This window comes from Panthera leo, chromosome D2 (assembly GCF_018350215.1).
Source record: "Panthera leo isolate Ple1 chromosome D2, P.leo_Ple1_pat1.1, whole genome shotgun sequence".
In the NCBI taxonomy this organism is placed as follows: Eukaryota; Metazoa; Chordata; class Mammalia; order Carnivora; family Felidae; genus Panthera; species Panthera leo.
In genome coordinates this window covers 23,621,439-23,693,527 of record NC_056689.1, presented here as the reverse complement: position 1 = coordinate 23,693,527, position 72,089 = coordinate 23,621,439, and the positions used below count along the sequence as shown (strand labels likewise).

The window sequence follows — 72,089 nt, the reverse complement described above, 5'->3', positions numbered from 1 at the left end:
ACTGAGTCTTGCTCCATTTTCTATGCTTCACTTAGCATAATAACTAGGGCAGAGAATAAACTTAATAGCAAGATGCTGAATTTTTTTACTTCCTATATGCTTCTGATGACAAAAGTACTTAATCACAAAATGGTAAGTTGGATTTTAAGAGACAGCTGTCCTTGGCTTTCAGTAATGAGTGATGAACATTGTCCACTAATACCCACAAAACAGGATAGGAAACATGAATGTGTTCCAATGTACAGATGCTCTAATAGCATGAAGCAGTGTATGGTGTTTCTCTGCTTCCTAAAATCAAAACCATGCTGAAACAATATTCAATGAGATATAATAAGGTTGCTTCAACTATAGGCACAATTCAAGTTCTTAGTACAGTTCAGTATCTAATTTACTTCCTGAACTATCTGGACTTATACATTCCAGCCTTTCTCCAGAGCTTCCATAGAGGAAGAATTAGAGAAGCCGATATTTGGACTTCCTACTACAAGATCTTAGTTGATTTTAATGGCTTCTTTGATATCTGTTAGAACAATATCTTTGTCTACATATAACTTTAGTTACGGCTTGATAGAGTGAGCAACAAGTGTATGGTGGAATTTCAAAGCTTTAAGAAAATTTATAATCTCTCCAAAATATCTATCCAATTCTTGGCTGGTCCTCCAAATTAAGTCTTTAATCCTTAGGTTAGAAGTTTAAAAAACCAACTTTTTTAATACCTGGAAGGAAACGTTATATAAAAGTCCAATTGTGACATACCTTGCCTCTCAAACCAGACTCTGGAAACTCTATGGAATTTAGATGGTTATGAGAATCATAGTTTGAAAACCACTGCAAAGCTCAAGGTTATATCTACCTAGAGATATTTGTATTAAAACAAATAAAATATGTCACCAGTCAGTGATACTTCAAGGTAGAGAATTTGAGATCCTTTCCTAAGAGAAGATTTTTCTCTCGAGTGCAGAGAAAGTACAATAGACACCGGTCTTTGGAGCATAGGGACCCTCTCCCCACCCCACAGAAAATAGACATTGGACAGATACACCAAATGTCTTCAATGTGCTTCAACACAACTTCCCAGAGGTCAAACCCTGATCTTGGCTACTTCTGTATAGTATCCTAACACCCTTCAGATGCAGGAGCTTCAATAAGATCCATGTGAGTTTTAAGAGGGGCTCCATAAATACAAATTGATGTTTTAGGCAGCCAAGAGTCTGCTAACTTTCTGGAAGATTCCAGTCCAGCCCCCACATACCCAGCTGCCTGCACCTGATTGGCCTTTTGGATAATTGATCACAGCTGGTGGCTTAATTGGGCCTGTCACAGGAAGGCCAGCTCCTTTTAGACACTAGGTTCCATCCTGCACAGTGCCCTCGGGGCCAGTGAACTCACTGGGAGGAAATGTGACTCCCACTTCTTCAGTTAAAGAACTTGGGGCATTTCCTAGATGGGGCTCCATGCCAGCAATCTGGTCTCAGCTTGGTGGGCTTGAGAGGAGAGTGTAAGTTACCTCCTTTCTACTCTGAGTCTTCTAGTCTCTCTCTAGTTTTGTGTGACTTGTTTTTTAACGTTGAATGAGGTGAGAGTGGTTTTCTTTAATATCGGTTCATGGTAGGGAAGTCCGAATTAGTGGAAGGCCCAATTATTTGCCATTTTAAGTGTCTTTTTATTGGATTCAAGTCATCCCAATAGCAAGGACTCTGGGCCCAAACCCATTTGATTGACCCATTTGTGAAGAGGTAAGAGATGTTACCAAATATTTAGCCCTTTATGACTGAGACAGGGAGGAGCTGGCTGTGGAGCAAGACCCCATCTTTCCAGGGTGGCCTTGAGGGCTTCATGAAGGGAAGAGTGCCAGTGGTGGAACTCTGTGCTGAGGTGCATCCTCATCAGGATGTAGACAAACGGGCTTTATCTAAAGGGGCACTGGTTACTTGAGGATGAGAGAGCAGATAAGGATTGGCAATGGGAGTAGCTAATAAAAAAGTTGGTTAAGTTGGTAGGGCAGGACCCAAAGAAATTAAGGGTGGCAAGACCAGGTGAACTGGTGCTATTGCACTATGAACTCTACAGGACAGAGCTGTGTCCTCTTCTTCCTTGATGGTTATGTCAGTTTAGTGGGAAATATATTCTATTTTGTCTGAGATTTCCATAGGATAAGCAAATAAAGACTATCATGAAGAAATTGAATATACTCCACCCCCATCTCCCTCTCTCTCCTCCCTCTCCCTCTCTTTCTCTGTCTCTCTCTTTCTCTCTCTCTCTCTCTCTCTCTCTCACACACACACACACACAGATAGCAAATGGTATAATATTCCATGGCAAATTAACTGAGTCTGTAGACACATATTAAGGCAAAAAAATTATGTGAATAACTAAATAAACAAACTGAATTTCAGCATCTCCATCAAGAAATTGAAAGACAAACTAATTACAGTAGAAACATTTGCTGAAACTTACTTTTTCCAGGTTAACAGAACCCTAATTTTCTGTACTCTGGTCCAAGTGGTCGTATCCTTCAAGAAAAAAGGACTCTAGCCAATGATCATGGGATTCTCATTCTATACCCCAATGATTGGTTAAGCATGGACACATGATATAATTCTGGCCAATAAGACATGATAAAACTTCTAGTTACTTCTAGAAAAGCTTTTTGGTTCTTCTTTAAAAGGGATATGTGGTGGGGGAGGGGTACTCCCTTTTCTGACTGTTGTCATGTCTGTGTGTGACCCCTGAAAGAGTGATACACATTTTATGACCCTGAGGAGAGAAGACTGAGGACAAAAGTCAATGTGCTTCTCCCTCAAATGTTGGTGTTCCAAAGACAGAAGAAACCTTGCTTTTTGGTGTGTCAATGGGCCAGTGAATTACCAACCCTAAAACCTCCCTCAGGACTTCCTGTTACAAGAGATGATGAATGTCTTATTTTGTAAACTCCTTTTTGTTTGGTTTTCTGCTACTTCAGCCTGAAAGCATCCTAACTGATACACTAATAAACCCATAAGGCATCAACATATGGGTGACTTAATAAGAAATTCAACACAGAGCTTACTATTTGTCAGGTCTGGTTCTAAGAGTTTTAGCCAGTTTAATTGATGACTATTATTTTCATTTCCCGGATGAAGAACTTAGTTACAGTGCGGTTAAATCACTTGTTCAACGTCACAGGCCTAACTAGTGGTGGAACTCATACTACAAAGATAAGCAGGCCTCCAAATATGAGCTCCTATAAACCAGGAAGTTAGAATGCCTCTCAGATTAACAAATAGAGCTGGGTTACTCCTATTCAAAGCCCGTTACTGGGAACCATTATGAACAGCAAAGCAGAAGTCAGACCAACACAGTTTTTACTTCCTCTTCAGTAAAATTCTTTCCACTCACTTTCTGTAACATCACCAGGTTCCTCACTAGCTTTTGGCTCTGCCCCCCAGGCAAAATCTTCGCTCAAGCCCTGCTTCATCCTAAAGGTGCAAATGACTAACAGGAGTGTTTACATATGAACAACAATCAGAGCCTTCAACCCAACTTGAATTTTATCCTTCAGCTTGCCTGAACTTACCTGGTGAACAGTTCATTAAATTCAGATTTATTGGGAGCTGACATTACACAGAAGGAAGCAATATCCCTTCCTCCAAGGGGCCTATGGTCAATGAGAGGAACCAGAAAACTAAACTTAGGAATGACTGTGAAACCAAGGATATAAGTTACAGATAACGGTGGTTGCCTCTTGGAAGGGCACTTGGGGGGTTAGGGGTGGAGCGCTACAGGGAAGCAACTGAAGAGGACTCACTTTCTACTCTGTTTTATGCTGTTCTGCACTCTTTGAATTTTTTCCCATATGCATGTACTGCCTATTCAAAAATAATTAGAAAAGTTTAAAACTCAATAAAATATGACAAATCCATTTAGAGGTATAGGCAAAAGGCTTTGAGAGTACAAAGAAGTGAAAGAGACAGGGGAAATGTATGAGTTTGCTGGGGCTGCTGTAACAAAGTGCCATACACTGGCTTGGCTTAAAAAAACAGAAATTTGTTGCCTCACAATCCTGGGGGTTCATCAGTCCAAGATCAAAGTGTGCACAAGTCCATGCTCATTCTTCTGAAAAAGCTAGGGAAGGAGCTATTCTAGGCCTCCCATTTAGCTTCTGGTGGTCTCAGATGTTCCTTGGATTATACACAGACATCTTCTCTTTGTCATGTCTGTCTCTGTGTCCAATTTCCCCTTTTTTATAAGGACACCAGTCATAATTGGATTTGGGCCCACTTTTCAGACCTTTTTTTAACTTGATTACTTCTGTAAAGACCTTATCTCCAAATAAGGTCACGTTCTAAAGTACTGGGGGTTAAAACTTCAACATGTGAATTTGGAGGGTTGGTGGGGCACAATCCAACTCCTAACAGAAGGTATGGAAATGCTTTCTGGAGAAGATCTATTCCTTCAATACAGTACTGTCAGGAGACCACTTGAGGTTTCTTGTCTTAGAACACTAAATTTTCTCAAGTCCTGATAATAAGCAACCCCTTGACATTTTAATACAGTGGGATGAGAGCACATGGGCTCAGCTTTGAGGGACACAACTTTTTAAGTGAAATACATGACAGGCACATGTTAAATCAGGGAGCCTGGTATCTAAGCAACAGGCAGCTTATAATGCCATGTTCCCTAGTTTTGGCTCACTTCTCCCATGTAGCTACAAAATCAGAAAAGGCATATTGTTGAAGCTTGAATACTTACAGGCAATTTCCATTCTTATGCTACTGATATTGCATTTGTGGAAACATAAGGAGTCCCTGGTGGCTGATTCAACATGTACTAATATCTAAAATTTTATTTTATAATCAAATAACATACCCCACCCAAGAGAGTGTTGCCTTGTGCAGAGACAAGATAATTTTAAAATCATGTTCAAGTTATGTTTATAACAAATCAAGATAAAGCAATGTTTTCTTTCTGGTTGGCCTTATGAGTGTGACTTAAAGGCTGGAATGCTAATGAATGCAAGAAATTAGAGAATCATCATGAGGATTGTTGTACATCCATGCCAGAGGACAGGCAATGGTGAGTATACAGTGGGTGGCCAAGATATTCTAAGTAAGTAATATGGTCAGAAATTAATATGAATAAAGGAAATTTGAATTTTTAAAATTAATAAATATTGTGAGTAGCATTAACATTAATAAGTGAATTAAATGGGGGCCTGGGTGGCTCAGTCAGTTAAGCGTCTGACTTCGGCTCAGGTCATGATCTCACAGTTCGTGAGTCTGAGCCCCACGTCAGGCTCTGTGCTGACAACTCAGAGCCTGGAGCCTGCTTTGGATTCTGTGTCTCCCTCTCTCTCTGCCTCTTCCCTGTTTGTGCTCTGTCTCTCTCTGTCTTAAAAAATAAATATTAAAAGAAATTTTAAAATAATAATAAATAAAAAAATAAGTGAATTAAAAGTAAAATTAATCATACATTTAAAATTAATATGTATTATATAAATTAGAACGAATAAGTATTCTGAACATGGATACCAGTAAAAATAAGAAAATACAAATCAGCAGAGGCACCTGGGTGGTTCAGTTGGTTGAGCGTCCGACTTCGGCTCAGGTCGTGATCTCACAGTTTGTGGGTTTGAGCCCCACATTGGGCTGTGTGCTGACAGCTCAGAGCCTGGAGCCTGCTTCAGATTCTGTGTCTCCCTCTCTTTCTCTGTCCCTCCCTCGCTCATACTCTGTCTCTCTCTGTCTCTCCAAAAATAAATAAAAATGTTTAAAAATTTTTAAAAAAAAGAAAATAAAAATCAATAAAAAATCCATTAATGTGTTTTTTCAATAAGTTGATCTGTTACATAAGAATTTAATAAAGCGGCAAAGAACTTCAAAGCGGCATAGAAAAAATAGGCTATTTGAACCCTACATTAAACTATAAACCAAAATAAATACCAGATATATTAGCATAAAAGGTTTAAAAGTTAAAAAAATTATACATGAAAAATTTGAGTCCATTAAGGAAATCAATCTACAGATGAAAGTATACAAAAATTAAAATTTTTTCCATGTTGATGAATTATAAAAATTAAAAACCTAAGAACAAACTAGGAAAAAAACATTTACAAAGAATAAGAAAATAGCAAATTTGGGGCACCTAGGTGTCTTGGTTAAGTGTCTGACTTTGGCTAGGGTCATGATCTCATGGTTCCTGGGTTCAAGCCCCTCATCAGACTCTGTGCTGACAGCTCAGAACCTAGAGCCTGCCTTGGATTTTGTGTCCTTATCTCTCTGCCCCTCCCCTGCTTGTGCTCTCTCTTTCTTTCAAAAATGAAAAAACATTAAAAAAAAGAAGTAGGAAATTTTAAAAGGTGTACACTTTAACAGACAAATAGTTAAAGTAAATGAAGGGCAATGTATAAAAAATACTAATTATAGTAATAAACAAATGAGAAAAATTTAACTGCAACACTGATCAAGAAAATGCAAACAAGGTAACTTGTTATACATAATGACTTCACTAAACAGGGTAGACTCAATATTGGTTGTAGCGCAAAAGATGTATATAAAGTGGTACAACATTTCTGTGGGCCAGTTTGGCAAGGATATCCTAAGATATCCTAAGTTTATCCAGAAGGAAAATATCATGGATATATGCTGCAGCAGATGTTGTCAGTGCCTATCCATATCCCTTCCGTGCACACAGCCAGGTTTCCAGCTGCCAGCCCCAGCCACACTCTGCCTGGGATCTTTCCTGGGTAAGGAAGTATGCCAGATCATACAGGAGGGTGGTGGGCAGTTCCAAGGAGTTAACACCCTGGAAGCAGTCCTCAACTCATGGCACAGAAGTTAAGGATTCCTCAGTCTCAATGGGGACAACTGTGAGGTGAGTTCAATACAGACCCCCAAAGATCACAGTGGAACTGAGCTTCAGTTCCCCAAGGTGTAACCTGCTCATTAACATACCCTGTATTGACTTTCTTTCCTTCCCTTCTCACTCCCCTTACTGATGTTTCCTGGATCATTCCCAAACAAGCAACTGAGGCTCAAATCCTTATTTCCAGGTCAGCATCTGGGGGAACTTCTGAAGAGCATGTTGTCACAATGTCATTTACACTACTGGAAAACCGGAAGTACCATATATTAATAATAAGAAGAAGAATAGGTTCATCTGTATTATGATACAGCTTATACCACCAAAATATGATAGAAGGGGGAGGGGAAGGAGTAAATAGGCAGAGTATAGAAGATTTTTAGGGTAGTGAAAATACTGTGCATGATATTATAATGATGGATACATGTCATTATACATTTGTCCAAATCCATGGAATGAACAACACCAAGAGTGAACCCTAAGGTCAGCTATGAAATTTGAATGATGATTATATGTCAGTGTAGGGTCACAAGTGTAACAAACATACCCCTCTGGTGGGGGATGTTAATAATTGGGGACATTTATTTGTGTGGGGGCAGGAGGCACATGGCAAATCTCTGTAACTTCCCCTCAATTTTGCTACAAACTTTAAACTGCTCTAAAAAATACAGTGTTGGGGCACCTGGGTGACTCAGTTGTTTAAGCATCCAACTTCGGCTCAGGTCATGATCTTGGATTCATGAGTTCGAGCCCCACATTGGGCTCTCTGTCATCGGCGGGGAGCCCGCTTCAGATTCTCTGTCTTCCTCTCTCTCTCTCTCTCTCTGTTCCTCCCCATTTTTACTCTCTCTATATATCAAATAAATAAACATTAAAAATAAAAAATTTAAAAAAAATTAGTGTTAATAAAAAATACGATGTAAAAATATTTAATGTCTGGAGAAGGAAAGCATTAATTACATTACAGGTTATATCACAGGTTCTGAAATGTTATATCACAGGTTCTGAAATGAGACATCACTTCAAGTTCTAAGTCCACCAACTACTTGCTTCATGACTTCAAGCAGTACTTAAATCCTTTAAGTGTCTATTCCTTCACGTGTAAAATGAGTGATGACAGTATCTCCTAAGGTTACTATGAAGATTAAATCTTAGCCCTGTGCCTGGCACACAGTAATAATCATTATCACTATCACTACTGGTATTAAAATATATTACAAAGTTTAAAATATGAGTTTGTAAAACAATATGTCCTATCATTTTAACACACATGCACACATACACATATACACATAAAACATACATATAAAAAATCCTCACACCCATATATATTTATAGACATAGAAAAAAATGGGGAATACATGCAAAGAAACATTGGCTATCCCTGTGTGTTGTGTGCTAAGATGATGGATATTTTTCTATGTGCTTTTCTATATGTTTTTAATTTTTATAATTATTATTCATGTATTCAAATGGTAAAAGTTACTCATAATGAATTTTATGAATAATTTTAAAGTGAGTCAAGAAGGTGATTTAGCCAAATTTCATAAAAACAGAGTTTTTAGCCTATGCTTAGTCAGTCCTTATTGGTGAAATCAGGGAGAACAACACTATTTGGCCAATTCAATCTTTTGGAGAACTGAAGGTACATTCAGTCAAGGACCATTGCAGTTGGGATACCAGGTTTATATCATTGATGATGGGTCTCAGTGCCAACGAAATGAAGTGCATTGTCACAGAGCCATGAAAACACAGACATTTCCCAAAGATTGAATACAAGTACTCCAGAAACTGAGTGACACTGATAAGACAGATAGTTGATCATTCAGGAACCTTCCATGTTTAAGCATCAAAAAAAGCAAAGAAGCTTAAAGCATGATTCATAGCACCAAAATGAGTGAATTGCTTCCTAAGGAGTGATTTCATTTTCTCAAAGAGTTCTGCAGAAATTTCTGATTCTTCAGAATTTCTGATTCCATGAAGTTCAGACCAGGCCACAGTGGAAAATAGCTCCAGCTTCTCTTTGTGGCCTAATAGATTGATGCTCTTGGGAGGCTCACACATTCCCAGGAGTCACAGACTGCAGTTTGGTAAATATCTTCAACAACTTTCTGCTACTCAATCATCTAACTGCTTAAAATAACCCAACCTTCACGGTAAGCTTCCACTCCTTCCAAATGACCAATAAGTTGTCAAAGGTCAAAGGCATGAGAACAAAGAAAACCCACAATTTTGATCACTTTTTGCATTGGCTCATGTAGTGAATTAATTTAAAAATGCTATGGTCAACCAATGTGACAATAAATTGTATTTAATGTAAAAAAAAGAAAAAAGAAGAAAAAAATGCTATGGTCAAATTGTGATGAATCATAGAACGAAAGAAGAAAACACTAAACTTCTCATTGGATTTGGAAAATAAAACATAAAAACATATCTCCTTTTTCAATATAGGTGCCCTACCTGTGGTAAATGAATTCCACATTTTTTTTTTTAGATTTGAAGCAAATTTCTTTATTTTACTTGCAGCAAATGGTTAGTAAATGCTCTTTTTTTCCAGAGAGAGAGTGTGCACACAATTAAGGGACAGGCAGAGGGGAAGAGAGAGAGTGACTCTTAAGCAGCCTCCATGCCCAGTGCACAGTCCCAATGTGGGGCTCAATCTCATGATTGTGAGATCATGCCCTGAGCCAAAATTGAGCCGGATGCTTAACCAACTGAACCACCCAGATGCCCCTATGCTCGATTTAACAAGGTTTTTCTTTTTTTCTTGTGAAAAGCATCAGCCAGGCCAGGTCTCTGTCAGATTGCCACTTGGATGACCTATTGAATGCTGCTGAAAGAGCTTGATTAAAGGTTGAAGACTAAGGAAGAAAGTAAAATATGATATATACCGAATGTGATAGGGAGACTAGAACTATGGACTAAGAAGCAGAAGATTGACACCCTGTGCTGAACACGTCACCAAATAGATTGTGACCTGACAATTAACGACTTCAGCTGTCATGTCTCTAGCACAAGGGTTCATAAGATAGTGATCCTTCTACTCGTCAGCTGTAAAATTACCATTCTTCAGCAGGACATGACGAATCTGGAGTTTGCAGAAGAAAGCAGAAAAAAATGAATGTACCTGTCAAACACCAGTGGAACAGAGAAGGGAGAAATAAAGCTAAAATGGATTGATTTCACCGTTTCTGAGTGCAGACTCTGTTAGAGGCATTACCACACAGTCCTTCCACCAACGCCAGGAGACAGATCAACCATCCATTCATTCAACAACTATTTATTGAACAGCTGCTGTGAGTTAGGCTGTGTACAAAGAGCTTGGGATGCCACTGTAAGCCAGATAAATACTTCTTACCCCCATGGAGCTTATATTCCAGTGGTGGAGACAGATTACACAGAAAGTGATTTCATTATGATCCTCTTATGTGTTGTGAAGGAGTAGGACAGTGCTTTGAGTGGGAGATCATGTAATGAGGACTTACAGAATATGGAGATCATGTCAGGAAAGTTTTTTTTAGACAATCATGTTTGCAATGAGATATTAAGCATGAATAAGAATTGGCTACGCAGGCAGATGAAATGATGTGTGTAAGGGCTGAAAGCAGAAGAGAACACAGTAAGTCCAAAGGGCATTGTAATTCTTATCCTACAGGAGAAGCTCAGATGTATATTTGTCTCTTAAGGCACTTGTCTCAGCTGGGGGTAAAGTTTAATATTAGGGCTATTTGAGTTCAGAGACTTTTGTTTTTCCTGATAAACTGTGCCTGGTTTCTCTTTGATGACTCCATCTGCATCTTGTTGGAGTCAGGGTATTGAAGGGGCCCCAAAATGCACACAGTTTGAGTCCCCCATCTGTTGGAAGAAGAGCTGTTGGTAGTAAATTATCCATATGCATCTCGGAAAGGTTTGTCCAAGGCTGAGCAAGGGATTCCCCTTCTGGGAATCCCACAGCAGGAAGAATTGCTAAAGAGCTAGACAAAGGGCTTTATCTTCCTTGCTCCTGCAAAGGTAGATAGAGAAAGTATTCCTGCATTTTGCAAAGCCCAAAGGAACACTGGGCATTATATTTACATTGTGAGAAAGATCTCCATTCCGACTGACTTACCATCTTGGAAGTTTCTAGTTACTGCCTACCGACACTTCTCACCAACTCCCAATGTGCCAAGTTGATTATAGTTATTATTAAGCTGAAGGTTAGGAAATTGTTCATAAGAAATCTGCATCCTGTCATGAACCAAAGCCGCATATATTTGTCCCAGTTCTTTCTCTGAGGGCAGATAAACATTTCCCCATGTCAGGGGGCTGTTCAACATTTCAATGGCCTAGTAGGATGCTCTTTTGAGACCAGAGGGCAATTACTAAAACTTAAGGTAAGTGGGGAAGTGAACAGAAGACGTGATTGCCAGTCCAAACAAGTGAGGTCCAGGGGACGGCTTAAGTTGTGCGTTAAGTATAATCTTTTGGCTTTGACGAGAAGGTGAGGTGACCAGTAATTAGCCATTCAAGGCGAGCCCTAAGCAGCATGACTGGGATGAGAAGTAGGCGGTTGCCACGCCCACAGATTCTGGTATTGAGAGCTTTGCAGGCAGGAACTCATCTTGAAACGAATAAAATGATTTGCTAGAGTGAAGTTGTTTGTTGATTTGTTTTTTTGAGTATATGCGTTTTTATTTTTTCCCCCCAAACATTGGCAGAGATGGAAAAGGGCACTGGCTCAACATGTACAAAGGCCTTGGAAAGACAGAAACTGGGGCGGCTCCTCTTTCATGGCCTGAGCACCTCTTTTTTCACTCCTTTGCTCAGCCTGTGGTGCATACCCATCCCAAGCTGGCAGAGCTGGATCCCTGAGAGCTGTCAGGGAATCCTTTCCCATCAGCAAGGCTTTCAACAAATATTTAAAATAGGTGTAAATCTCAGTCTATAAATTCATGTGTTCAAGAAACATGAATATTTTAGATTTCCTTACATCAAATTAAATTTGGATTCTGAGTAACCAGCCCACCAAGCTGGCAGGAAGTTTAACCCAGCCGTGCTTGGACTGTTCCCACACCCCAGATACCAAGATTCTATAGAAGTCTGGTCTTAGGCAGTGTAGAGACACTGGGGAGACTCCTCCAGTACTTTTTGTCTGTCTACACTACTTAGTGTTGAGATAGCAATTATCCCCTGTGTATGTGGCCCAGCCAGGTTCCACTGCTGCTGCTTCTAGGCCACATGTAGGGTGAGGCTCTGTAGTGAGTGAGGAGACCTGATCCAGGGGTCTAGCCCACCTCTGGGCACACAGTCTTCCTCTCCGAGGGGTGCCGTATAACCACACTGTGTCTGCAGAGCCCCACAGCCCACTGTAGCCTCCCTCCCCAGCCTTCTTAAGTCACCCTTCCAAAAGCAGCCTTTCTCCTTTCTTGCCTTAAGCAAGATATAACAAGCCTGACTACATGTTGGAAATGAAGAGAAAGTGTAAAACATAAGGAAAGCAAACACAATTGAATTCACCAGTCAAGTGTGTGGGTGGGTGGGTGTGAGTGTCTGTGTGTGTGTGTGTGTAGGAGAGGAGGTGGGGGCTATAACAGCTAACTGGGTATCAGGTGAGGAGATTATAGGCTCAAAGTCCCTTTTATATTGATTGGTGGTGGCAGTCCCACCCTGTACAAAATATTCCTATGTATACTGGAGTTTGAGAATCCCTGAGTGTGTTAGGTAGATGTGAGCATTGGAAGGAATGGCCTGAGGCAAAGATCCAAGTCCTTGAAGGGAAATGACAGAGACAGAAGCTGGAGGCAAGGGCCTGATAAACTACAGATTAGAAGTGGGGGGCAGGGCACAACATCCTGACTTTGTGGCTTCCCAGACCTCAGGGCTGACTGATCAAGAGCCACAGGTGAGAAGCCTCTTCCACCTCTGCCCCAGAGTAACCCCTAGATTCATTTCAGTGTATTTGCATTGCAGGAATAGCCCACTCCTTGGACAAAGGCTGCCTTGATGGTTTTGATACAAATCTTGAAGAAGCAAAAACCCCTCCTCCATACCTATGGGAGGAGCTCCCCCAAAGGACTGGAGGCAGCCTCCTTTAGAGACCACTGTACTGTAGGTCACAGCTCCTCCTAGACCAAGGCTAGGCAATAATAGCCAACCCCAAACAGCCCTGGGTGGGTTCTACCTCTTGGAACCTGCACTCCACACTCTACCGCCTTGAGAGTGTACCTTTGCTTTAATAAACTGCTTTGTGCTTGTGGCTTTCCTTCTGGATGTCTTTATTTGAGCATGGATCCCTTATAAATCGTCGGGTGGGGAATCCAAAGAGACCTCCATTCACACAGAGCAGACTCTACCACCAGTAAGAGAAGGAACGTGAAGTCTATTTTCAAATGTCTAAAATCCTGAGTAGTGAAAAGAAGATGGTGTTTGCCTGCAAAATTTGCACCATTCTGAATCAATACACCTTAATAGATGTTGATTGGTTTGCTTATTAAAGGAGAGAATTCAGGTATTTTATGCAGGGATTACATTCTAATTTAATTTCTGTAAGTTTCCCCCTTTTCTTTTGTGTTCTGTAGCTTTACTATGAATGGATTTATTATTTTCTCTTTAATCCTGTTTGGTACTTGTAGAGACTATTCAACTCCAGGAGTATCTTTCTTCAATTCTGGGAAATTTTATAGCCAGTTTCTAATTTAATCAGGGCTGATGTGACTTTATTTCAGGAAACTATCTTTATTGAGCACCTATTTGGCAGGCACTGCATTTACTGGAATGGGGTACGGTGGGCATGGATAAATCTCTGGGTGCCAAAGGGGAAATTCTCTGAGTGGAACTGTGGTATAATAAGAAAGATATTTGGTCTTTGTCCCTGGTTCTGGGCCCAGAGTTCCTAAAACGCTTGGGACTTCCTAAGTGATCTGAGAGTGTCTTTTGTTATTCATATACACCCTATATCACACACTTGAGTTCCTGCTAATGAGGTGACATGAGGTGGGGGCCCCCTAGATAGCCTCAATGAGGCTAGTCACAAGAAAGACCAAATGAGTCGAGGCCTGGAGATTAATCTATGAAAATTCTTAAACAAGATTTGATGAGCTTCCAGGTTGGTGAACACGTAGGGGTGCTGGAAGGAGTGGAACAGTTGGAGAGGGCCTGGAAGCTCCATGCCCCTGCCCCCCGTACCTTGTGCTATGCATCTTGCTATGCCTTTTATAATAAACCAGTAAACACAAGTAGTGTTTCTCTAAATCATAGCAAAGTATCAAACTTGAGGAGGGGGTCATGGGAACCCTGATTTATAGCTGGTCAGTCAGAAATACAGGTGACAACCTGCACTTGAGATTGGCATCTAAAGTGAGGGCACACTTGTGGGACTGAGCCCTTAACCAATAGGATCTCATGCTCTCTCCAGGTAGATAGTGTCAGAATTGAGTTAATTTTGTAAGTCACCTGGTCAGTCTCTGCCAGGAATTGGAGAACTGTTTAGTGTGAGGAAAATGCCTACATATATGGTGACCAGAAGTGAAGTGCTTGGAGTTGAGTGTAGTGAGTAAAGGAGAACAGAAGAGTTTTCCCCTCACAGGAACGTTGGAAGGAAAAGCAAGGCAGGGCATCCCAGCTAAGTCCTTCTCTGAAGAGGTGGATAGAGTTAGCTCATGTGCATTGCAAAAATATCCAAAGGTCTTTCTTTCTTCAGGCAAGATCTTACTCAGGAGTCCAACATGTGAAACAGTGGCTTTCCTCTTTCTCCTCTGCCTGTGGTAGCCCTCAAATTCCAGAACACCCCTGGAGCAGTGACAGACTCGGCTAACTCTGCAAGCTCTTCTACTGTTCAGTTTGTGGCCCGCATGTGACAGGATGCCCTGTGGAGACACTGACTGACTTTTAAAGAATCTGACCTTCCACAGTGCAAAAGTATATTTGTCTTGAGGCCTATATCATAGTCCTGAAGAGTCAGCTCTAGAAGAATCTGTTATGCAGATGAGATTGTGTCATTGGAGGAAAACTTGGGTCTCTCTCTGGGTGGAGGAGATAGTAGGGTCTAAGCTTAGAGGCATAAGCTTTGGATGACAGAAAAGATTTGCAGGCAATGACTTGAATTGTTTGACTTTGAATTTTTAATATGAAATAGGAAGACTTTTGGTGGGGCATGTCCTCAGTTTATTACAAGTTCTACCATTCCCAACTGCCTTGCACCTGGCTGGATTCACATATTTATGGTGCCTGCTTGGCCCTTTTGGCATCCATGTTCATAGACCCCTGGCCTACATAGAAAGACAGCACTGACTCTGGATTATCTAAACCAATGAGGCAAAGAATCCTCCCCACACATTCCATTTTCTCTTTGACCAATATTCTCTGATTTGTACTCCTTTCTTTCAACCCCACCATCAAAACAATCTCTATTATCCCTATTAGTGTTATTTATACCTCTCTTAGAGCATAAGACCGTCTACATCATACTACCATTTTGTATATTACTGTTTTGTATATTACTGTTACTCATTAAGCCATATCTCTACAGACACTTGGACAGTGTCATGTCTTCATAAAGTGCCCAATAATTATTCTTTGACTTGTTCTCAGTTTGAATCAGCTCTGCCCACCATGGTATCTAGAACAGAACCATTGTCACAGACTCTAATGCTGTTACCTCCTACCTCAATTGATATGGCCTCTCCCAAGGGCTGTTTGGGTACAGGGATGAGGACAAGACCAAGAGCAGATGACACATATGAGATGATATTTGCTTAAAATGTAAATGTAAAAAATGTAATGTAAAATGAATGAAATGTAATATAAAAATAATGGTGCAGAATGTAACGGATTTTTATTTTTAAAAGAGAAATGGACTTCCTCTTTGCTGCTGATGGATTGAGAGGAGGAGAACATGAGAATGAGCACTTACATACGGAAACCAATTGCTTGCTCCACCCCTCCAGTCTCTTATGGGCTCTGATGGGTTGCCGGTTATTATAACAATATCCAATCCCTCTACCCAGATGGTGGCTCTACCTCCATCCCAGATCATTTTGGAACAGTAGGCAAGGCTCAGTAGTGCTTCTCCAGCTATGAAATGGGAAGAAGGGAAGAAGGGTATCACCATGATGAATGGAGCTAGTGTGTAGAACGAATTGATCATAGCAAAACCACAAGCAGTGCTATGCTACATTCATTTAAATAAAGAGAGCCGACATATTTTCCCAGGCTGGAAACAGAAATTGCATTAATGTGCTGTTAATTACAATCAAGACTATATCACTTTGACTTTTTATTCAGTTCATATTTTTGTTATTCCATATTAAAAATCATATACTTCTTTGCATTTCCCTAAATATTTTAATTGGTACATTTTAGTCTGAATGTGTGTACATTCTGTTACCTCCCATCTGGGTGTAATTTTCCATAGTCTCCCCTGACGATCTGCATTTTCTCCTTCAAGTCCTTCCTCTAAACCCACTTCTGTGGATCTTGCCTTCACATTATGCCATTAAAATCTCCAGCTGGAAGGAAGTGCCTCTGAATGGAGTCCAAGAGAAGAAACAAAGAAAATGGAAACCAGATGCCATTTAAGTCATCCCCGTGTGAGTCATCATTTTCTCCTGGAAAGTGTCTATCTTAATGATGTGCATCTCTCTTCAGTCTGAAGCCCACCAGACAGAAGCCCTACCTCTTAACCTATATGTGTTTTAGCCATCCTCAGTAGACCTAGATATTCTGAATATTATTGGCATACAGTAAATTTATACATAGTCCTAGTAATAGATATTTGCTAGATTTTAGATCCAACATAAGACAGTCATTTCCTTCATGGGTCATTTACCCACTCTTATTCCAGGTTCCTTGTAATTCTCTCTTACCAACTACCCTCAGGACTTGAAGTGAAAGCTCTAGTTTGATAAGGCATGGCTTAGAATTGTTTAGCATTAAAAACAAACAATAACAACAACCCTTTAACCTCCAGAGGTTAGAATCAATTGATTTTCATATGCACCTCTTCCTGCTTTTAAACGCCAACTTAATCTGATTTCTGTGTAATATATATTATCCCTGAAGTCGAAATCCGAATCGTTTATTCATTAGGGTAGCAAAACAAACAAGCAAAAACCCGATTAATTTTATTTAAAAGAAAAAAAAAGCAAAAGGAAGTTCCTATTTTCCCAGGGTGACTTTGACAAACAACTTTTAAGACTCTCACAGAACAGTATCCAATTAAGCCAGTGGCAAAATTGGCAAGGTACAATTTTGTTTTAAAAATTCTATCTATCTATCTTTCTATCTACAATATTATATATGTATATATGTGTGTATGTTCAAGACTAGCACATGCATTTATCTATACTCTTTCAAAATTTTGCTGAAGAATCAGCAAAGGGAACAAATTGATAACCATGCTAAAGATAAAAAGAGGACTGTCAGCAGAGATTTGATAATTTTCTGTAAGATGGAAAGGAAGTGAATAGGACTGATGGAAGAAGCAGAACAGAGGAAGCAGCATCCCAGATTTACTCAGGAGAGGTCTGTAGAAAGGATAGAAATATTCTTTCCAAAGAAGCCTTGGGAAATCTCCACACTGGGCATCAATACATTCAGAGCTCAGGATTGGAAAAAAAAGCCCAAATCAAGGTTGCTCAGAGAGCAGCTGTACCATTTGGCCTTTCTCATTCTTTTTCACCTTTTCCATGCATGCAAATAGGCTGCTGGCAAGAGAAGATCTGGAATCTTCATCCACTCCCTGGGATCTCCCTTATTAAGAAAATAAGATTGCTGGGGTGCCTGGGTGGCTTGGTCACTTAGGTGTCTGACTCTTGATTTTGTCTCAGGTCTCAGTCTCAAGGTCATGAGGTCTGGCCCTGTGTCAGGCTTGGTGCTGAATTTTGGAGCCTGCTTGGGATTCTCTCTCTCCCTCTGTCTCTGCCCTCCCCAGTTCTTGGTCTCTCTTTCAAAAAAAAAAAAAAGAAAGAAAGAAAAAGAAAAAGAAAAAGAAAAAGAAAAAAAGAAAGAAGATTGCTACCTGGGCAGAACTAAGACTCTGCAGGATTTTGTGTTCCACAGGGAAGCCCTCTGTTTTTGGTGGTGTGAGAGGCAAAAGAACACCATTTGTACAATTCTTATGCTAACACCCCTAAAGGAAAGTTTGTCAGTTGACACCACCAGCCATGTGCACAGTCTCCACTTTTAGAGATATGCAGTTGGAGGAAACATGCCTAGCCAGTGGCAGAGAACTTCACTACCCACACCCAGCCACCTTTATTAACTACTGAGTCTTTCCTCCATAAATAGAAACAAATACCTTGTATGATCAAGGTGATAGAAGTGGGAGATGTGGGCTTAAAGCAAACTCATGAGTATGATGTCAAGTGATACTATCTAAAACCAAAGGCTCAAGAAACAGAGTTTATAATATTGTTTAAAGTTATAATCATTGTGGTCTGCCATCCATTTCCTCTTCCTGTGGCCAATAGAACTGTGATCTTGGTTTGAGGTAGCCATTCTTCTTCCACTCTTAGTCCACATGTTTTGGGTGAATCTGAATGTAACCTCTACCCCCAGGATGGAATACAGACCTAGACTTAGACCAAAGTCTATGATCCACGCCCTTGGCCACCATCACTAGTATTGAAATGAGCAAGCTAAGTGCATCTGCTTTTAAATATTCACACCTTCTTTCTCACTTCTATGGTAAGAGTATATGTCCCCATTCTATTGATTTGGGGTGAGGTCATGTGACTTTGTTTAGCTAATGGGATGTAGTTATGTAGCTGGTCTTGTGCTCCTGGGCTTCTGTCATTACCATGAGGGCATGCTTGGTGTAGGTCACCTGTCCCAGGAAAAACATGAGAGATACACGGAGCATCCCTGAGCTATCCCAGCCCAGAGCTATGAGCAGTTTCACCCAAGATTAGCAGAAACCTCTCAGCCACGTCCAGCCAACCTGGGCCCACCTGATCTCAGCCAACCCACAGATACATGAGTTAAAGAAATGCTATGTTGTACAACACAGAGAGTCTGTGTGTGTGTGCGCGCGCGTGTGTGTGTGTGTGTGTGTGTGTATGTGCATGCGCTTAGCATTATTTTGGCCACTGTTAAATATCACAACAGTAAAGGCACATGAATTCTTTCCTGCTAGTCTAGAATCTAAGAAGTTATGAAGCTACAGCCCTTGCAGCTGTGGCCACCACATAGGATTCAAAAATGAAGCTTACAGGCCAAGGAGAACTAAGCTGGAATCAAGTCCTACTCACATTGTTTGAGCTCTGAATTCAGCCTTCATAATGTCAGTTCAACCTCTAATCTTAGAGTTTATATGAACCCATAAATCCCCCTTCATTATTAAAATCAGATTTATTTGGCTTTTTTCCCCACTTGCAATCAGAAGACTCTTATCTGATACCAAAGCATATAGATAAACAGTGGAAAAACTAAAATAATTAACAAAAGTTAGGAGGAGAGAAGGATGTGCAGGAGGGGCCCACAAACAAAATCCTCATCTTGCATGGTATAGTCAATCCAATGTTTAATTAAAAAAATATAAACAGAGGTGTATTTTGTGAACTTAGAAGAGATGAGCATGGGAAGGGTGCCTGGGTGGCTCAGTCTGTTAAATGCCCAAACCTTGATTTTTGCTCAGTTCATGATTTCACAGTTCATGAGATCAAGCCCCACTTCAGGTTCCTCGCTGACAGTGTGGAGCTTGCTTGGGATTCTCTCCCTGTCTCTCTGTTTCTTCCCCACTCATTATCTCTCTCTCTCTCTCTCTCTCTCTCTCTCTCTCTCTGTCTCAAAATAAACATGTAAAAAAGGAGAGAGATGGGGCGCCTGGGTGGCTCAGTCGGTTAAGCGTCCGACTTCGGCTCAGGTCATGATCTCGCGGTATGTGAGTTCAAGCCCCGCGTCGGGCTCTGTGCTGACTGCTCAGAGCCTGGAGCCTGTTTCAGATTCTGTGTCTCCCTCTCTCTCTGACCCTCCCCCGTTCGTGCTCTGTCTCTCTCTGTCTCAAAAATAAATAAACGTTAAAAAAAATTAAAAAAAAAAAAAAAAAAAAAAAAAAAGGAGAGAGATGAGCATGGGAAGGGACTAAAATCGGAAATAAACAAAAGTAGTTATCCATGACTGCTAGTCAGAGTGCGACAAAGATATGGGGTGTCCATTTTTTAAATCTTATATAGATCTGTGCTGCCCAATGAACAAGCTACTAGCCACGGTGGCTATTCGCAGTTAAGTTAATTAAAATTAAATGAAATGTAGAATTCAGTTCCTCATAAAAGTAGTGGCATTTCCGGCCACCACGCATATCTGGTGGTTACCTATTGGACAGTACAGAATAGAATATTTTTATCATTGCAGAAAGTTCAGTTGGACAATGCTATAGTAGAATGTCACATGTCACTGTGTAAAATCAATCAGTCAAACAACAGAAGTTTAGCTCTATGACTCATTACTGTACCACAGGGCTTTAAGGTTACAGGCCCTGGACATAAACTGCTTGGATTCAAATCCCAACTCTGACACTTGGGTAAGTTACTGATTATAGAACCCTGGGCAAGTTACTGAACTTTCTATAAGTTAATTCTGTTACTTGTAAGTGGCAAAAAAAAAAAAATAACAAGAAAAAAAACAAACCCAGACATACCTTACAGCGTAATTGTGAGAGTTAAATAAACTAAATATATAATAAGCTATTATATATGTTGTCCTTCTAAGAGTACCGAGCACTTGGTAAGCATTAACTGATTATTTTTTATTTGTTATCCTCCTGTAAGTTAGATTTTATTTTACCAAATGTGCATATTTTAAATAAACTATATGTGTATAGATGAGATTTAGAGATCAGTATTTACATATAATATGTAATATTTTGCATTTTGTATGTGACCTATATACATTTACCTATCTCAGCTCCAGTTCATGGGCTCTAAATGCTTTCATTTTCTCCTTTATACATTTCTATATTTTCCAAATATTTATACTCATCATGTGTTGTCTTTATCATCAGAAAAAACGAAGTTTTTATTTTTAAAGATACCAACATATTTTGAAATGAATAACGTGCTACATCCGGATCATTTGCCTTTGCTGATTTGGTCCACAGAGGCCCATTATATAATCTCTGTCATTAATCAATCAGGGCTTCGTGACCTCTTTCATGGACTATTACAACATCCTCCTGGCTGGTCCCATCTCCATGGCCAGCCCTGCGCCAGCTTCCCAGTCTCTCTCCACAGCGCTGCCAGAGCAATCCTTCCACAGCATAACACTTATAACACTCCCCTGCTTAAAATTTGTGAGTGTTTATTCAACCTTTACAAGTGAAGTGCCCAGTCCATGACATGACCCACCAGAGCCTCCCCATGTTGATCTTGCCTGCCTTTCCAGTCTCCTACCATGGACATCCAAGTCCCCACCCACAGGCTGAAGAGTGAACACTCTTCTGCTGCACCTTTTCCATCTAGGAAAGTTCCATTTATTCTGCAAGATTCACCTAACACAGCCTTCTATGAAGGTTTCCTAGTCTTCCAAAGCAAAATAAAGCTCCCACTTCAACTGGTACCTCTGACTTACAGCCTGTTCTGTGGAACAGTAATCACTTGTTTACATTCTCCACTCACCCCCATTATGTGCTCCTTGCCAGCGTGGTATCTCTTGCCCTCCTATGAGCAGTCCAGAAACTGGTCCCACATAGTACTCAATAAACAATTGTTGCTCAGATACATGCAGGAAGAACTCATTTTATTATTTAAAAAATTTTTTCATTTTATTTATTTTAGAGAGAGAGAACACACAAGTAGGGGAGAGAGCAGAGGGAGAGAAAGAGAATCCCATGCAGGTTCCATGCTCAGTGTGGAGTTCCATGCAGGGCTTGATCCAGGACTCTGATATCAAGAGTCTGACACTCAACTGGCTGAGCCACCCAGGTGCCCCCAGAGGAAATAATTTTAAAATGACTTTTATTGTTTTACTAAAACAAGGGTTCATGGTGGAAAAATTAGAAAATTCAAGATAAATCAAATGCAGAAAATGTAAAGTACACATAATGTCACCTCTCAGTAACTTTTAACACCTTCATCCATTCCATTTGCTGCTTTAGAGGCTCTCAAACTTTCTTGGTTCGTGGCACTCTTAGTGGTTCGGTAGTATTTTTCTGGTACTTTAAACCCATACAAATTATGTTTATTATGTAGTTAGGTCCAAACAATTTAATAGTAGAGTTCACAAACTGAGGTTTCATCAAGGGGAGGTAGGTGGGGGATGGCTAGAGGGGAGATGGGTATTAAGGAGGGCACCTGTTGTGATGAACACTATGTGTTGTATGTAAGTGATGAATCACTGAAACCAGTATTGCACTATATGTTAACTAACTAGAATTTAAATTAAAAAAAGTAGTAGTTCACAGTGTCCAGAAGTGTTGCTTGTGTTCCTCTTGAAAATTTAAAATATCCTGTGGGGCCCCTGAGTTCCCTACAGTGGCCCAGGATGGCTTGGCACACAGTTTAGGAACCACGGGTCTACACTTTCTGAAAGGGTCTTTTAAAACAAAATATATTGTTATACTATACAAACTGTTTTGTTAACCTGTTATTTTTAGTTAATAATTAGTAAAAAATAATTTTCCTCTTGGTAATTGCTTATCTAACAATATCTAATATTTGATAAATATTTATTTTGTTTCTTATGAGGGAGGTATAATACTATACCATTATCTTCATAAAGAACTGAGGCACAGAGAATTTAAGAAACTTGTCCCATGCGCCACAGCTAGTAAGTGGTCTAACTAGGTTGTCAACCCAAAAAAACTGGATTCTAGAATCCCTACTCTTAACTACCTTCCTCTAATGTTTTTTAACGTTCACAGCATCATTTTAATGGGAAACTCAAGATGCAATGGTATTCTGTATTCTATATTATAATTTACATATTTATACTATATTGTACTTTACCAAATCCCAAATATTAGACATTTAAGTTGTTTCCAAGTTTCTACTGCTCTCAAAAACCTAGAGTTGCACATCTTTGTAACTGAATCAATCCCTGCATGCTTTTATGTTTATTCCTTTGGGGAAAAATTTCTAGAAGTAGAATTACTTTGTCAAAGAGTATGCACACTCCAAGGTTTTGGGTATATATCATCAAATTATTCTACTGGAGAAGTTGGATAAATATCTATTCCACTCTGTCTTTCTCATCCTCAAGAATACTGAGTATTTTCATTCTTTAAAAAAATTACCAATAAATTAAGGGAAAAAAGTTGTAGCTTATTGTTTTGTTAATTTGTACTACTTGACGTTTAAGGAGAGTGAGCATTTTTATCTTTTTTTTTCTTAAGTTTATTTATTTTGAGAGAGACAGAGATGGCGCAAGTGGAGGAGGAGCAGAGAGAGAAAGAGAGAATCTCAAGCAGGTTCCATGCTGTCAGCACAAAGCCTGATGAGGGCCTCGAACCCATGAAGCTGGGAGATTATGACCTGAGCCAAAACCAAGAGTCAGGCGCTTAACCTACTGAGCCACTCAGGCATCCTGAGCATTTTTATCTTAATAACCAGAATTTATTTTTTTATATTAGAAGAAAGAGGCAAAGCCTCAGAAGCAGCAAGACAGCTGCAACATGGTTGGAAAAGCCCCTTACTGGACCTGTCTAGGGTCTATTCACATTCAACTCAAACTACCCCACAACCCACACCCCATGTTGCCCTGGTGATGAGAATGTAACATGTGGTCTACATTATCCAAGATGGCGTTCCTTCTGCATTCTAGTCTGCCTACGGCAGGAAAATACTCTACTCTTAGAACCACTGCCACAACAAAGAATCATAAAGAGAATGGTAGACAAGGATTTAGGGGATGTTGGGCCAGTCATGCTATGACCACAGGAGAATCATTTATCATTTTTTAGTTTCAACTTGTCTCCTAAAATGACCAGTGCTTCTCAAACTTTTCACAGAAATAGTCCAAATATACCAGAGAGTGAAAATTCATTCCTAGGATTACTACCTGGGATGTTTCCACCCAAAAGGACTCATTGTAGATGTGAAGTTTTTCTCTTCTTTAAAATTCAAACCCAAACTGCCTTCTCTTCTATAAGATATTGGTGTTTTTCACAGGTAAGCATGGTTTGCTCATTTGTTCTCTTTGTTGTTGTTGTTGTTTCTCAAATAGAAGTGGTGCTCTTGGGGAGATATGCTGTAATTTTATACGTAGCTTTAAGGACACTGACACATTGCTACATACTCTGCTTTGAGAATTCTCTCCAAGATTCCTTCAACGTTGGTCAACGTAAGATTCTGGAGAACAAGATCTGCTTCATAGTTAACAGTAAAAGGCAAGTTCATTATTCTGGACGATAGTTAATTTTCCTAAAAGGGTGAGCATTTTTCCTTCCCATCAAGTTCCTTGATCCTTGACACAGAGATGATCCTTCTAGTCAGCCTGGACCATAACTGACCATTGTCAAATACGCTGCTAAGTTAGGTCCATATGCTAAAATCACTACTACTACTAATATGTCCACCTTCATCCTAAAAGCAACACACAGCTGTCTCATATAACTTTCTTCTTTCTATGCTGAATGCGTTTCGTGATAGAAGTAATGTGGTGCAGTAATGGAGAAACAGCGTTCCTGGCATAGAAAAATCTAGGCTGACATCTTAGATCTTGGGCAAATCACACTTCCCTGAAACTTTTATCATCTGTTAGTTTCAACTAGTCTATTAAAATGACCAGTACTTCTCAAGCTGCACTGACAAAATATTACCTGACAGATGTGTGTGGTGAGGAACATATAAACAACCTTAGGGCTACTCTTATTTTTAAATATCCACCCTTAATCCATGATGAAGGAAAGATTACTTAGGCATGACAGTCCTTCAGTTTGGAATGCTGGTCATTGGGAATTACCTACTAGCTCTAGGAAGATGTAACGCTCTGCTGGGTGCTGCTGCGGACCTGCCTGTACAAGTGCTCACCAGACACCGGTGAAACCCTCTTGGAAACAATGATGGGCATTGTTGAGCTGGGTGGGGCGAGAAGAGGAACGTTGGTAACTACCAATGAACCTTGGCCAAGCCCCCATGTGGCAAGAAAAGCCGTTTCTCCTGTGATTCCATTTTCTGACTAGAAAGTAACGCTAAACTGTAAGATTTAACACCCCTGAGGCATCAAAGCCTCCAGGCTGTTAAGGAGCAGGCAGCAGAGGCCTCCTAGGGTCAGGGGCAATGAAGGGCGGAGGCCCTGCACCAGCTTCCACCTTTCTGCGGCTCACCCTCGCAGCCCACTGAGCAAGACGCGTCAGGGAGGAGTACAAGCCAAGCCAGGAGGACCCTTGTGGCTAAATGAGACAAGCTATTATCTAGCAGCTCAAATTGAGCAACCCCAGGGAGGAGGCAAGCACAGGCGGAGACCACAAGCAAAACAAGGGCAAGAAACCCGGTAAGTGCACCAGTAGCTGCCACAGCAGGCGAGGAAGGGAGTCTCCGCACCCACAGCACAGGAAACCGGAAATTAAGGGCGCACCGGAAAAAGAAATGGCCGCGCCTCCTCCTGGGTCTTCCTCAGATGGGCACGCGCAGTGTCGTTTGCCCAATCCGCAGCCACAGTTTTCCTGGTACTTTCTGTGCAGAGGCTTCACTTGGCGTAAGGGTGGATGGAGTTTGTAGGTCTAAAAGCGGGGTAGTGGGAATCACTCCTGGGTTGGAGGAAACAATGAGCAAATCTCCAGATTTGATGACTTCACCCTTGATCTCCAAATACTGGTTTGTTTTAGAAAAGGCTCTTGAATCAGCCGCATGCAATAAATATAGAAAAATGAACCTTATATCATGGGAGTGTGTGTATCTCCTAAGGTAGAACAAGTTGCCCATATTCGTTTTATTTACCAAGAACTATGTCCAGAAAATGTTCATTGAAGCCCAAGTCACACATATTAAAATTAATTTCTCCAAACACCATGTCAGCTGGTCATCTGCTACTAGTTTTTTTTATTTGTTTACTTCCTTCTTGAGGTGTTTTTGTTTGTTTTCATTGTTTTGTTTCTTTGTTTTTCCTTCTAGCTTCATTCAGAGAGGTAAAGAGTGGCAGAATAGACTAGTGATTAACAGCATAGCCTCTGATGTCAAATACCCAGCTCCACCCTACAGGGCAGAATTTGCCAAGCTCGGTATAAAATGAAAGTGCAGGGCTCTTTGTGTACAAATTATTAAGTACCTCAAGACAGTGATCTCTAAGCACTAAACCAAATATAGGACTTTTCTGACCACAAGGTCAGTGTGACTCCCTAGGTCTGCACCCATGAAGCCAGCCCTGCTGTCCCATGCTAACCGTGTGACTTGGAAATGTTGCCCTCCAAAGCCTCAGTCTTCTTATCTTTAAATTAGAGACAGTAGTAGTGCTTATAACACAAGAGTGGTGGAATGATATTTTATGTTAAATCAGATGATGTTTGTTAAGTGCTTTGTACAGTGCCCAGCATATGGCAACTATTTAAACATTATCAGCTATTGCTCTCACCAATGCCCTGCTAATATAATATGCTTAAGTACCTCAATTAAAACAACGAGATCCCACTACACACTTATTAGAATGGACAAATTCTGGAACACTGACAACACCACATGCTCACAAGAATGTGGAGCAACAGGAACTCTCATTCATTGCTGGTGGCAATGCAGAAAGGTATAGCCACTTTGAAGACCAGTTTGGTGGTTTCTTGCAAGACTAAACATACTCTTACCATACAATCCGGCAGAGCCAGCAATCACACTCCTTGGTATTTACCCAAAGGAGCTGAAAATTTATGTATATACAAAAACCCGCACACGCACATGGATGTTTATAGCAGCTTTATTTATAGCTGCCAAAATTTGGAAGTGACCAAGATGCCCTTCAGTAAGTCAATAGGTAAATAAAATGCACTACATCCAAACAATGGAACATTATAGAATGCTAAAAAGAAACCAGCTATCAAGCCATAAAAAGAAATGGAGGAAACTTAAATGCATATTGCAAAGTGAAAGAAAGCAATCTGAAAGGCTGTATGCTTCACGATTGCAACAATATGACATTCTGGAAAAGGCAAAACTATGGAGACAGTAAAAAGATCCGTGGTTGCCAGAGTTGCAGGGTGGAGAGAGGAATGAATAGAGGTGGAACACAGAGGATTCCTAGGGCAAGTGGAAAGACTCTGTGTAATATCATAGTGATGGATACATTCATTATACATTTGTCCACGTCCACCACATGCACAAGACCAAGAATGAACCCTAATGTAAACTATGGACTTTGGGTGATTATGACCCATCAGTTCAGGGAGTATTTGGGAAATCTCTGCACCTTCCTTTCAATTTTGCTGTGAAACTAAAACTGTTCTAAAAAAAATAAAGTCTGGGAAAAAATAAAGAACCTCAAAATCCAAACAAAACGAGGAATTGGGACAATAATCGGGTAACGGAGGACAATCACCACTAGACTCTTTCTTTTTAAATTTGTTTTAATGTTTATTTTTGAGAGAGTGAATGAGCACGTGTGAGCGGGGGAGGGGCAGGGAGCGAGAGGGAAACAGAATCCCAAGCAGGCTCCCTGCTGTCATGGGGCTCAAACCCACCAATCCGTGAGATGATAACCTGAGCTGAAGTCAGACACTCAACCGAGCCATCCAAGCACCTCATCACTACACTCTTTTCTCTGTTTTTCTTTAAATTATCTGAACAAGTAAGGTTTAATATAAGTTACCCAAATAATTACTTTAATTATTCCCATTCACTTTGGCATGAGTAGATCTGGTCAGATAAAATGTAATTGGAAGTTATAAAAATATATAGTAAAGGTCACATATTTGACATAAAACGAATCGAGCTAAAACTCACACAAAAGAGTTAAGGAACCTAGAAACTCTGGAGATCAAAGAGCTAATTTCAGTAGACAATGCAAAATAAGAAGGTGCTAGTGACAATTTGGGGATGACCGTCATTTGCTGTCACTTTGGACAGACATCAGAAATAAAAACCTGTAAAAAATTCTGTTCTTTAAAAAAAAAGTTGGAGGTCAAGGAGGAAACGGTTTTAATTAAACTTTTATATTATGAAATATTCCAATGATACAGAAAAGCGTATAATGAATTAAGCACTAAAAATGTACTCATCTCATAGCTTTATCGAATCTTGTCTTTATATATTTGCTTGAGATTTTAGGATTTTTTTTTTTAATTTTTTTTAACGTTTATTTATTTTTGAGACAGAGAGAGACAGAGCATGAGGGTCAGAGAGAGAGGGAGACACAGAATCTGAAATAGGCTCCAGGCTCTGAGCTGTCAGCACAGAGCCCCACGCGGGGCTCGAACTCATGGACCGCGAGATCATGACCTGAGCCGAAGTCGGCCGCTTAACCGACTGAGCCACCCAGGCGCCCCGAGATTTTAGGATTTTTATTGTAAATTACAAAACACAAAAAACAAAACCCCTACAAAGTGAATTCATACTTTAATAAAAGAGGAAGGCACATGTAGCCTCCATTCAGGTAAAGAAAAAGAACTTGGGCACCTACCCTCCATGGACACTTTTCCATCCACAAGCCCTTCCCTTCCCCACCAAAGTAACCACTTTTCTGACCTATATAGAACTCACCAAAGACAGACTTTTTATTTTGGTTTGAGACAAAGAGAGAAAGAGGAATAAACTCTGACCATAGAATACCAAAATAACACAACTGATAAATAGTATCATATGTATGAACCAAAATCCAAAAAAAGTCAAAATTTCTCTTGGGCAATAAAATACTTCCTTTACTCCCCCTCGGATGATTGAGAGTCTTCGTCTTTTTTCCCTTCTCTCACACATGGACTCAACATTTTCCAGATCAGACCCATTTTGGCATTTTGCAACCTATTCTACCTCTAACAGTGAAAACATACTGCCTCTGTTTCTGTAATTATTTAGCTAAAGCCACAAAAACTGGGTAATGCTCAAAGTTAGAAAAAAAATAATTAGCAAGTATGTTAGGGTCTTGTTTCTAAGGGTCCTTACTTCTATCAGTAACTGTACTTTCAATATTAAGGTTAACATATGTCACGTTTTGCTTTTATTTTTATGTTAGAGTCTGCTTTGAATAAAGCTGCTAGTGCCTACGCATAATGTTCTCTTATCCCCACATAGGATGGAGCCACAGCCAGAACCCAGGTGAGGCCAATGCTTTCAATTTACTAGATCTACAGTCCCTTAGATTTATGAGAAACCTTAGACCTTCTTAACCTCTCCCAACTTGGGGTGCTGATACCTGCAATAGACACGTAATACCCTCCTTAAAATTAATGGTTTAGGGCGCCTCGGTTGAACATGCGACTTCGGCTCGGGTCATGATCTCACAGTTTGTGAGTTCAAGCCCCGCGACTCGCTCTGTGCTGACAGCTTGCTCAGAACCTGGAGCCTGCTTCAGATTCTGTCTCCCTTTGTCTCTGCCCCTCCCCTGCTCACACTCTGTCTCTGTCTCTCTCAAAAATAAATAAACATTAAAAATGAAGAATTTATTTAAAAAAGTAAAAATAAATAAAATTAATGGTTCACACACACACACATATCAAATATTAGTCAGGACTAAATGTAAGTAAAAGAAAAACAACTTAAAATAGGCTAGTATGAGAATTTATGGGCTCATGTAACCAAACTGCAAAAAAAAAAGGGTAGAAATGACTACAATACTTTCAAAATTATTTTTGTCTCTTAGCTCTGCCTCCACATTGATATGTCAGCTTTCTTATCTCCAGCTGGCTTTCAGAATCCTCAGCTAGAGTCATAATTGCCCCACTCTGGGCTCACATCTTGGAGCCTCACCTTCCAAAAGGGAAAGAAGCTTTCTCTCTACTCCTCCACTCCTGTGAAAATAAATCTTGAAGGTACATATTTTTCAAAAAAAAAACTCTGCAAATATTAAAATATGTGCATTTCATTGTATATGATTTTTATGTCAAAAGGAAAACCCACTGTAAATAAACACTAAACCCTATTTGAATGCATCCTAAAACTCTTACATCAAAATGTACTAATAATGTCTGTGATGTACTTGGAAATGCACCAACAATAATTTGAATTAATAGCTGGATATAAGGATAGATGGATAATAAATCAAATGTAGTAAGATGCTAAATGATAGAGTTGAGGTGGTGGGTGTTTACGATAAAATTCTTTTAGAACTTGTTTGAGAATTTTCATAATGAAGCGTTGGGTGCGGGGAGATACATCCTGAGGAAGGACTCTGGTTAGACCAGCTTGGGTGCCCCTCCCAGCCGCAACCCAAAGTGGAGTGTGAGACACAGACTGCTCGGTTTAAGTCAACTACCTACCATTCAACCCTCCGCTGTGGCCAGCAGTGCACTGTTGCAGCTCTGTCCAGGACATACAATAGAACAGGGAGTAGAAGGATGAGAACTTGTGGAAGGAAAGTCATTCCCCGCAAAGAAAGGGTTATGGCACAGACATGGCTACTGGGGCACATCACAAGGCAGGCAGCCACCCCAATTGGACACCCTGAGAGTCTTCAGAACAATAGTCTTTGCACAATGACCACATGTCTCCTTGACATTCACAAAACAAAAACTAGTCACAGAAGACCTGACTTTTCTTAGCTGGTGACTTTTAATGACATGCCACAAGGCGTTGGAGAAATTAACAGACCATACCAAAGAGTATAAGTGACTGGTATTTCAGAGCAAAGACATACTGGTCTAAGGAAAAGCTACCTTTCACCATTTGCTAGACATTAGTTTAAAGCCAAATCAGCTTATATCATTCAGCATCTGGCTCCTGTAAAGGCCAGATCTACATTAAAAGAATATTGAAACAAGGGTCCTCAATCTGGAGCCTACAGGTATTTGGCTCGGTTAGGTTAGGTGTGAAGAAAAGAAAGGTTAGCCCTTTTCCTCCCAGCCAAAGGAGTACTCAAGGAGCTGCTTTTTAGGGTCAACTTATTAATTTATGTTTTTGTGCTACATTATTAAAAGGCCTAAATTTTTCCTTGACTCTCTCTCTTTCCTGCTGTCCAACTTTTGGAGGTTGGATTTTATCAGGAATTTTAATAGTCAGCAATAGGAGGTAATACACCCTTGCCTAGAAAATTCAAAACACATTTGCATAGTTTTTAATGGACAGGAACATGAGGTCGAGTTTGTTAAATGAAGCCGTGTGTCCTCAAGTTGGCTGAGAATGGACACACGTAAGCCAAGGCCGTCTCGGCATTTTTGTCTTTTCTGTGTGATTTAGGAGCATCGTCCCTGCTCCCCTGCGCTCCCTTCACCGCCACCTCCCACACATCAAACGCAGTAACTTGGGTTGCTTGCTCAGACCAGGCCAGAGCAGGAGAAGAAGAGTTCCAGATCCAGCCAGGCCCTCCACCCAGGCTGGTGTGGAAGCTCGGAAGTGTACAAAATGACCAGCAATTAGGGAGTTGGCTGCACTGGCTTGTTTGAATGACTCTTCCCCCGCTGGAGTTTATGGCCATTAATTTCCGCAAACTCTACAGCAGCCATTTTCAAATTTTATCATGATTTTAAAAATCCCTAGAAACTCTATATCTGAAACTGTTGCTATGTTTCCTTCTGTCTCATCCTCCAGAGTTATAAATGTAAATTTAAGTAACAGTAATGATAACAGCGTCAGCCACCACTTATATAGAACTTATACACCAGGTACTACACTATTCCCTTTACATATAGCAGCTCATTTAATCTCCCCAGTAACCGAGTGACGTTGTTTCTATTACTATGTCCATTCTACAGATGGAAAGATTGAGGCATACAAAAGTTACGCAGCTTGGCCCAAGTCGCATGGATAGGAAGTGGCAGAACTATGATTCAGAGCCAGGGACGTACTTTTAACTACTATTGCTATGAAATTAAAGAAATCAGAGAAATTGAAAAGGTAAGGCTCTTGCCCAAGATCACACAGAAGCAGAGACTGGAAATCTGAATTTGTTACTCAAAATTCTGTGTCCCGTTCTTGCATGGAACAAATAGAAAGGTTTGACTTCTGAGGAATTTCTCATAAAGAAGGGACAGAGGAGAGAGCCACACCAGAGTGTATTAACCTGGGTTTTCAATTCTGTACCAACAGTTTGGCTAATGGTCACAAACTATGTCTATATAAATGCAAACTGTTTAAAAAGGACCAAGTGACTTAGCCAAATCTGCTCAACCCCAATCTATAAAGCTATCTGTGAGGTAGGGACTGAAAGATGCTGGATCTCTTTGTCCCATCCCATTATTTACCCAGATGGAGACCCTACCATGGTGTGATGGGAGCCAATGAAAGACAGGAAATAATGAGATTAGCAAAATATATTGCAGACATCTACTTTGAAACAGTGGTTCTCAACTAAGAATTTTACATGTCTGATTCTTTTTTATAGCAAAAATGTTCCAACATACACAAAAGCAGAGAAAATGGTATAACGAGCCCCATGTACCCATCAGCCAACTTGAACAATTATCACTATTTTGCTATTCTTGCCTCATGGATTTCTTTCAAAATAGAAATTGTTAAGGCTCCACTCCAGGAGGGTCTGGAATGTATCTTTCAAGGAGCTGCCAGGTTGGAATAGCCTAAACTCCGGTCCTGGGCCTGGGGCCACACCTGCCTAAGGAAGGTAAGAAGGCCTCCCCAGTGCTGAGGGCATGGGGCTCCATGACTCAGAGAAGAGACCCAAACATCAGAGGTTTATCCGTCAAACAGGCAGGAAGGAATTCATTCCAGATGATTTGAATGAAGAGGCTGTAATGATAGGACAGAGGTGAGAGCAGGGATAAGAAAAAATTAGGGAGGTTGAGGTGCCCAGAGACCATCAGATGACCAGACGCCATCATCAGTCCTAGAGCACAGGGCCCAGGGGAGGACACAGAGTCCTCAGAGCCTATTGAGAGCTGGAGCGCTAGGTTAGGGGCTGCTTGGCAAGAGCTGTGATGTGGAGTAATTAGACACAGCTACTTCTAGAGACACGCTTCAGAAGCACAGGGTTTGGAAGATCTACATTGATCTCGCTCTCTTCCCACCCTCTTACCTGGGCCCCTCACTGGCCAGAGTGAACTGCACATCAGGGGGCAAGGTGGGAGATGTACCTGCAGAGGCCAGCCCCCTGGAGCCAAAAGCAGGGCAGAGAAAGGCAGAGAACACATCCAGGAAGCAGAACAAGGTAAGAAATGGGAGCAGAGAATAATCAGTCAAGAGAACAATCATTCTTTCTAAATTCTGAAGTAAGAGAAAGTAGTTGACTCTTCCTGGAGTGAGTTTGATGTTTCCAGTCATAGAAGAAGCCAAGTGTAAGAGCAGAGGGACTATCTGGTCCTTGGTATTATCAACCACAGCCCCTTTGTCATGGGTGGTATTGAGTGTGCTTTGCTGTAACAGCCCGACCCCAAGTTCCTTCCCCTGCTCCTGCAAAGTCAAGCTGGAAGGGGGAGGGGGCAAAAGCTCAAGGACTGTAATCATTGCCTATTTATGTTGTCACTGTGGAGAAACCTGGCTTACTGTTTTTGTAAGTTAACATTATTGACTGGTCAGAGGGACATTAGTTCTCAGTGAAATGTAGTTAGAGGCGATTACTTTCTGTTTACCACTTATTCTCAATTTACCAACTAAAAGGACAATGTAGGGGTTCCTATCACAGAATTTTGACGGAGCCCGTTTTCCCCTTGAAAGCTTGAAGTCTATTATTTGCATGTTGTTTAAAAGCTAGCATTTCAGTTTTCAAAGCTACAATCGCATTTATTTTTCTGGTTAAAAAGCAGAAGAAAAACAACTCCCCAGGTTGAAGTTAATCTTTTCAACTCCTTCTCCCCAAGGGATATATACATATGCAAGCTTGTACCTCTAGACTCCGGAAACATGTCAAGCAATGTAACTCCACAGATTTAGGAAACTGTTATTAAGACCCGAGTATCCCAATATGAGCAGAAAAGCCCAGGATGTAGAAATTCTGAGTAGTCTCCTTTCAAAGGGTCATTGACCAAGTGGACCGTGTCCAAAGGAAGGGGTGACCAGAATGACAATGGACTTTGAGGGGGTCTGATTGTTGTCTTCAAGTTTTTAGAGAAACGGAATAGCCAGTTATATGGTTTCAATGGGCCAGATGAGAGCCGGTCATTACAGAAAAGCCACTTTGACCCCATAAGGAAGACGTTGATAACTGTCTGATTGATTCACTGCCCCAGGGTCTGGCTCAGAGCTTGACATATAAAGGGCACCCAATATTTGTTAGATGGATGGTAATCCCTGATACTGGTCAGTGGTGAAACTTGTCACTGTCAAGCTAGAGAGCTGTCACTGGGTAAAGTTTGGATGAGCATTTGTAGGGAACACTGTAGAGGGTATCCCTGAATCAGAAAATTGTATTTATTCCATTTCTGGAATTGATCAGTTCTAAAGTTATTGCTGCTAAGTTTGGCTAGGAGTTGGTTGGAGGTGAAGGGTAAGAAAGTTGTCAGGGCAGGTCCATCCTTATTCTTGGGGCCAATTAGTAGCAGAAGATAAATCACATAAATCCTTCCAATGTGGGAGATAAATATGGCCTCTAAGGACAGAGAAATAAAAATCCGATGTGATTCAGTGATAATAAATAAAAATTCTTGCCTGCAGATGTTGAATTATAATGTTATGCACGTGATACATATTTAATGTTATATACCAGTTTTATCTCAACTTAAAAAAAATGGTCCAAAGACCTTGACAGACTACTCACTGAAGAAGATATACCAATGGCAAACCAGCATATGGAAAGATGCTCCACATGATATGTCCTCGGGGAATTGCAAATGAAAACAACAATTACATACCACTATTCTCCTATTAAAATGGCCAAAATCTGGAACACTGACAACACCAAATGCTCACAGGGATACAGAACAACAGGAACTCTCATTCATTGCTGGTGGCAAGGCAGAAAAAGAACAGCCACTTGGGAAAATAATTTGGTGGTTTCTTGTAAAACTAAACACACTCTTACTATACAATCCAGCAGTTCTGGCAATGGCATGTCTTGGTATTTACCCAAAGGAGATGAAAATTTATGTCTCCACAAAACTCTCCTCACAGATGTTTACAGCAGCAGTTAGGGTTCATAGTTGCCAAAAGTTGGAAGCAACCAAGATGTTCTTCAACAGATGAATGGGTAAATAAACTGTGCTACATCCAGACAATGGACTGTTATTCAGCACTAAAATGAAATGAGCCAGCAGGCCACAAAAAGACATGGAGGAGATTTATATGCATATTACAAAGTGAAAGAAGCCGGTCTGAAAGGGCTGTATACTATATGGTTCCAACTATATGGCATTCTGGAAAAGGCAAAACTATGGAGACAGTGAAAAGATCAATACTTGCCAGAGGGAGGAATGAATAGATGGAGCACAGAGGACTTTTCGGGCAGTGAAAATACTCTGTATGATACCAGAACGATGGAAATATGTCATTATATGATTGTCCAAACCTACATAATGTACAGCACCAAGTGTGAGCCATAATGTAAATGACGGACTTTGGGTGATTAGGATGTGTCAATGTAGGTACATCAGTTGTAATAAATCTACCTCTCTGGTTGTGGGGAGGGTTTATAATGAGGGGAACTACACATATGTAGACAGGGGCAGGAGGTATATGGGAAATCTCTGTACCTTCACCAACTTGTGACCTTAAAACTGCTCTAAAACAATAAAGCCTTAATTAAAATGACAAAACTATGCAGGGACTCCCCGAGAAGTCATCTGAATATTTTCATTTGGTGGAAAAGAAGAAATCAGGAGTTGAATCCACTACAGCCTGTCCTGGGAGGCAGATTTCAGGAGGCAGGGCAAACAGTGAGTTTGTGAGATGTAGGCACAGGAAACCCAGGAGGATTATTTATAAGTTGATCTTTAAGCACCTGAAACAAAATTAGTCCTCCAAACCATTAAGAGTAACACAGAAGAAAATGGATCCATCATTTCAACATCAGCAATCACAGCATATGACTGTGAGTATTTCCCTCCACCCGATATACCACCAAGTGAACACCTTTAAATATCCTCCTGCTTTTGCACACAGATAATTAAAGAGTGCACTTTGATTGCTCATCTCATCTGTTCTATAGATGTGAGTCAACGTATGGGATTTACACTCTGGCTGTGGTTCATCTCTGAGCATTCAATTTAGCAGGGAAATTTTCCTTTTCTCTTTCTACTTAGGGTCCTAGTTCTTTAAATTCTATCCTTATTGGCAGGCTGTTGTCATGGAGAAAAATAACTTTAAGTAGCTCTTTGAAAAGCTTTGAGTTGCTGTTCCCTGCTATTTAAAGATCCCCCAGTAAAGTGAAAAGTACACTCTGCTTCCATATAAGGCTCTGCCACTCCAAGGCAAGAGTGTCGCTGGGGCCTGATTCCATGTGCTCATAGCAGAACATGACATGTCCTGAACATCTGGGGATCACATTTATTAAGCATGTCTACCCAGTCAGGAGGCAAAAGAAAATCAGAAATCCAAACTCTACTATCTGAAATCTTTGGCCAACGACGCTTCTGAGTCATTATGAGCTGAAGCAAATAAGACAAGCCAAATCTTATAATCACCACCTCTTTTGCCTCCCACGTGGAGCATTTGCTCTATGTGGCCTTGGAACTAATTGCCATAATCCATTTTCCCTGCCACCTCCTCGTCAATACTCAGTATCTAAAACTTTCTTCCTTTCAATTCACAAGCATTTACTAGACACTTAAGCTATGTCTAGCTCCTGGTGGGACACTGTAAGGGATACAAAAGTGTAGAATAGGGTCTCAACAAAGTAAGATTTGAGAGATAAAAAAATGCAGATAAAATAAATGAAGCACCAAACACAGTTGAAACACTAAGTGATACAGAATATTAGTGATTCCCAACTTTGTCTGATGATTGGACTCAATCATGAAGATATTTTAAAAAATGCACATTCCCAGACCCTTGCACCTGATCTACCATATCAGAAAGTCTAGGAGAATGCCTTGGAATCAGCAGGGTTCTGCCTTAAGTGCATGACTGAATCCTGTAATACTTCTAACAAGAACAGCCTCTCTGGTCCCCAAATGCCTTATTTGTAAAAGAAGTGAGGTGATCTAGATAGTTTCTGAATTCCTGCTATCTCTGACATTCTATGATTTTTTTATTTAAAGTACCAATATGTATGATTTAGATAATAATCAATGTGAAAAGTCAAAAAGGCTTCAGGGACAATGAGAGACTAGAAAAAGACAATTCCAACGAGTGCTTGAAGGCTATAAGCAGGGACGTTAGAATCAGACAGTCTTGGATTTGAATCTAGTTCTGCCACATACTGGCTGGATGACCTTAGCCAAGTAATTTAACCCCTTGGTGATCCATTTCTTATGTATAAAATAGGGATAATAGTACTACCTACCTCCTTGAGTCATAATAAGAATTCGAAGAAACAATATGTATAAAGCACATACTAACTGCTCAGTGGTTATTATGAGCACTGTTCTCATTATTGGTGAAGAGAAAAGAATAAGGAATTCCAGTTGGAGCAGAAGATATTGGGCAAATGCATATTTTCTTTAAGGTACAAGGCACGTGGAACAAGGGGAAGAAACTGGCTTGACTCTATTGGAGGGAGAGAGAGAAGTTTGGCGGGGAGTTAGATAACCCAGTTTGTTGTGCAAACTTGATTAATAAAACTTGATTAAATAAGACCTCTTCACTCCCCCCAAACAGATACTTCCTCAGTGGCCTGAATCCACATGCTACTAAAACAGATCCCTCAACATTGGCTACTCAAGCAAGGGATTTCTCTCCTCCTGCACCAAAAGAATCCACATGGTGACTCTTTCAACAGTTGATGCCAGGGTGGATCACATACAAGAGAATCCAACTTTAGCAAAGCAGGAAAGCACAAGTCTCTGGAACCACAGCTTTCAGGGAAGTGGGCTGTGGCTGGTGTGGAGATGATTCAGACTTCCACTGGGGTCAGAAGAGCAGGGGTGTAGCCAGATTACTACTTTAGAGAGGAGTCTGTGCTCACCATTTTGTTTGCTGTAGATATGTTCTATCCCTGTCTAGAAAGCAAGCTTGTTCTTCAGCGAACGTGTAGCCAAATCTAGTTATGCCCAGCTTCCAGGGAGGAATACATCGGAAAAACAAATTCACAGAGAAGTTGTCATGGATATTTAGGGGGTTGAGGTCCTAGAATGTTTTGTCTTCATTTCTAAGTGCCCAAGTATTTAAAAATAAATATTATTCTCCATTTCAACTTATTTACATTTGAGACCAAGAGAATCATTTAAATGGTTTGTCCTCTTGGTTGTCAAAGAAAATGTCTTGCCCATCTAAAAAAGGGGCTTTTGGGGCACCTGGGTGGCTCAGTCGGTTAAGCATCCAACTTCAGCTCAGGTCATGATCTCATGGTTCATGAGTTTGAGTCCTGCATAGGGCTCTGCACTGATGCTATGGAACCTGCTTGGGATTCTCTCTCTCTCTCTCTCTCTGCCCCTTCCCTGTGTTCTCTCTCTCTCTCTCTCTCTCTCTCTCTCTCTCTCTCTTGCTGCCTCTCAAAAATAAACTTAAAAATGTTTAAAAAAATTAAAAATACAAAAGGGTAGTTTCTACTTTAAATGAAATAATGTGCCTCATCAAATAAATATGGTTTTAAAGGAATGGCTTCAGAGATTGGATCTAAGTTTGAGAGACTGCTTTATCTTTGTATCATTCATGTATTCATTCTATTATTTCCTGAGTCTCTAACATATACAAAGCCCTTTGCTAGGAAGTGGGGCAGTGATTGACAAGTGAGTAAAATAATGGATTCCCACGCCTGCTTGCAGAGATATTCTTTCTTTAGTTCTGGAGTAGGGTTCAGGACTGTGAATTTTAGCAAAGCTCTAGTTGATTCTGAATGATCAGACGAAGATCTTAGGAACACTATTATAGAAGATACAAAGATGAACAAGGGAATATTTCTGCTTCGAGGAATTTAAAATGATCTCTCATACCTTTCAAGTAATCAAATATGTTTTCCTGCTTCCAACTTTCTTCCCTCCTCTCTCCCCCAACCAATGCACCCATTGTCTGTATATTTTGTATACGGAACAGAGCTGGCACTGGTAGAGGCATCTCCTTCTAAAAGCATGTATGTCAGAAGCTCATAATCATTAAAGTTTACCATGGCAAAGTATGCATAAGCTGCACTCCGACCCATATGCATCTTATATAACAGACATCCATGTAGGGCAATTTCCTTATCACAATTTAGCAGTCCCATAAATAAGCATATGAGATTAATTTCAAGAAGTTCATTTGGTGATAAACTTGAGAAAGTATAGGTCACAGAGGTAAAACATCTAGACCACATATATGTATTTAGCCACTACTCTGTCCTGAGCACTGGGCCGAGTTCTCAGGATATCAAAATTTAAAGCGAGATGATGTTTTTGAGGGATTTCAATATTCAGATTGTGTTGGCTAGGGTCTGTTTGACCCCCAGGAACAGTAGAACAAATTTAATAGTGTTGTAAATCATAAAGACATTAAATTAAATAATAAGAAGGATGCTCATTCCAGAGCTGGTGCACTAGCTCCACACTCAAGAGCACTGGGTTGGCATCCCCAAGAGTCTCTTGGGTTTCCCATTTTGTTCACCAGATGGTTCTGCAGATCCAGGCATTACATCCCTCATAATCTCATCCAAAAGAAGGACAAAGGAAAAGCCAAGGCCATGAGAGAGGCTCCACACACCCCCTTTTCCTTTGCCATGGAGAATATATATAGTTATATAATTATATAATATATCTAATATATATATATATATATATATATATATATATATATATATATATATATAAGATACCAGTATATCTCCTCTTACATCTCTTTGGCTAGAACTGCATCATTTTTCTCATCCTTAGCTGCAAGGGAAGCTGGAAAAGGAATGGATGTTGGGTAGCCAGTCAATATCTTCTTTTAACAAAGATGAAATGATTATAAAATACTAAGAATGCAGTATTTAACCAAACTGCTCAATTACATGAGTGTTTCTGGAATAAAGAAAAAAAAACAAAAGAATGTGCTTGGCATGCAGGAAAATTTTAAAAGAGACACAGATCCACTAAATGAAACATGAGGTGGATTCAAGGTGGAGGGTCTTTCAGGTAAGAAAAGAAATCAAGAATATCGGAAATGGCATTAAGTGACCTGTCAAGACTAGAACACATGTGCAATCTCAACAGCACCAAGCTCACAGTACAGTCTTACCAATATTTATATCAGAATCAAGATCATTTTCTTATTTTCCATGCTAGGTAACTTTAACTTCAAATGAATGATATTTTTTATTTGATGTGTGTGTGTGTGTGTGATATTTCCCAAGAAGTGCTCCAACTATTCAGACAAAATGGATGCCAGTTAGCCGGTTATGTCACAGAAGTTTCCATTCTGAAGTGCAGAATGGAAAGAGACAGGCATATTCTTTCCAGCTGATGCCTCTCTCTCTCTCTCTTTTTAATGTTTATTTATGTTTTGAGAGAGAGAGAGACAGACAGAGTGCGAGCAGGGGAGGAGCAGAGAGAGAGGGAAACACAGAATCCGAAACAGTCTCCAGGCTCTGGGCTGTCAGCACAGAGCCCGATGAGGGGCTTGAACTCATGAACCATGAGATCATGACTTGAGCTGAAGTCAGATGCTTAACTGACTGAGCCAGTCAGGCACCCCACGGCTAATGCCTCTCTTAATGAAGCTTTCCAAGTGTCTGTGAGAGATGTACTGAGGGAGGTGGATGCTAGCACTAGCTATCAGTTACCAGTCATATTTCAAGCTTGGAAGGCACCAAAATGCTGAATTATGAGAACCTGCCAGAATCTATATAAGAGGAAAACAACCAAAGTAAGGCATAAATGTATCTCTGAAATCTGCTAGTTAGATGGAGAATAGCAAAGCCTTAGATAAAGTAATGCTTGACCTAATGTAGTATCTCTTTTCTAACTGCAGGTATCCTCTGTCTTACCCTAATACTTCTTTCTTTTGTCTGTCTTGTTAAAGCTCATGATTATTTTAGTGATGCATTTGTTTACCTGGCTTTTGTTATTTCCACCCCCCCCCCACAATAAAACCTCTGTGAGGACAGATATTATAATATTGTTCACCATTGTATGCCCAGTGCCTGTCACAGACCTGTGGACTCCCAATATTTATTGCATAAATACATGAATGAATAAACGTTCCTATCTGTTAACTAATTTTCCAGACAGCTACTACAAAGCTGTCCAGCACTAGCTGTCCTTTCATCAGGCCCATGTTGTGCATCATAAAGGAGCAGTACCGGGTGTGTAACATGTTCAGCAAACAAAATGTATCGAACTAAACCAGGCAATCAATAAAGCAAGAAACATCACGGGAATACCTACTAAACCAAGCAAGTGGTTTGTGGCAGGTTAAGGAGAGCTGATTCATTATCAGCTGTCTCCCCCTAGTGGTAAAGAATATACCTTCCAGGGCTTCACATTTCTGGTTCTTTTTAAAAGAGAATAGAAGCCAGGGGCTTTTCCAGAAAAGTGCATTTGCTACCAATCTCACATCACAGCCTTTGAATCACATATAATATACATGCACACACACGCACACATACACAGATAAATTTACAAGGAAAAAAGTATATGAGCTACACTCTACCTTAACGATCTGGCTGTTTATTAACTTACTGGAAAACAGAGCTACAGTTAAAAACAGCTTGCTTAAAATTCCTTTTGAATTTATCTGCTCCTGTCATTTCACGTGCTTATGGAACCCTTTCCTAAGAAAGATTTAAAATAGGTATTTATTCTCAAAGCCGCTCAGAGAAGAATAGTGATTTCCTACTTAAAATTTGACGTTTATTCTATTACATGAACAGATCTTCCTGAAAGCGAGAAAATCATAATGAAGTTACAGGCTTTAGCCTGATACAGATCACCTTTTTTAGATGAATTTCAGAAAACTATGTGTTAGAAGAAAATTTAGACAAACTGCTACTTACAAATCATTATTTCCAAAACAGCCAGTTACTTAACTGAATTCAGCATTTCTCTGATTCCACCCAATACTAGCCCCCAAAACACCCACAGAAACCTATATTTGTATCTATGGGTATAGATTGAGGAAGGCTTTTAAAAATAAACCATCCCAAATGATCACTAATTCTGAAAGTATTATCAGAACAAAGAACATATTTTTTCAAATATACATTTCAATTTGTTATTGACTCTCCCTCTTAGCTAGAGAGAGGTTAGAGTGAGTTTATAAGAGAATTTAAAGAGAGAATGTCATCCTCTTTGTAGGACTTGTTTGAAATGCTTGGGGTGTGTGTGTGTGTGTGTGTGTGTGTGTGTGTGTGTGTTTACTAGGAACATTTTTTCGAGCATCAATTTTGTACCATGCATTGAACTTAGCATATAACCTTCCTAACCAACCTATGAAATAGACACTATTATTTTCACCATTTGACAGACAAGTCTGCTCAGATATATTGAATTCCTGACCCAAGGCTGCCAATTGGAGGACTAGATCTTACTGGTTTCCAAACAGCTATCCTTTTAGCAATTTTTCAGTTAATTGGTACTATTCAACAAGTAAGAACCTAGTTAGTGCAAGACATTGGTAATCAAGGGTGCTAGGCAGGATTCAAACAACTTCAGGGAATATTTATCTCCACTGACTAAAAAACTGATGAAAATCATTTTACTTTAAGAAGCAGTGAATCTGGGGCCCCTGGGTGGCTCAGTTGGTTGAGTGTCTGACTTGATTTCGGCTCAGGTCATGATCCCAGGGTCGTGGTTTTGAACTCCACACTCACCGCAGAGCCCACTTGGGATTCTCTCTCTTTTTCTCCCTCTGCTTCTCTCCCCTAGCTCTCTCTCAAAATTAAAAAAAAAAAAAAAAAAGAAAAAAAGAAGAAGTGAACCTAATTGACAACTAAAGTCTTATAGGGCATCAAAATTATTATTCTTAATGTTACATTTTTCATGTGCTATTATTGATAATCTAGACATATTTGAGAATTTTTAAATTTAACCAAATCTCAGTTATTACTTATTTTCTTGACAGTTGCTTTCATTTTTCCTAAATGCAAAGTATGGTGCTTTATGCCTTCTTTTCAATCATCAAGAAAATAATTTAATTAAGGATTTTAGTTACTTTAGTACCAGTCAAACAATATTTTATTCTATTAAATTCGTGTGGCCATTGGAACTTTCCCATGTGTCTAGAAGAAAATTCCCATGGTCTGGAAATTGGCTGCTTGCCTGGTAGGTTTGCAACATGCTAATTGTAGTATCTTCTCTAATACACCAGATGGCGGTGGTCCCTATATATGTATATAAGTGAACCTTACAAAGATGTTCAGACTAGTGCATCAGTTAGGTTGATAAAGAAAGGAAAATTACAGTCTTAAAGTATTACAGTATAGAAAACCAAACACCAAAGAGGTGATAATTTCCATCAGCTTCAGGTGTAAAATCCTATCATCAAAGAAAGAGCACAAAATGCCACAGGCCCATTAGAATGTGTGACTTATCTTGTACTAATGCCAAAAAGTCATTTTCATTCAACCAATCTTTTGTCAAGTACTTCAGATCGCATCATATTTGAACATGCCATTCATCCTCTTGACTTATGGGAAACAAACCCAATTAGACAGAGTCAATATGTTTTAGAAGAAAAGATTTCATTCTTTTCTTGCAGCGGAAGGATTCAAGCATTACCAGGAGTCTAGAGGGAAATGTAGCTGTAAAGATCCATGGTAAAAATAATTTCCAAGCTAGTGAACAGAATGGATCCCAACTGGGACCAGTTGATTTCTGGCAATCAAACCATTCCAGATACCCCTTAATTGGGAACAAAGTGTTTTACCATTGTCTTTGTCAGGTGAGGTTATTATTATAAGTCTTTGGTTCTATAGAACCTCGGTATTTCTTACTCATTGTTATCCTTTAATCTTTTGAAAATGGGTTACAAAGATTTCACAGCCCTGAGGTTGGAGAGCCTTACACTGCTCCTGCACTTAAACCCCACAAGTAATCCATACAAAAGGACTCAGAAATACATAAGGGCACCTATGAGGCAATAATAAAACCTCTTCATTGGGAACCAACATTCAGAAGGTTAAGTTCATCAGAAAAAAGTTACCTCTGAACACTAGGAAACCTGGCCCCTACCCTCACCATTTTCTGGGTAGGTCCTCTGTCTTCCCTGGACCTCCAATATTCCACCCACCAGACATGGAGACACAAACTTACCTGGGGGTAGGGCAAGTCCCATCTAATTGTCCTTCCTCTTTGTTCTTACCTCTGTGCAAGGGGTTGTGAAAATTAAATTGACAAAAGACAGATTAACAGGAGAAAAAGGGTTATTTCACATGCATATGAAAGGCCTGAATAAATGAAGTGAAAATCCCAAAGAAATGGTTAGACCAGGGGCTTAGATACCATTTTAACAAAGAGCAATACATTTGTGGAATACTGACCAAACAAAGGAAAAAGGGGTCTAAGGCTCTGATGGTCCGTAAATGATGAGAAGGTAGATATATGAGGGAAATGAATGTAAAATAAGGATTATTTTAGGAAGGTGTGTTTTTGTAGGTCCTCTGGGCCAGTGCCCAGGCTGTTTTTCTCCTCCTGATACAGGAGAGCAGAGAGGGGACATCTTCACGAAGGGAATTTTGTGCCCTGCCTTTAGACAGATGGGCGGAGGACAAAGAGCTTTTACCAGCATCTGCTGTTTCTTAAATCAGCTCAAAATAATATTTATGCCAAAGTCGCATATTTTAGGGTAGCATATTCTGATCCCCTTCACCTTCTAGAATATAACCTCCAGAACATCTTCTAGAATGCACTCAGGAACGCACCTTATTCACTACTGTATTCAAAGGACCTAGAAAGTGCCTGGTGCATGGGAGGACTCAATAAATAACGTTGAATACATCAATAGATGAATTTCCTCAAGGAATAGTAGTGAACACATGAAAGAATGAATTTATGATTTTTGAATTTTTGCTCTTCAAAACAAGTTTGCTCCAATGTCTCTTGTCAGCAGATGGGTTTGTGAGAAGAGATTAAAGTTGCTCAAAGAAGATATCTAGAGTTTGTGCTCTGTAATGGTGACACTGACTTTGTTCTGATTTCTGGTACATTTCTTTGCTTGGATGACTAATGTCCTATTATACCATCCTTGAACTGGTGCAGACTCTCCTGCTTCGTGTTGAACCAGCTCAGCACAGTTTTCTGAGTGAGGTCCCTGCCTGATTTTGGTGCTTGCCCCACTTACTGACATTCTTGATGCTTTCATTCTGTTGATTTCAGATCTTGTTAATATGCCAGAGAGAAAACTCAAGAAGGGTCTTAAGCTTTTTAAATTCCAGAGTGAATAAATTATTCAAGTCCTTCCTGAGAAGAGGTATTAATTTAGAGCAGGAACAACACAGAACCCTTGAGTAGCTAAGGTTGAGTGTCCCCAAGACAATCTTCATATATATTATAATCTGGTGGCAGACCAGCCCCACCAATATTTTTCCACCCACAAGCTAACTTGATTTGTTATCATTTAATTCTTACCTCCCCAATTTGGAGGGAGGGGGGAAAAAGGGTTGGTATTTTGAAGGATCATTTGAGCAATCTTAGAGTTGAAAGATATCTTACTGATCATCTAATACAATGTTTCCCAAACTTGTCTGAACAAAAGAATCACTCAGGATGCTGGTTAAAAAAGTCAATTCTCAGGCCTCACCCTGTTGATTTGGACTCAGTAGGCTTGGGTGAGGCAAGTGATTTCTGTACTTTTTTTGTTCTGAATCTTTATTTGTTTTTGAGAGAGAGAGAGAGAGAGGAAAAGCAGGGGAGCAACAGAGAGAGGAGACGCAGGATCCAGGCTCTGAGCTGTCAGCACAGAGCCCAACACAGGACTTGAACTCACAATCTGTGAGTTCATGACCTGAGCTGAGGTCAGACGCTCAGCCAACTGAGCCACCCAGGCACCCCTACAAGAGGATCACTCAAGATGCTGGTTAAAAGGTCAATTCTCAGGCCTCACTCTGTTGATTCGGACTCAGTAGGCTTGGGTGAGGCAAGTGATTTCTTTAACAAGTGCCCCAGGTGATCCTCATACTCAAGCAAGCTTGGGAAACACCAATCTAACACAACCTGGATATGTTTTGGATGTTCATCTGGGTCACATGACTCAAGAATCTTCGTGTTCCTTGACCTGATTCTTGTTCTTATGCCACCTGACCTCCACTAAATCCTCATTCCCCCTTAAAAAAAAACATATGCAACATGAGAACTGAGCACCTACAAATGCTTCCTCAGTATTTCCAATGAAAATGTTAGCTGACTTCTTTCAATATTCTCTGATTGTGAAACATCTTTATTTTAAAAACTCTCTACTCATAGTGTGTGTGCAGTCCAAATTAGCATCCAGACTTTAAAAACAAGCTCTGCAAATGACAGCGCACATGTTCTCTGGACCAGTCTTATGGCTCTGTGGAGTTGGCCATCAGTCTCTTACATCCTAATCTGGAACCTCATCAAGTATCACTTGGTTTATCTGGTGTGTGAAGAATCCAGTGAGGTAGGTGTTCAGGGAAGTGTTTTCATCATCAGGAAATAAAAACAATTACTAATCTGCTTTCACTAATGCAGTCCATCTGTGCATGAGCAATGTGTGTGGTTTTTCCGAAGGACATCATATTCTCCATATATTTCAATGCTTAATACTTGCAATCAGAGAGACATAAATATCCAGCCAGCCTCAATTCTTATAAAACACAGCTGAAAGCAGGTGATTCAGCTGACTCTAGATGACTCAGCCTGCCTTGATGGCCAAAGTTGGTGAGTCATCTGTCTAGTGTCTGAGGGAATTCATTTCAGGAACTCAAATTCCAGGGACCTCCAAAAGATCATTAAACTCTTAAGTAACTTACTGGTTCTATTTGAGTTATCCTTGACTTTTCCTTAATGCTCAATTTTTATTATTCATCAAAGACACCCAAGCTGAACTTAAGAGATACCAAGCAGTAGGTCCTATTGGAACATATCACATCTGGGGTGAACTTGTACTTCCTTTTGGCTTGATGTCCCAGGTAATCTGGGCTTTCAGGGGAAACCCAAAGCATGGAGTGGTTTTGCCAGGGACAAATCCATAGATTTGCTAAACCTTGTAATGAATGAAAAGTGAGTGGGGAAAAAAAAGAAAAAAACAAGTGAATAGAAATAAATGCCTACTTTGTGTTTACTAAGAGAGAGCTCACTGTAAATTTTAAAACTTATAATAAAATATGCTAGGAACTGAAATTTTTTATATACTATTTGGGTCATACCCTAATATTTTTTCTACCTAGATTCTCTTCGGTTCTATTGATATATTTGAAAGTCTTTCAGATCCTTAACCTTATCTTAATTAGCTATTGCAAAATTGTTCACCTTCTGTCATTGTAATAGTATTAATAGTTGCTATTGTTTAGTCAGCATTTACTTTTTACCCAGTATTGGACTAAATTGAAAATATGGAGGTATTAATTTACTTAAGAGTGGCCTAAAAAGATGGTACCTTTTTAAGGAATTTTAAAATATTAATTATTTGTTTAACTGAGAGATTTAGAAAGAGAACCCAGAAAATATCAATGGTCAATCTTTCTGTGCTAGATTTGTGAATGCCCAAGTGCCCATTTCAGTGAAATACTTTCTGGAAAACAGACTCCAAGATGGACAAGACCAAAGTTCTCAAACTATTGAGCAGTGACACTAACATTCTATTGTCCCTAAGGTTGCTCTTTACTCTGGAAGATTCTGAGGGTTGGGTCAGGTAGAGTATTGGCTCAAATTCCTCCTGGAGCTGATGAGCACATGTCTGGGGCCAAATGACAAAGACAATACAGGAAACATGAAAAATGTTTTCCTAAAACATCTTATACTTGCAGTGCTAACACGGACACAGGCTGAACTCACCAACAGACCCCCTGTTCAGAGGACTGTAGCTTCCAGGTTGGAGCACATCCACTCATGAACAATACTCCCAGGAGCCCTATGTGGCAGACACAACACAGAAAACCATTTTTAAGGGTAGTTTTAAGGATAGTTTAGAGATCTTCCAACACTTTCTTTCCACATATGAGAAAGCTGAAATCCCAAGAGGTGATTTGTCAAAGACCACAGGGTGTTGTGACCAACCATAGCATGACCTCAGGTCTCCCATTCTTTCTTCCATATCAAATCTTTTTTTTTTTTTTTTTTAGTATTGTTTTTGGATCTCAATATTATTAGTGGAGTCTATGCTTGCACTGGGCATTAAAAAAAAAAGCAAGTGATAACAAAAAAAGTACAAATGCTACTTTAGCCTCTCTACTTACAGTGGCAGAATGGAAAATTTATCAGATGGTTCTTTTTATGACATCCTCCTTAAAATATTACCCATTCTTATTTCATTCTTATATCCCAAAGTTCATGATCTGTTCTGTTTTGTCCTTATCGCTGAAAGATTATTTTGTTACACATACCCTTTGACCTACAAACTCATCACAGAGATATACTCCCAAAAGTCTTACTGGAGTCTACATTGTGGCAATGATTGAAACCATCAAAAATAGGATATATCCATCAGTAGGGAACTGGTTTAAAAAAAATTGCATTAGAGACATATGTAGTCTATGTTGCTGTTAAAAAAAAAAGATCTCTACTTATTGATATAAAGAGATGTTCAGGATATGTTGTAAGTCAACCAACGACAGTATGCATGTGTATAGGATGACGCCATGTGGGTTTGTTTTTCAGTGTTCATATACATATACACCTTTGTTTCTACATAGAAAATTCTGGAAGGATACCCAAGAGCAGTACTGTTTTTACTATTGGCACTATCACTTGATAATAATTTCATAAGTAGTAAGAAAGAGCAGGTGAGGGAAAAGCCATTGTGTTTTTCTAAATCTGAGGCTGTTGGCCAAAATCAATACATTTGGCCTATTTGTAAAAAGAAGTTAGTTCTCCCCGGCAGGGCTCCTGGACCTGCAACCAAGGAAACATGATAGAGACAGATGGCGAAACACTTGACTTTTACCAACTGCTTTGGTTTTCCCCTTTGGCCAAACACATTTAAGAGCCATTTAAAAGGGAAACACTATAATTACACCCTCCATTATAAATAAAAACAGCAGCAAAATGATAGGATTAGACTCTTAATTCTTATTACCACCTCCTTAGACAATGGGTGTGACAGCCACTCATTCAGGAATACACCTGAGGCCACACCTTGTTTGTCATATTACATCTTGTTTGTTAGATACCTTATGCTTAGTGTTACAACAGAAAGAAAAATAACCAAAGAAATTCCACCCAACAAGCTATCCAGGTTAGCTGAGCATTTGCACAGGCCCAGAAACTTGGCCAGTGTCCTTCTCCTTCCTATTCTGGCAGCTTGCACTTTGGTGATGAGTGATGGGTGATTGTTTGTAAATGTCACCAAACTAATGTTTCCTTTCTCCAGAATTTTAGGTTTAGGGCAGATAAAGCTTAAGGTAAAAACCTCACAAGAGTCCATTCCATTTGATTTATATTATTAATTTTAAAATGAGGAGGGCTCTCACTCTTCCCTTTAAGGAAAATGGGAATCTCATGGAAATACTATCTTTTAAAACCTTTCTCAAAAGTAGTGTCAGGTCTACTAAACAAGAACCTTAAAAATGTTTTTACTTTTTACTCTCATGCAGTGTTGGTGGGAATGTAAATTTGTACAGCTGCTGTGGAAAATAGCACGGAGGTTTCTTAAAAAATTAAAACACAGAAATACCATATGATCCAATAATTCCACTACTGGGTATTTACCCACAGAAAATGAGAGCACTAATTTGAAAAAATATATGCACCCCTATGTTTATTGCAGCATTATTTACAATAGCCAAGATATGGAAGCAGTGTAAATGTCCATGGATAGACGGGTGAATAAGGAAGATGTGACATACATGCATGTACACACACACACACACACACACACACACACACACACAATGGGATATTATACAGCCATAAAAAGGATGAGATTGTGCCATTTTAGAGGCATAATAGAGGGTATTATGCTAAGTGAAATAAGTCAGACTGAGAAAGACAAATACCATATGATTTCATTCATATGTGGAGTCTGAAAAACAAAACAAATGAATAAACAAAGTGCAGAATCAGACCTATAAATAAAAAGAAGAAACTGGTAGTTGCCAGTGGTTAGACGGGTGGGGACTGGGCAAAATGGGTGAAGGAGAGTGGGAGAGACAGGCTTCTAGTTATGGAATAAATAAGTCACAAGAATAAAAGGCAGAGCGTAGGGAATATAGTCAATGATATTATAATGGCATTGTGTGGTAACAGAGGGTAGCTGCACTTGTGGTGAACACAGCATAACGTATAAATAAGTTGAATTACTGTGTTACAGTATTTACACTGAATTACACCTGAAGCTAATGAACATTGTGTGCCAGCTATACTCAAAAAAAATTTTTGTTAATGTCTTTACTTTTTGATCTAATGGTTTTACATCTATAATTCCATCTTAACCATATAATCAAAGAGGTAGACAGTATTTAGATACAAGGATGTTCTTTATTGTTGCATTAGAGTAATACTGATGTAGACTAGTAAGAGTAAAATCAGCTGTAGTAAAATCAGTAAAATTCATATGACAGAATAATACAGTGTCATTAAGAATATCAGTGACAAGATTCATATAAGTCACGCACATATAATATCATCCCATTGTTATTATTTTTAACGTTAACTGTCACTCTTTCTGAGATTTGATGAAAATCTATTGATTTTATGCTTTTCTGTACTTTCTAAGTTTCCTACAGAGACTATTTCTTGTTACTAGAAAACCATCAATGGAAAAATGTCACTGATTTTCATGAGAGTTTGCTCAGTAACCACCACCTGCCCATTGGGAGTTGGTGGTTGGCTCCAGTCAGCCCTCACCTAGGGGATGGCCTGCACTCACCCTGATATCAGCATCAGCACCATCATTGTAAGCATGCTACCAAAACTGAGAGTGAACCTGAGTAGCTTCTATGGTAAGCAATGCTAGTACAAGAAAGCCAGAACTTTTCCCCTCAATTCCAATTATGCCTCCTAGTGGTAGGCAAACATGTACATTCAGTCTGTCTTAGTTTCTGAATAGCAAAAGACAGACAGTAACCCCAAGCCCATCAATAAGAAAGAAGCGCATTCCTTCCCTGACATTATAACCCAATTATTGAAACTTCCTGATAAGTTAGAAGAATGATCTAAGACACATCTGATATTACTATGTTCCCATTAAGTTGAACTGTGGGAAACAAAGATATGAGCATCCAGAGAGTTCTACCCCACAACACACACACACACACACACACACACACACACACACACACACACATTTCCAGAGTAATAAACTGACCCCAACTTGTTACCAACAATTAGATAAAATTATTCATCTGATTTATTTGAAAGGTCAAAATCTAGTCTTCTTGGAGTAGTTCATCAATTAGCATGCATGAAGGGAACACCAAAAGGACTCAGTAATCCTAAAGGAAGTTTATTGCTTACAATCTCTTTAAATGGCAAATATGCTTATAACAATTCACTTTTTTATGTAACAAAAATTTGAGTTCCTAGAGGTGAAGTGCTAAACAGGAATCAGTACCCATTTTGTCAAATGGGTGAAATGTCAAATGTCAAATTGTGAAACAGGGTTTCTCAAATGGGTCAAGGCTGAGATTGAGTTATACCCTAGACAACAGTGACAACCACACTCCTTCTCACTCTGTGCATCCACTGGTTTCCCTGGGGACTTAGATGCTTCCAGAAAGAATTCAATGTCCATAACTAGAGATGACACCACAGGCATTTCCGGTTGGAGACAGAATCGCAGAGGTGTGTTACAGCCAGCTCCTACCCGCTAGAGCGGCCGCAGTGAGCCTCTCTTCTCAACTTCCTGTTCAGTGACTGCACATGGATAGCCTGAAACTGACCGTGCTGTGAGCATTTACACTATGGAAGGCAACAAATGCTCTAAATCAGGGCCTTCCCCACACCTACACCTTAAGTGAGCTGTTAATGTTTACCAGCACGCCACTGGGAGAGTCCCTGAGAGAGAACACGTTTGCGGAATGAGGTGTCTGGAGTGACAGCCATAATCAGCAACATGGTGTGCAGCTGTTAGTCAGATGAGTTTCGCCCCATCAATCCTGCGAGGGCCTTCTATGGCCCCTTTACTGTTGGGCTGGAAAGACAGGATGTGAGATCTCCATCTCATAAGTCTTTAAAAAGCTAATATTTCCAACCTCACCAGTCGTACTATCAGAACTCTTGCTGAAGAGCTGTGGTAGGAGAGGCCACATAAAAGTGAGTATTGTAATATCCATTGTCCTGACATGTTTCCCTCTAGGTCCTGTCTCCAGAAAGACGAAGCAGGAAATTAATCATATAGGATCAATTACGGAGCAAGCCAGGTGAGGAATGGTCTCAGATGGAACCTGTGGTTGAAGCTACAGAGTCCTGTACCCCTCTCACTTTTTCATCTTACTCGCCTCTGTAATATTCAAATAAAGCGAATACGGAATTTTCCCATATATTTAAGCCTCCCGTGGCTATTTCTCAGCAACCCTGAAGGCTGTTCTACAAGAGGCAGTGGCACCTACTGCAGCAACACAACCAAGAAGATCCCAAACACAGGAGCTGCCTTCTAGCATCTAGAAGAGTGTCAACAGGGAGGGACAGGTGCCATTTCGCAGACTGGACATGAGCAAATGCAGGGCAATTAGCAGGGGTCAGCATTTCTCTGGGTTAATACCATGCCGTCAAGTAACGCAAGTACATGAATTACCAAGGAAAATTACAAAGTATTATGGGAGCACACTGGGAAATATGAAATTTTTCTGCTGGGAGAAATCAGAAAACTTCCCAGGGGGAAACTGATATTTGAACTGGGACTTAAGGGCTAAGTAGCCTTTCAATAATAGATGTGGAGGAAGGGGAGGGAGTGTTTGGCAGAAAGTATTCTAGGTCGTGAAGACAGCCTAGGCAGAAGTACTTTATTGCTAATCCTATTTATTTGCTGTGTATGATGATGTTTTGACATCTTAAAAACCCTTCTGGCTGGAGAGAGACTGACTGTCCTGGGACAAATCAATTCTTAGAGCTAGCACGGGCCAACTGGGACCATGCCTTTGATATGCAAAGTAACCAATCCAGAGCCCTTTCTCCTCTATCTGGCCAGTGCACCCTAGGCACCAGGGGCCAGGCAGCTAGAGACCATCCCAAGTCTTACAGCCTTTGGAAATGATTCCTAGCAGCCAATCCTAAACTGTTTACCCTGCCCTGCCTTGTTTCTACTGCAGCACCTCCAAGAAAGTCGCCATCTAGGCTTTCCCCTGGCTCCTGTCTTGTGTCACCTGACAATCTGGTGTTTCTCATGTGGCCCTGCCTGGCATGGTGTGCCTTCTGTCTCCAGGATGTGTGATTATAACACAGTTTGTTTTCCTGAACTTATCCTGTGTCTCTTATGGCCATCTCTGACTGACCATCTCATAAAAGAACATACAACAACTATAAAGTAAGAGAATTCTGGTATGTTGGGCTGTGCATGTTTAGGAGGGGGGACTGAATGGTGGTTGTGGAGTATATATACCTATATATATCTATATATCTATGTATCTCTCTATATATAACATCTTCTGTATCCATTCATTCATTCATCAATGGAATTAAGAGAAAAGAAAAAAGAAATTGGCCCTTGCCTGGAATATATGTTACAAATATTTTCCTCATTTATGTTTGTAGGTGTATTGCCATATATTTACCATATATGTGTGTATCATATTTAGACATGATTGCTATGCAGAAGTATTAAATTTTATGTAATAAAATTTATCAATCTTCTCTTTATGGCTTCTAGGTTTTGTGTTTGATTTAAAAAGTTCATCCCCTCTCTGAGCATAAAGAAAAATTTACTTTTTTTTTCTTTTAATTTTATGGTTAAATTAAAAAAACACTTAGAACTCAGATCTTCTGGAACTTATATTGTAATAAATACAATAGGGTTCACTGTTTACAAAACAAAGGACTCTTGAAATTAAAAAACTTCCACACTCCAAAAAACTGGATTTCTAAATGTGATATAGCAGGCAGGGTTGTGTTGGAATTAATTGGGAGAGATCCTACTAAATTCTACATTCTCCAGTGCCACCAGCCATTCTCTTGAGTCTCATTTCCTAAAGTGCTCCTATGGCACTCAAGTTCTACAAGATGACTAAAGGTATTCAGCCAAAAAAAATTCCCATGTTAAAATAAGTTTGGGGAGCACCCGGTGTCTCAGTCAGTTGAGCATCTGACTCTTGATACCAGCTTCAAATCATGATCCCAGAGTCACGGGGTTGAGTCCCACAACTGGCTCTGCGCTGAGCATGGAGCAAGCTTGGGATTCTGTCTCTCCCTCTCTCTGCCCCTCCCTAGCTTGCATGTGCTCTCTTTCTCTCCCCTCTCTCAAATAGCTACCTACCTACCTACATACATAAAAAATAAGTTTGGAAAATTTTGAATCATTATTTTTTAACTTTAGGGCGATCGAGATGCTTTAACACATTAATATCATTGGGAGTTTCCCAAAGGATCACTTTGGGCTATGAAACCCTTGTTTTGTGAGGCATCTTGGCAACCAGTGTTCTCTACCTGGAGCAGTGGTTCCAGGCTTGGTTACATCAGAAATACCTAGAGAGATTTTTATAACACAGACTGTTGAACCTCATGCCTGTTCCACTGACTCAGAATCAGTAAGGACGACATGCAGAAATATTTTAAGCTCTCGCTGGCTGGTGTTTGGAAATCAGTATCTAGGGTAGCCTCTATCAAACAGGGTTCCGCTAGAGAATTAGCCTTACAGAAAATTATTTGAAGGACTATTTTCTCAATTGTCTCAAGGACGGGACGTAGCTAGCATTGTTCTTGATGCATAGGAGAGAAGTTAATTCACTGCATATAATAAATTCCTGAGGGCATTGTGATTTAATTCTTTCCCCAAACCCAGTTTGAAAAGAGCTGGTCTACAATATCATGTCATAGATGCAATACAGCTATATATGGTTCCTGCAGGGGGAAAAAAATCTACTCCCATATATCTTACCACCTCATCTCCGTTACAAACAACACTAAAGGTTGAATCTGGTAGCAAAGATGGGTAATAGGGCCAAAATTATACTAAACTTCATTGGGCCGGCACACTCACTCATGGCTGCTCAAATTAATAGAGTTCTCAGAGACTGGGCCTGATCAATTATCTTTTGTTCTCTCTACACATAATAATGTTTGATATGGTCTGTTATTAAAGCTCATTAATAACACAGTTATTTGTAATAAGATCTATTTTTTTCTAACCTCATGCCTTTGTCTTGTTTACAATGATTTCCTCCACCATGAACTTCAATGCATTGTACAAAACTAGATACATTCAATTTTTAAAATAAGAATGATTTCAATAATCTGAATAAACTAATGTGTAATCATAGTGCCAAATATATCATGCTTACTATTATAATTATTTCTCTTTCTAAATCAATTGGTTTGTAAGCTCAAAGAGTGCAATTCATTATATCCTAATTGGATTCACAGAGCTATGATCTCCTTGTAACCCTAATCCCTATTACAGAATGGAAAAATCATCATTAAATTTGATTTATACACTCCTTTTGGGTAGTGTCACCTACATTACCCTCATAGCAAGGATTTTCTATTAAAATCTCTTTCTGAACTAAGAATGTTAGTCATTTAGAATAATCAAGATGAGCACATCTTATATCCTAGCCAGTATAAAATTTAACACTTTCATTCCTGGCCATCAAAACTAATATTCAGTCAAAAACTGATTCACTGAAAACAACAGTTACCAAAGCAGGTTCTGAAAAGCACTACTCCTGTGAAGTGCTTTGTGAAGGAGAGGTTTTAGGGTCAAAAAAGTTTAGATAATGTTGAAATTCACAAAATATCTTAGTATCTTATCTCCTTTAAGGCTCCTGCAGGTTTTTAAGTTTGTATTCACATGTTTTCAAACTCATTACACCAGAAATTCGTTTGGAGTGTCTTATTTAGTGACATCCTACAGAACACAGTTTGGAAATTGCAGAGCTGGACTGACATCTGTGCATCATCTATTATATGTGCTGGTTCTCACAACAAATTAATTTAACATTATAATAAATCCCTTCTTTGCTGGTGCCAGCATACTATATGAAATCATCCATTAACCGGGTCCAAATATTCACTTCTTCAGACAACTACTAGTAGGGAAATCTTTAAGAAGCCAGGAGATGTGCTGGGTTTCAATCTCATAGATAGCTCTTTCTTTTTTCTTGTGATTATGGAGTGCTCTGTGAACACTCAATTTTATGGTTTGGTGGATGGTTTAACTCATCATGATGGACTACTTAGGTTGCATGGTCATACAGTAACCTGTTTCAGCATTCAACATTCCATAGGACTGAGTGGAATACTAAGAATTATTTAATAAACTTTCAGATGAGGGCATGACTTTGCCCTAAAATCCTATGGATCTGCACTGTGATTATCTTATCAGGGTTTCTCAAAGCTCCATACAGTATCTGTGGCTGCCAGTCTGCCTGGTCATAAGGCTCAAATAGCAGAGCAGCATGCATAGCAGTCTGGACCAGCTACAGGGACTCTTTTACTCTAGGCCCATTCAAAACTGGCCAACTGACAGGCATTACCCAGTAAATGGGTCAGAGCAGTACATTCAAACACGGTGTATATTGCCTTTAAAATCTAAAGAAATGCATTCAACGTTGTACCTTCCTAGTAATAAGGGTAAAAAGTATAGCAATTTGTCTTCCATTATTTTAGGATATATCATATTTCCCAGGCCACTCAACACCTAGAAATTCCACCAAGAAGACATGCCTTGAATTTTCAAGTGGTGTTTCTCCCACTTCCAGTATACAAGCATTTTACCAAGGCATCTAAAGTATTTGTTACTTTCTACTCACCTGGTGCAATCAGTGTGAGTCATCATAAAATGGACTAACACACCGTCCTGTAGAATGGTCAGACAATCTTAGTCTCTGTGGACTAGATTATTGCCCCAAACCAGAATGTGGATACAGCTCTGAATGAAAATGATGAAGGTATACTGCTGTCCCTCGCAGATAAAAGCAAACTGCCTTTGATGTTTTTTGCTATTAAGAATAGAGGGGGGGAAACATTATCTAGATCAATAGCTGAGTGCCAGCTGTTGTTCCAGCAAGGAGTCCATACTTGTAATATCTGCAGTTGAAATTGCAATAGTCTGCTGTCAGTATTCCAGATTCATCTATGTTCTGCATGGACCACACAGATGAGTTAATGTTGATGTGAAATGAATCAATAGCCCTGCAGCTTTCAGGATTTTGATAATGGCACTGATTCTTGCAATTACTTCAGGGAGGCAGTATTAGTTACTGTTTACTATTTGGGGGAAGCAAACAATAGACACAGCCTTCCTCTTGGTCTTTCCTATCAAAAAAGTCTTTACTCCAGTGGTAAGGATGTTAATGTGGGGGTCTGGCCAGTAGCGAATTAAATCTACTTTAACTACACTTCTAGAGATGAACACAATATGGTTTTGCTGTGATATGAACCTTGGTTAATATTCCATTTTCTACCTAAACTCCAAAGTCCCCACTCTAACTAATGGACTATAAGAGCATTTGGGGTCCTTACAGATTTGCATTGGCTCAGAACCAATGAGAAGCAATTTCTGAAAATTTGGTGTATTTTACTTTATGTACCCCAATTCATCCTGGTAAATGACCATACCTAGCCTTTGAGAAAGGCTAGGTAACAGATTTACAGTACATAATTGTGCCAATGTTGTAGGCTCCTTCATCAAGTTAACTAGACTTCCCTCCATTCACAGAGCCCTGTGAAGTGGCTCAGATCGGAAATAGGGGATAGGAATATAATTGTCAATGACTAAGGCTTCTTGTTATCAAACTAAATGGCTGCCTATCTATTTCAGTCCAAGGAACATCATAATAAATCAGGTGCTCCTCCAAGATGTCTATGCGTAAAATTATTCTGAATACTGCACCGGTTCTACCACTCACTACAGTAATCACATCTACTTTGTTTCTGGAAATTAAGTGCTGCCACTTTGTGTCTCCCACTTCAGGATCCCCTCATCCTCACTACAATTAAAGAGTAGAGCCCTTGGAGCGCCTGCGTGGCTCAGTCGGTTGAGCGTCTGACTTCGGCTCAGGTCATGATCTCACAGTTCGTGGGTTTGAGCTCTATGTTGGGCTCTGTGCTGAAAGCTTGCTCAGAGCCTGGAGTCTGCTTCAGATTCTGTGCCTCCTTCTCTCTCTGCCCCTTCCCCGCTAATGCTCTATCTCTCTGTCTCTCAAAAATAAACAAATGTAAAAAAATAATTAAAAAAAAGAGTAGAGCCTTTTTAAGTGATAGCATTTCCCACCATTATCTCTGAATTGCAGAAGACAGCTAGTGTAAAGCTTTCCAAGGATACTTATTCTTTTTCTCACTGCCTTGGTTATGAAAGCGCCCAATGGCCCTTCTGAGAGAATATAGTGAATGAGTGGGGAGCAGGACACACATGATATATCCACTCTGAGATTCTATGTTCCTAAGCCTTTACATTCATACCTCTGTATTATATCAAGAATGTTCTAGCGACTCAACTTCATTTAGTGTAGGTCATCACTGATTTCAGTTTAAACCAACAAACTAAACTAAATAAAGCTACTCTAAGTTGCTTAAGTTAACACAATGAGTCCAGAATTTCTGGCAAGTACCTCAAGAGAAAATGTTGGCCTATTCCTAACTGGTCTAGTATACTTGTAATCCATTCCCACACACATTCTCCAAGTTTCTGCCAATATAAGTCAGCTACATCATGCAATTCTTATGGCATTTAAGCTATCCCCTATGGGTTAGACTTTGTCATTGTTCCCTGTAAAATGTTGGGGATTTCACTGTGGTTACCAGTCTAGAGACAGTGTGGGGTGGATGGGTCTTAACAAAGATCAGCATCCCTTTCAAAATAATTGCCTAAGGGAAAGTCATAATAGAATCGTCAAGCAAGGGGAAATCAGAAAAGCAGGAAGACTTAGTGGGATTTGAGGGATTTACTCATGTAAATTTCCCTATTCCAATTCTCAGAGTCTCTAGCAATGCTTTAATTTTTGTAAAAGACATCTACACTTGCACTATAATTCAGCAATGTGAAGGATCAAACTTTAACGTAGTTTTAAAATATGTTAATACCATAATTATAAGAGATAATGTACTCTTTTAGGACAGTCATAATTATGATTTTTCAACTACATTTAAAGCCAAGAATTTAAAATTATGAGCTTGTAAGTTCAGTTGAAATTTACAGTAGCCCTTTTTATTATTCCTACCACAACAATTAATTGTAACAGCCACTTGGTTTCTCAAAGACTTCCTTTCAAATAAACATTTCATTCCAAGTAAAAAATAAATGAAATAGATAAATACATATTTTGCCACTGAATGTCATGAACTGCCACTTCCACTTATCAATGCCCTTAAACCTAAGTAGGCCACATTCCCATCTTTGGGAGTTTGTTTCCTGGAACCGCTTCTGGTACAAAATGCTTTCTCAATAAGGGTTCAGTAAGAAAAACAGAAATCACTCTAGAAGGGATTAAGCGCTTATAAAACCTAATTAGGGAATTAGGTTCTTATAAAACCACTGGAAGGGACAGAAGAAAGTCAGGGAAGGCTTGTTTTCAAGTTCACTGCCAAATTTCAGGGAATCAGGATATTACTTCTACAATCCAGGCCAAGAACTCAAAAAGCTGCCAGAGACAGAAAAGATTGCCAAGTATTCTATTTGCTTTCCTTTATTTCTTGCTTCCTTGCAGTTATGTGGGGTCATTGAAATGTAAGAAATTAGGCACATCATTTCTTCGTTAGAAAAGAGAAAATCCCACATGCAATTCTCTAGTCTCCTTACTTCTGTGACATGATTATCCAGTCTTGGTGTGCGCAGTCACAAAGATGGTGGAGGCTCCATCAGCCTGGATGCCTAAATAACTGTGGAGCAAAGTACCCTGTCAACTCACGGTGAACATCAGGTATTCAAATGAAAAAAAAAAAAATCCTTCTTGTGATAAGCACTTACATTTCAGGGTTAATTTGCTGCTGAAGAATAACCTGGGTATGCTGACTAATATAGATGCTAGTGGTCACAGCTGCCTACAGCACTGAAGTAACAGGTTGCAGGTAATCTGGAGCTTGCTGCAAAATTTCAGACCTGCCCAAACTAACATATGTGCCTGCTGTTGCAAAAAGAATAACAGCCTCTGCTTCCCTCTGCCTTCCAAATTGTGTATGAGTATCTCTCACTGGCAGAAATAAATTGGGACTCAATTGGCAGGAAATTCTGGGAAATAGTTTCAAGGCTTCTAGTCCCTGCTGTATGGGGATACAAAGAAAACAGGCAAGATGATGCTGAGTACCAACAGACAAACCAATATATAAACACAAAAACAGTAACTTAAAGATATAAATGCAAAACAAAAAAATTATAAAAAATTACAATGATTGGAAAAAAAGAAAAACAAAATGTGGAAAAATTTAAAAACATAAGAATTGAGATGGAAAATTCATGGCTGGATGGAATGGCAGATTAGATATAGCTAAAGCAATCGTTATTGAATGGGAAGAGAGTGCCAAAACTGTATCCAAAATTCAACTCAGAGAGATAAAGAAATTGAATATGTCAAGAAATTAAGAAGGAAAGAGGAGAGAATGAGGAGGACTAATACATGATCTCTCAAGTTTCCATAAGTAGATAAGTTAGAAGAGAAAAACAATCCTGAAAATATATTTGTTGAAATTTTCCCAGAATTGTTGGAAGAATCCAGTCTCAAATTCAAGAAGCCCAATTAATCTGGAAATGTATATAATATAAGAAAATCCATAAGCAGTCCCCTTATTGTAAAATTTCAGAACCCTATCCCCAAAACTTAAAAATGGCCAGAAAGAATTGAAAGATCACCCACAAGGAAGGAAAATTAGAGTGACAATTGACTTCTGAATAGCAACAATGTAAATAAGAAAAGAATGGAATGAATGATATCTCCAATGTGCAGAGAGAAAAGAATTGTCAATTTAGTATTCAATGTGCAATGAAACTCTTTCATGAATGAGAGAGAATAAAGTGGTTTAGATAAATGAAAACTGAATTTAATACAGATTGGGAACAGAGTGGACAACCTCCAAACAAGTAAGAGGAAATAAGAATAAGAAAAAAATCAAAATGAAAGGCAAAAAAGGGGAAAATTTTTAAAGCAAGACAAATAGAAATTACATAAGAAGACAGGGAAATTAATATAGATGTATACATCATCATAATCGTTATACATAAACTCTAAAATAAAAAAGCAAGTAATCAGACCAGAAAAAAATTCAGTTATGTGTTATTTACAAAAGACATACCCAAAACTGGAGGACAAGGAAGACTAAAAGTTATACCATAAAAAGAGAACCAAGCAAATATCCACCAAAATTAGCTGTTGTAGTCCTATAAACATCAGATAAAATTGATGTTAATGCAAAAAAACTTTAACAGAGATAAGAAGAACCATTACGTAACAATAAAAGAATCAATTCTTCGGGAAGACATAAAGTGCCAAATTTTTTGTACCTAATAATATAGCCAAAAATAAATATAAGGTAGACATGGACAGAACTAATAGGTGAAGTTGATACACACAACATTACAATAAGAGATTTTAGCACAGTTTCTTTCAATAATCAATAGATCACAAAGGTAAAATAAATTCAGTAGGGAAATAGATGATATAATGAATAGTCAATTAAGTTAGCTTACTTTATATGTACATGATATATATAGGTATATCATTGCAGCCAACCTTAGGAGAATATACAGTAAACTTTGGTTTGCGAGGATAATTCATTCCAGAAACATGCTTGTAATCCAAAGCACTTGTATATCAAAGCAAATTTCCCCATAAGAAATAATGGAAACTCAGATGATTCATTCCACAACCCCAAAATATTCATATAAAAATGATTACAATACTAGAATATGATACAAAATAAAGAAAATACAAAATATAGAGAAAAATAAATTAATCTGCATTTACCTTTGAAAACCTTCGTGGTTGGTGTGAGGGAGTCAAGAGAAAAGAGGGTTATTGTGAAGTATGATTTTCACTATGACTAAGGGAATCATTGCCATCTATTGGCTCAATGGAATCTTTTTCTGCATGGGGGCCATTGCATACACTTGCATGGATGTTGACTACAGTACAGTATTAATAAGCCCTTGGGTCTATATCTGCAGGCACCCTGACCTAGAATGAAGCAAAGCATACCTGAGCTTACTCTTGTATGGAAAAGCAGGGGGCTGTCCACAGGTGCTCTGAAGTGACAAAAAATACACTAGTACCAGTTGCGGGCACCTTCCAAAGTGCTGAAAAATCACTGATTTCTGCCAAACGCTGCAGCCTGAGACTAAGCATCCAAGCATGGAGCATGGGAGATGATCACCCACAATCCCACAGTGAGGGAGAGAGAGAGAGAGAGAGAGAGAGAGAGAGAAGAACCATTGGCTCAGTTGTGATTATGCGACATTCTGCATCACGTACTACTCATATTGTAAGACATTTCTTGTTTATCAAGTTAAAATTTATTAGAAATGTCTTGCAGAACACTCACAGAACAAGTTACTTGTAGGGTTCTACTGTATATATTTTTGAGTACATATAAATACTGATCATATAATAGGCCGTAACGCTAGCACCGACAAATCCAAAGAACTGGCATCAAAGTACCACGTGCTCTAATTAGTATGTAACAAATTTACAATTGATGGCAAAAGATAAATAGGGGAAAAATCCTTTCAATTGGAAGTTTTGAAAATATGCTTTCAAGTATTTATGGGTCAAAAAAGAAAACTTAATCAAATTAGAAAGTACTTAGAATTGAACATGATAAAAACATTTCACACTGGAAGTTTGTGGGATAAAGCTAAAGAAGTACTAAAAGGGAAGATTGTAGCCTTCAATGCTTGTATTAGAAAAGGAGAAAGCCTAAAACAGTGAGCTAAATTTACCATTCAAGAAGTTAGAAAAGCAATAACAGAAAAAACTCAAATAAAGTAGAAGATAAAACACAACAAAAGTAAAATTAATGAAATATAAAAAGGAAAAGAGCAATAGGAAGAAACAATAAAGACAAGACTTTATTCCTTGAAAAGGTTAATAAAACAACTTCTGGCAAGACTAACCAAGGACGAAAGAGAGAAGAAAAAACAAGCAAGTTAAGAAACTAGAAAACATAATTAGATGGATAAATTAGTAGGGGAAAATGAGGCATACCAAAGTTGACAAAAGTTAAGAAATAAATAAAGGACCTGAATAATCCCATCACCAATACAACATTGAATCAGTACTTTAAAATCTTCTCACACACACACACAATACACCAAAACAAAAAAAATAAAGAAATAAGAAATGTAAAACCAGGTGGTTTTACAGACACATTCTAAAAAAATATGTATTATGAGTTGATTTCAAACTTGCACAAACTGCTCCAGAAAATAGTAAATCCTAATCTAACTTTGATACCCAAATACGACAATGTCAGCATTAGAAAGGAAAAGTACAGGCCAATCCATCTCCTCCTAAATGCAATAAAGTCTATAAAGATAATAGATAATGACCACATATGGCTTATCCAGAAATTCAGGTTTAGTTAATATTACAACAATGTAATATAAGCTACTATACTTTCCTACATTAAGAAGTCAGAAAAACAGAATAAAATAAATCTCACTAAGTATAAAAGAGAACATCCCTTCAAATTTATGTGTATTTGTGGTATACACAATTAAAAAGAAAATCCCTTAGCAAACTAAGACTTGAAAGGAACTATAATAGCCTGGAAAGGGTACATTCCTAAAGCCTATAGCAATTATCATAATAGTAAAACATTAATATATTAGGATATCTCCATGACCTTGAGTAGGAAAAGAAACAAAAACATAGTAAGTGTAAAAGGAAAAGACTACGGAAAAATGACTACATTAACATTTTTGACCTTCTGCTCATCTAAGCACAAATAATAAAAACAACAAACAAACAAACAAACAAAAAACTGTGAGAAAGGCAGAGAAGATAAAGATCTTCTGCAGGTTAATTTTGAAAAGAGAGAGAGATGGGGCGCCTAGGTGGTTCAGTCAGTTAAGTGTCAGACTCTTGATTTCCCCTCAGGTCATGATCTCACAGTTTGTGGGATGGAGCTCCCCAGCATCAACTCCATGCTGACAGCTTGGAACCTGCTTGGGATGCTTGCTCTCTCTCTCTCTCTCTCTCTGCCCCTACCCTGCTTGTGCTCTCTCTCTCTCAAAATAAATAAACTTTAAAAAAATTAGTAAACTGCTTCAGAAATCAGTTTATAACTACCCAGCAAAGTTAAATGTGCATTTCATAATGGAGCAATTCTATGCATAAGGAGGTGTGCTAAAGAAACTCTTCTGCATTTGCACCTGGAAAATGTATAAGGATGCTCATATCAACATTGTAAGTGATAAAGTTAATACATGTAACAGAACCCACAAAATGGATACCAACCCAGTGCCCCCATCCACCTCACAAATCTAAACCTAAGTCTACATTTACTAGAAACACCTCACTGTCAAGGAAACCTAACATACACACATCATCATCCTCCAACTCAGCTTCAGCTAGCCGCATAAAGGAGTCCCCAACTTCCTAACCAATTGTGCCTTCCTTCTGCATCACTGTTTCTAATGCTCTATAAAACTCACTTTTGCCCAAAATCCCCTGGGGAAATAATGTTCCACTCCCTGTGAGACACCAGATGTCCCCAATTTATGGATTGTTTTCTCTTGAATAAAGGGCATCAAACTTGTTACTAAATTGGATTATTTTGTCATTTGATGCTAGTTATAGCAAAAACTGTAATCAATCCAAATACCCACCAACAGTAAAATGGATTTTTAAAAAATAATTGTAGTGCATTCATAGAACATCTCACAACAATGAAACTGAGTGAAATGCAGGTAATACATATGAATCTCAAATAAGGAAATATTAAGAAAAGAACAATCACAAATGATACAGTAAAATAGCATTTTTAAAAGTTTCTGAAACTAACAAAACTAAAGAGAATATCATTTGCAGAGACTTGAAAATTCCTTACAAATGTTCTGTATCTTAAGCTAGGTAGGGATACCTGAGTGTTCATTTTATTAGTTTTTTTAAAAATTGGTTCATATATCACACATACTCTTTTGTATATATAATGTACTTCATGCTTTTAATGTAAAAATGGGACTATTTGTTTTTCCTTTGTTTTTGGTTGTTGAAGTAGTGTTTCTTTAAATAATTACTAAAATTTACTAAGCTCTCACTATTTACCTGAGGTTGTGCTAAACTCTTTATGTGGATTATCTGTATTAATCCTCACAGCAAATCCTTGAGGTAAGAACTATTACTATGTGCACTTTATATACATGCAAATGTAAGCTTAGAGAAGTAATTTGCCCAAGGTGACAAAAGTAGTAAATAGTGGATCTGATATTAATCTGACTGCACAGCCTAAATCAGACCCGGTATATACCATCTTTAAAAACGACACAGTCCTGAGATTGGTCACGAAACATATATTATGCAATCTTTGGGAATAATCTGTATCTAAACGGGATGCATACATTTGCTGTTGGCTTTCCTTTCATAAGAAATACTGACCAGAGGTGAGTCTTTTGGTGTTATATTCAAATATCACCACTAGAAGATAGATGGCTTAAAGTCATTTTTGACTGTAACCCTGTTGGATTCTACTTTTTTTTTCCATTAGTTATTTGTGCATTTTGTCATTGTTTTCAAAGTTTTTATTATGTAAAACATTTACTTGATTCCAAAATCAATATCATAAAACAAAGTAATTCAAAGAAATCTTAGCTGTATCCCTGTCACCTCCTTCCAATTCTCTCCCTCCCTTTAAAAGGAGAACTGATTTTTATTAGTTTCCAGTTTATTTTTCCATTGTTTCATTTTACAAATACACATTTCCTATTTCTTCCCTTTTCCTTTTTGTGCAAGGGTAGCACACAACACACAACGTACATACGGATTCTGATTTAAGTTTGTTGTTTTTTCTTTTTTTTTATAGAGGTGCACTGTAAAGGAAAGTAAGTTTCTAAACAAAAGTATATTTGTTACTTGTTTTCAAGGAGTCCTAAGTTTAAGAAAATGAAGAGACTCAGACTATAGTTCTTTCTCTGCTACTAACTCAGGTGGTTCTTGGAAAAAAATCACACTATCAATCCCCAAGTATAAAAAAGAAAGGAGACTAATGATCTCTAGAGTCCTATCCATCTTCAAGAAAAAAGGCCACAATGTCTGAGTTGTGGGTGATGAAGCTAATCGAGGTTGAGTTAGAGAGCACAGGGATTAAGGATGTCACCCCAAAATATGCTCCTTTGGTATATTGATTAGTTTGAATTAAAGGTACCTGAGAAACAGCCAGTGCAAGAAGGATGATACTCTGACCCTCCTCTGTCAATGTCCCCATGTGAAAGTTACCCGCTCTGCACCAGGAGGGTGGAAGGCATCCTTACCACCAGACAGAGAATTTAGGGCCAATAAAGCTATTCGGACAAATCTTGTTACTTATTCACCATTTTATTGCCCCCTAGCCCAAACTTCTTTGTTTTGCCAATTCTTCACAAACTTATTGTTTCTTTGTCTAAAAAGTATCAAAGCTTCCTGCTTTTGGTCACTTCTTTGAGTCTCTTATCTTCGGGAGACTCCCCTATATACATATGTGCATATGTAATTAAAATTGCTTTTCTCTTGTTAATGTGTCTTTTTTTTTTTTTTTTTTTTTTTTTTTTTTTTTTAAGTAGGCTCCATGCCCAAAGTGGGGCTCAAACTCATGGCCCTGAGATTAAGGGTCTCATGCTCTATCAAATGAGACAGCCAGGCCCCTTGTTAATCTGTCTTTCATGGGGAGGAGGGATGTCACAGTCAATAACCTAGAAAAGTAGGAGGACAAATATTGTTTCTTCCTCTACAATAGATGTGACAACTATTAGCAAAGGTCCCAAGGTTTTTATTACTATGAGCTGAATTTTCATTTTTTCTCACTTTCCATGCCAACCTTTCAAAAGTAAAGTCTGTAGAAAAGAAGTTTAGTTGACTCAAACATGACATTAGCAAAACAACAACAACAAAAAGAGCATGGACGTTTTGTTCATGTTTAGGGCAGTTTCTATTTATGAAAGACTATTGAATGTTTTATCCACTGGAATCATTACTGGTATGTTTAAAAATGACTACCAGGGCACAAAGTACTAAAATAACCCATTCTAAGCACTTCAGACAGGATGCCCAGTAATAATCAGCATTTGGATAATGTATAAATAAACATTATAATGACGCAAAGTAAGGAGAAAGTGTGTTTAGCTCAAGTAGATTCAAGGAGTTGATGACTAATGTTGGAAATGTGGGGGAACAATGTAAGTGGTCATTTGGTAAACAAAGAAAGTACATTTTTTGTGGTTGGTTCTCTTGAAAGAAATACATACTTTAATATTATTTCCAATAACTCTTTTGTGAATAAAACAGGTCCATTAGATCTCAATTCTGAAATTCTCTGGGTTACTGAGCTACAGAGGGGCCTTGCCTTCAAGGGTTTTTATAATTGTTTGGAGAAGCACATCAAATCACAGTAATAACCTCATGGTAAATGATTACATATCCGCTCAATTTCCTTTTCTCACTCTCTTTCCCTCTCTCACATAATATTTATATGTGAATAGAAAAAGTTTATTTTGAGCTGTAAATTGTCACTTAATATTTCAGGATATATAGCTTTTCAAAAATCTTTAATCCATCATATTTTCTATTTTTTATCATCAAGAAATTGGAAGTAACAGGCTCTCTCTTCAAGATATCAGACTTGTGTTTTTTAGATTCACTATTAGGAAAACATGGGAATATTTCAGATAAAAATAATTCTCCAGAGAATGAATACCTAGAGAAAATATTTTCCCTTCTTTTGTTAGGAGAACAGTACTGGAGTACAAATAATGATTCTTTCACCAAGAGTTATTTCTTGCATTTGGCTCACTCTGCATTCAGCTTACACTGTTATAGTTTCATAATAGTTTATTTTTTTTTTGTAATATTCCATTTAATCAGGTGGAAGCCTAAGATACTTGATCTGTGCTGGAGACCTGTGCTGGGGAGGGATGACAGATTTGCACTTCCCAGAGCTGAGGGTAATCCAAGAAACAGAAACCAGAATGAAGCCAAAATGAAAAACCAGAGAAATCACGTGATCAAAATGTCAATCCAAAAGGCAAGATGAGAACATTAGATTCTGGGTGGAATGCGGCTGACCAATGCTTCCTTCAAGAACAGCTACAAGTACTATGTAACATATAGATTCACTTGTTTAAAAACATCAGACGGTTGCTGAATTAAAGAGGAAGAATGGCTAAATTTCTCAAGAGGAGAGAACTTCAGCTCTCTGGCAACCCGCAGTCACTTTTTCCTTTGGGATATATGCAGATTCTAAGAGATTGGCAGTCTGAGATTTTCCCAGATAGCTGTGGGAAAGAAAACCCAGCAGAGATTTTCATGGTCTTGGGGGGCTGTAGAGATGTAATTAAAGGCTTGAGGGACCTCAAACACACAATCCCTCAAGACATTTGCTAATTTCTGAGGCTATAAGGGCAGGTGATTGAAACTCTAAACATAAAACCTCTGAAACACAAAGTAACATTTTTCCCCCATGGACTTTTTCTGCTGGGAAAACAAAGAGCAGACTTTAGGACTTGGAAGGTAAACCAAAAGCTCCGAAAATCAGAGAGAAGTTTTCTGTTGTTTCATAATGCTGAAGAGACAAAGATTAGATCCTGCTAGGAATAGGGAGGCCAGTGAACACATCACCAAGCATTCAGTTGAAAACCTTGACGGACAACAGCTCAGTAACAAATCAGAGGTATACTAAACCTTGCCAAAACTAAAAGTGAGTCTCAACTGAGTTCAATCTCTGGCTGGCTTAAGATAATCGGTCCCAATTTCATTTGCCTAAGATGAGCCCACTGTGAAGGAAGAAAAAGATATTTGGAAGTGTATATAATTATTATCTACAATGACCATCATTCAATAAAAAAAATTTCTAGACATGCTGTGAGTCAGGGCCATATTATGAAAACCACCAGAAAAAGCATTCAATAAAAATAGAACCACAGGTGACATAGATATTGCAGTTAGTAGACAAGGACTTTGAAATAACTATAATTAGGGGCTCCAGGGTGGCTCAGTCGGTTAAGCATTTGACTCTTGAGTGTAAGTCATGGTCTTAGGGCTGTGAGATCAAGCCCCATGTCAGGCTCTATGCTGAATGTGGAGCCTGCTTGAGATTCTCTCTCCCCTTCTCTGCCCCTCCCCACTCATGCTCTCTCTCTGTATTTCTCTAAAAAAAACAAAAAACTGTAATTAATATGTTCAAGAATTTAGAGAAAATAACATTTAAAAATGGGGAATTTTTCAGACAATTTTAATCTCAAAAAAAAGAATCAAATGAAAATATCAGAATTTTAAAATATATGTGATATTATGCATTTAGTATAGATTAGACACAGAAGACAAATTAATGAACTGGAAGAATGACCAATAGAAAATATCCAAACTGAATCACAGAGAAAATAGATATGAAAAGTAATAGAAAAAGCACAAGAGATATGTGGGACACTGTGAAAAGGTATAATATGTATAATATGGATCCCTAGAGGCAGAGGAAAATGAGGCAGAAATAATATTTGAAGATATAATACCCAAGAATATTCCCAATTTGAAAAATGATATCAACGCACAAATTCATGAATATCTAGCACAGATTCAAGAATAAACCATGAGCAACATAAAGAAAACCATACTGAGGCACATTATGATAAAACTGCTGTAAACCAAAAGGCAAGGCAAGGGAGAGAATCCAGGTACATAGTGAAGGCCAGAAATGGGGGAAAGGCTGGAAAAAAGAGGATGGATTACCTGGATGACCCACTGAGTGGTACACCTGGCAGGCTACTTCAGAGATGGAGGTGAAAGCTCTTGAGAATAGGACTGGATAACCTTGAGCTTCACTTGTGTCAAGAAGCCTATAAACAATGATAAAATCCCAAGCAATTTTTGCACTAATTACCCTGAATCACAACCAGTGTTTTCTCTATTATATCCAATAAAGTAAGTTATGTAATTTATTTTCTGAGAAACACTGTAAGTTTCAGGAAGTGTTTGCTTTTTGCTGGATATCCTAAACATCTAGGACTACTATCCCTGACTCTTTCAGCCAGGAGTCCAGCCTTGGAAAATCTGAGCCAAAGAAGGGAATATCTAGAGCATATGACTGTTAGCTGGGCACTTTCCCCCCTTCTCTCTTTATACAAGAGTAAATCAGAAATTCTGATAAGACATGGTGAGAAGAGGGCCAGTAATTAGATATTAAATGGATCCCCATGTATTTATATACCCCTGATGAAGAACCACTTCTCTATATGCGTGCAAATGAATCATCTAGGAATTGTATTAAAATTCAGACTCCAATTCAATAACTCTGGGGAGGGGCCTGGGATTCTGCATTTCTAACAAATTCCTAAGTGATGCTGGGGACTTCTGGTCCACAGATGACTTCAAGAAGCAAGGTTTTAGATAAATTCAAAATAACCTAAAAATTGGCCACCCCAGCTGTTAATTGAGAGCTGACTTAAGATAGAGGGTTTGAAATTCTCCTAAAGAGACAGGGGGGTTGCCCAGTGATTGTACTTTTGAAGTGTTTACTAAAGTATATTCTGGGCATCAAAATTGGCAAAGATGAAGTCAAGCTTTCACTTTTTGCATATGACATAATATTATACATGGAAAACTCGACAGACTCCACCAAAAGTCTGCTAGAACTGATACATGAATTCAACAAAGTCTCAGGATACAAAATTACTGTACAGAAATCAATTACATCTTATACACTAATAAGCAACAGAAAGACAAATAAAGAAACTGATCCCATTCACAATTAAACCAAGAAGCATAAAATACCTAGGAATAAACCTAACCAAAGATGTAAAAGATCTATATGCTGAAAACTATAGAAAGCTTATGAAGGAAATTGAAGAAGATACAAAGAAATGGAAAAACATTCCGTGTTCACAGATTGGAAGAATAAATATTGTTAAAATGTCAATACTACTCAAAGCAATCTACACATTTAATGCAATCCCAATCAAAATTGTACCAACATTCTTCTCAAAGCTAGAACAAGCAATCCTAAAATTTGTATGGAACCACAAAAGACCCCGAATAGCCAAAGTAATATTGAAGAAGAAGACCAAAGTTGGAGGCATCACAATCCCAGACTTTAGCCTCTAATAAAAGCTGTAATCATCAAGACAGCATGGTAATGGCACAAAAACAGACACATAGACCAATGGAATAGAATAGAGACTCCAGAATTGGACACAAAAATGTATGGCCAACTAATCTTTGACAAAGCAGGAAAGAATATCCAATGGAAAAAAGACAGTCTCTTTAACAAATGGTGCTGGGAGAACTGGACAGCAACAGGCAGAAGAATGAAACTAGACCACTTTCTTACACCATCCACAAAAATAAACTCAAAATGGATAAAGGACCTGAATGTGAGACCGGAAACCATCAAAACCCTAGAGAAGAAATCAGGAAAAAACCTCTCTGACCTCAGCTGCAGAAATTTCTTACTTGACACATCCCCAAAGGCAAGGTAATTAAAAGCAAAAATGAACTATTGGGACCTCATGAAGATAAAAAACTTCTGCACTGCAAAGGAAATAATCAACAAGACTAAAAGGCAACCAACGGAATGGGAAAAGATATTTGCAAATGACATATCGGACAAAGGGCCAGTATCCAAAATCTATAAAGAACTCACCAAACTCCACACCCAAGAAACAAATAGTCCAGTGAAGAAATGGGAAAAAGACATGAATAGACACTTCTCTAAAGAAGACATCCAGATGGCCAACAGGCACATGAGAAGATGCTCAACATCGCTCTTCATCAGGGAAATAAAATCAAAACCACACTCAGATACAACCTCACGCCAGTCAGAGTGGCTAAAATGAACAAATCAGGAGACTATAGATGCTGGAGAGGATGTGGAGAAACGGGAACCCTCTTGC

General features: G+C 39.0%; 1 long non-coding RNA gene across 2 annotated transcripts; it reads left to right on the top strand.

The window, feature by feature from the left end:
* The first annotated feature begins 24,946 nt into the window (after nucleotides 1-24,946).
* LOC122202354 lies at nucleotides 24,947-53,072 on the top strand. 2 transcript variants are annotated; one of them, XR_006194612.1, is made up of 4 exons: nucleotides 24,947-25,245; nucleotides 31,577-31,718; nucleotides 32,206-32,442; nucleotides 52,233-53,072. It is a non-coding gene; the product is annotated as an uncharacterized LOC122202354 (long non-coding RNA). The 2 variants fall into 2 exon arrangements; XR_006194611.1 differs by lacking the exon at nucleotides 52,233-53,072 and adding an exon at nucleotides 37,527-38,003.
* The last annotated feature ends 19,017 nt before the right edge of the window (nucleotides 53,073-72,089 follow it).